The 72,089-nt window shown below is 45.5% G+C and overlaps 1 protein-coding gene across 4 annotated transcripts; it reads left to right on the plus strand.

Annotated features, from left to right (window-relative positions):
• The first annotated feature begins 10,921 nt into the window (after positions 1-10,921).
• LOC125513468 (cyclic nucleotide-gated ion channel 1-like) lies at positions 10,922-55,428 on the plus strand. Of its 4 annotated transcripts, none has more exons than XM_048678590.1 (8): positions 10,922-11,097; positions 15,474-15,619; positions 15,873-16,401; positions 17,045-17,257; positions 24,159-24,436; positions 24,524-24,635; positions 34,390-34,626; positions 54,482-55,428. In XM_048678590.1, the coding sequence occupies exons 2-8, from the start codon at positions 15,591-15,593 to the stop codon at positions 55,178-55,180; spliced, it is 2,097 nt and encodes a 698-aa protein (XP_048534547.1). In that variant the 5' UTR covers positions 10,922-11,097; positions 15,474-15,590; the 3' UTR covers positions 55,181-55,428. The 4 variants fall into 4 exon arrangements, with proteins under 4 accessions (XP_048534547.1, XP_048534548.1, XP_048534551.1 ...); XM_048678591.1 differs by having other exon boundaries at positions 10,923-11,097; positions 15,506-15,619; XM_048678594.1 differs by lacking the exon at positions 10,922-11,097 and adding an exon at positions 11,124-11,259 and having other exon boundaries at positions 15,506-15,619.
• Positions 55,429-72,089: the final 16,661 nt, after the last annotated feature.

Below are 72,089 nucleotides of genomic sequence, written 5' to 3' on the forward strand. Positions count from 1 at the left end.
ATCAGTTGCCTCAACACAATTGCTGAAAGTTTTCGGCCCGTTAGCAAGGAACTGGTTGAGTGTAGCAAAGTGATTCTGATTGTTGCCTTGGTTCCCTTGGTTGCCTTGATTGCGCTCTTGAAGAATTTGCATGATCAACTGTGTGTTTGCATTGGTTGCGGCCATCACAGCTTGCCATGCCTCCGGAGGAGGTGGAGGTGGTGGCGGATCTTGATTCTGATTCTGATTGGTGCTCTTAGCGGGAGCCATCCTGAAGAGGTTGACCACCGTTAGCACATTGATAGATAAATGAAACTGAATCCAATGGAATGAAAATTGCAACATAAAATCTTCACATTCGAACAAAATGAACGAATGCATTCCTCTTGAAATGGTCACATATCCATAAATTGAGAAGCCACTTAGAATTTAGGTAGAGAAATAAATCAACAAGGTACGGATCAAGAACGAATACTCGGTAAGAAATCCCAATCTCAAACCAAATATCCGTGGAAGAAGAACTAGAGCTACAATAATTCCCACCTATGAAACTCCCGAACCTTTCCGGTTATGCAATCAGGTGTTGGGGATACAGGGGAAGCATAATATCTCACCCAAATCTAGCAAATCCTACATCCAGCTGTATCCATCCTTCAACACATAACCGAGAAAAACTTCGGAAACCATCTACCTCAACCTTCGAAAAGCATCCATTATACAAGTTATGGCGATACTCCCGAACTCCCGCCCCAGTACTGGGTGGCGTCGAGGTTATCTCACCAACGAACTGCATAAAAGAGATTTTCGATGCCGGCGTACTAAACTCAGGTATTCTAGAACTGCAACGATAAAATTATGACGACAACACCTCAGAGCTCAACTCCCCGGGACACTTCCACAAAACCCCTAACAGGAGGCACCAAGACAATGTTCTCGTCATAAAACCATCGGAACGATTCCAAGATACCCGCGTGATCCTAAAAATTTTTTTAGTGAAATTTGAGAAGAGAAGAGTCAAAACTCTACGTCAAGATGCCTTACCAGAGCGATGAGGAGACTGGGAAGTAAAAGAATTCCTAAACTCTCCGATATATAATTCCTAAATGACTCAAAACATTTTTCTAGACACAACTCGGCTGCTAAAAACGATCAATCAGTGGGGGCTCCTAAGGTCGGAGAAGGCTCTGATTACCAACTTGTAACGCCCTCGATGCGGCTATATCTCCCACGTGTCGAGGCACGACTTAGAGGCATAACCGCATTGAAAGCAATGTCGCAAGTTAGGCAATCTTCACAACATCCCATGTAATATAGATAATAAAAGGGGAGATAACATAGTTGGCTTACAGTCGCCACGTCAATCAAGTACATAAATAACATTACATCATTTCAACACTCATGGCCCGACTACGGTGCCAAAATAAAAGATAACCCAACATGCGACACGGTCCCGATCACCCCCAACTGGGCACCTCTACTGATCATCAGGGAAAGACATGTAGTATCATTGAGACTCCTCGTCGAACTCCCACTTGAGCTCAAGCGCGTCACCTGGAGCGGAATCATCAGGCACTGCATCTAGTTTGGAAGTAATCTGTGAGCCACAGGGACTCAGCAATCTCGCACCCTCGCGATCAAGACTATTTAAGCTTATAGGTAAGGCAAGGTAAAATATGTGGAGCTGCAGCAAGCGACTAGCATATATGGTGGCTAACCTGTTCGGAAAAGAGAGCGAGAAGAGGAGGCAAAGCGTGAACGAGTAACTAGAGGACAACCTGCGCAAGCATTACTCCAACTCTGTGTTCACTTCCCGGACTCCGCCGAGAAGAGACCATCACGGTAACTCACACTGTTGATTCATTTTAATTAAGTTAAGGTTCAAGTTATCTACAACCGGACATTAACAAATTCCCATCTGCCCATAACCGCGGGCACGGCTTTCAAAAGTTCAAATCCCTGCAGGGGAGTCCCAACTTAGCCCATGACAAGCTCTCACGGTCAACGAAGGAATAGACCTCCTCCCGAGACGTTCCGATCAGACTCGGTATCCCGGGTCTTCAAGACACTTCGACAGGTTAAAACAAATCCAGCAACACCGCCCGAATGTTCCGACAAAATCCCGATAGGAGCTGCACATATCTCATTCTCAGGGCACACTCAGATTGTCTTAGGTACGGGTAGGCCAGCCCAGAGTTGCCCCTGGTGGCCACCGGCAGCTGACAGGTGGACCAACACTCAGAGGAGCACTGGCCCGGGGGGTTTAAATAAGATGACCCTCGGGCTCCGGAAACCCAAGGGAAAAAGAGGCTAGGTGGCAAATGGTAAAACCAAGGTTGGGCATTGCTGGAAAAGCTTTAATCAAGGCGAACTATCAAGGGGCTCCCATTATAACCCAACCGCGTAAGGAACACAAAATCCGGGAACATAACACCGATATGACGGAAACTAGGGCGGCAAGAGTGGAACAAAACACTAGGCGAGAGGCCGAGCCTTCCACCCTTTACCAAGTATATAGATGCATTAAGATAACATGGCAATATAATGATATCCCAACAAGGAAATAATGTTCCAACAAGGAACGGTCTCCAATCTTCACCTGCAACTAGCAACGCTATAAGAGGGGCTGAGCAAAGCCGTAACATAGCCAATCAACGGTTTGCTAGGACATGGTGGGTTAGAGGCTGAACATGGCAATTTGGGAGGCATGATAAGCAAGTGGTAGGCATCGTAGCATAGGCATAGCAAAAGAGCGAGCATCTAGCAAAGCAAAGATAGTAGTGATTTCGAGGGTATGATCATCTTGCCTGCAATGTTGTCAGAGTTGACTGGATCCTCGAAAGCAAACTCAACGGGCTCCTCGTTAGCGAACTCGTCTCCCGGCTCTACCCAAACAAGACAAACAAGCAACAAGGACACAATCAACCACGTGCAAGGCTCAAACAATATGATGCAAAGATGATATGTTATGCGGGATGCATATGCAAGATGTGACAGGGAATGCATGAACCTGGCCTCAACTTGGAATTCCAAGTGTGCCACTGGAAATATGAGATGAAATCGCTTGAAAATGATATAAAGAACGCCGGAATCGGAGTTACGGTTTGGAAATGGCAAGCAATTCAAATATGGCACCGGTCTGCGATTTACAGCAAGTAGCCATCTAAATGCAACAAGATGAACATGCTACAACACCCAAACATGGCAACAAAATACATGGCAGGGATGCATTCAAGATGCTTAACAAAAGTCTAGCACTGAGCTATGGCCAATTCATCCATTAACAGGTTCAAACAAGCATGGCAGAAATGCATTTGACAAACAGATCTCAGACTTAGTGAAATTAACACTTGTCTGGAATTTCAGATCAGATAGCACTCTTCGGAGCATGAAAACTATATGCTACAGGACCTGAACATGGCAATTTAAAGCATGGCATGGAGATACTCAAAGAGCTTAACAAAACTCCCTTAGTGACCTTGGGCCAAAAGGGATCAGAAAATACATTTGCAAGCATGTGAACATGGAAAAAAACATAATCAGTTCTCAGACTTAGTGAAAACTGGAACATGCTGAAACAGATATCAAGTAGGCATGTTTACGAGCTCGATGCACTCGCTACAGAGCAAGTCATGACGAGCTAAGCATACACCCATCAAGAATACACAAAATACAAGCTAGACATGGCAAGAACAAGAACATAGCATGCACGGATCAACTACAACATCATCGGCAAAATCGCTAACAAGTAGACAATCTGCCCAGATTCATGAAATAGCAAAAGTAGAGCTCGATTGACTCAAGTTAGGGTGCTCCATAATTGCAAACAAAGACATGGATGGATAGAGGACTACAATATTAACAAAACATCCTTACTGATCATCCTCAAAAGAGGCACGGATCACTAGGAAACAACATGAACATATGGCCATATGAGATAAACAACTCAAGGACTTAGTGGAAATGCCAAGTCCCTGAAATCAGCATTACCAAGTGCCTCACTTTGCAAGTTTGTGCTAGTCACCACACACATCACAAAAATACATGGGTTGCACCTCTGGAAAGATGGCAAAACCCTTAACAAAACACATGTAGAGCTCATGGGCATATCATGCACACAATAATCATGGCAAAAATGACAAATATCTAAATGGAGCAGCAGATCTGACAATATCTCAAGTAGCACTCTTCTAACAGCATTTCGGGCATCAAGATGAACTCAAATGAAAATGATGCAATGGATTGAAATGATGTACTCTCTGAGACGAACATTTTGATATGCTATATGCCCAAAACGGAGCTACGGATGCGGAGATACGACATGATGAACAGGAGCAAATAAACTAGGGTTAGGGAAAAAGTCAACCCTCGTTTTGGATCTTAGATCCAGATCCACTGTAGCAGCGGCATGAACTCCGAGGATGGCCGGACTACTCGCCGGCGTTGGAGTCGGCCGACGGAGGAGGAGGTAGGCGCGGGGGCGGGGATGGACGGAGTGGCCGCGGTGCTCGCCGACGTTGGCGCGGGGTCGGACGGCGTCGGTGGCGGCCGGCGGCTCCCGGGCGCCTCAGGCGGCCGGAGTTCGCGAAGGGCGGTGGTGGCGTGGCTCCCGGTGGCCAGAGCCGGCGAGGGAGGCGGCGGACGCTCGGGTGCGCGGGATGAGGAAGGAGTCGGGCGGCGGCGCGCCGCTCTGGGCCGCGGGGGCCCTACGCGGGCCGGGCGGGCCGAGCGCGGCTGAGGCGGCGATGTGGGCGCGGCTCGCCGCGTGGCGCGCTGTGGTTGGGGCGGCGGCGATGTCCGATGGCGGGTCGGACGTGTCCGGCGGTGGCGGTTAGAATTTTAGGGTTTTCGGGGGAGAAGAAGATCCGGATTCGGAGGGGTTCTATTTATAGGCATAGAGGGAGCTAGGAGAGTCCAAATAAGGTGTGGTTTTCGGCCATGCGATCGTGATCGAATGCTCTAGATGATGGAGAAGGTTTTGGTGGGTTTTGGGCCAAATTGGAAGGGTGTTGGGCTGCAACACACACGAGGCCTTTTCGGTCCCTCGGTTAACCGTTGGAGTATCAAACGAAATCCAAATGATACGAAACTTGACAGGCGGTCTACCGGTAGTAAACCAAGGCCGCTTGGCAAGTCTCGGTCCAATCCGGAAATGTTTAATCCCCACACACGAAAGAAAGGTAGAATTGACCACCGGAGGAGAACGGAGCGCCGGAATGCAAAACGGACAACGGGGAAAATGCTCGAATGCATGAGATGAACACGTATGCCAATGCAATGCACATGATGACATGATATGAGATGCATGACAACGACAACAACACACGGAGACAAAAACCCGAACCCAAGAAAAATAAAATAACTTAAGGCCAAAAACGGCAAGAGTTGGAGTACATATTGGGTAAATCACATCCGGGGTGTTACATTATGTCATTTCGGAGGAAGATAAGCTAAGTCTAGGTCATTATGGTAAGAATTTTGGAGGAAATAAAGCTAAGTCTAGGTCTTTATGCATTTCCTAAGCAAAACACTAAAGAAAACTTACCGTCATCATGGAGGTGAAGGACCGGTCAGGGTCGGGGTTGCGCCAGTGCGAGATGGAGAAGGATCGGTCGATGCTTGTTGGGAGGCATGCTGCACCAAAGATCATTTGCAATGTCTCCTTAGCATGATGCAACTGAAATGCGAATACTAGTAACTAATGACCATTCAAATGAAACTCGCCATGTCCGCTATACCAATCTGGGGCATCGACGGAGGGTCTGACCGTTTTTCTCGCACATGGACTGCACATTTTGTTTTCATGAGTCATTCATATTAGTTAGTAACGAAACGAACATTACATGCATGATTTGGCTAATATGCAGGAGAAACTTACCACGAGGAGCTCTTATAGAGCCCGGTGAGACGCGTTGTTCCAGTTCCTCACCGCCTCCAACATGCTAGTCGTCCTCTCCTCCAACTCCATCTCCCTCTGCTTAGCCTGCCTATTTGCCTCCGCCAAAAGCTCTTGGGCCCTAGCCTTGATGGCGAGCTCCATTGGCTGTGGTCGAGGCCCTATCTCAGGAAGAGATCTCGTCTGGCGCTTCTTGATCTCTGAGAGAGTTCTAGGACAACGTATCAGTCCATCCCCAATGGCTACCGAGCCATGTTTCCTCCCGTCACCAGATAGCATCACGAGCTCTGGATCAAAAGCACTCTAGCTCGGGTTGAAGTCCTCCCCTTTCGTCTCCTTCCCAAAGTCTCTGTACCTCATGAGCTTGTTGTGGGAGGAGATGTTGGTGAAGCTCTCTGGATGACCAAGGTTAGACTCAGAGAATGCCTTGGCCTTCTTGAATGGGGCAGTATGGGCCATGGCATAGAGGTCGTACAACGGTGGCACGTCTTTCTTGTTGTGTTTTGCCTAAAAGAGAGGAACAACATATTAGTTAAGGGCTCAAGCTCGCATGAAGAATGAAATTGCATGAATCGTTAAGGGCTCAAACCACATACCCAGTGATACCCGCACTCAAACAGCTTGGGCTCCCTTGATGGTGTGGCACACCTTGCATTTGGGCACGCTTATCCCTGGCCTTGTTGTGGACAGCTAGCCATTGGGGAGAGCACCACTCATCCACCAACGCCACCCAATAGTCCATCCTATCCGCACACCATCTCGAGGGCACCTAAGTTAGGCAAAGAGAAATTTCAGCACTACGCCTACGAATGAAATCAAGGAAACTAAGTACAAGGCCTTAAGAATAGGTAATTACCTTCATGTACTTCTCCTTACTCAGATACTTGGCGCGGCACTTCTTCTTGGGCCTCCTAATGTTAGTCGAGGCGTAGTAGTCTCGAACAGCCTGCACCCTAGCCTCGTGCCGTAAGTTCTAAAGTAGGCGCTTGCACTTGGCTTCAAGAACAATAGACGCGTCCGCCTCGTGTTCCTCAAGACACCTGTAGAAGGTCCGCAATCGAACAAGACAACACTAATTAGCATAATCACTAGGTAATGTTGATTTTTAATTCTGTAAAGGAGAAATTACCCAAAATTGTCGCCTCACAATGTCGGCCACCGTGTCGCACAAGACACCGTCGACCCTCTCCTCCAGCGGGGTCGGGGTAGCCACGTGCAACTCCTAGCTCAGTGCTAGCTGTGGAACCTGACCCTCACCGCGCAACGTGACCCACCCCGGGAAGTGGCGCCGGCAAAGCACACCAAGGACCTAGTTGGGCCTGCGGACACCAGGGGCGTATTTCCAACCCCTGCAGTATGACAAGGCCAACACATTAGATATTAATTTGAAGAAACATGAAGGACAAAGGTTAAAAAAGAGTAAATGCACTTACTTCTCCCCGTTAGGCTCAATCAACCACCTTTGATCACGGGTCGCCGGCACGGGTGGGAGCTTTGTACCACCACGCTGGTAGACCTTCTTGCCCCCCTCAACCAGCTCGCCCTCGCTATAGCTATCGTCAGAAAAGGTGTCCTCGCCACCATTAGCATGGCCACTAGCCTCCGGAGTCACGTGGGATGAAGACTCTGAGACCCGAGTCTCCTGGGACGAAGACTTTGGGACCCGAGTCTCGTCGAACGAAGGCTCGGCGACCCGAGGCTTGTGGACCAGAGTCCAAGATGGGTCCAAAGCAGACGGTTCCACCTAAGATGGAGCACTCCGGTGGTCCGGAGAATCAGCTGGGGGTGGCGGCGAGGAAGGCGCAATAGCCTTCCTACCTCTCCCGCCGCCACATCCACCTCTAGTAGCCCTCTTGGGCTTCCCCCAACCTCTCCTGGCCGAAAAAGAAGCGTCCGCCGGTGTCATCATGCTGTCTACCAGCGCTCTCCGAAGGTGCTGGGGGTGGAATAATAGCACCCCTCCCAGCACGCGTCAAGGAAGGAGGCTTGGAGCGCTCTCGACCCGCGCCCACCATCTGTCAACACGTGCAATGGCAAAGAGTAAACGAAATTAGTACAACATAAACGTAATAAAATATTTAAGTGTGTACCATCATCATGAACATAATAAAATATTTAAGTGTGTCGGGGTCGGGGTTCCATGTCGGGGTCGCGGTGTCGGGGTGTCGAGGCGGGGTCGGGGTGTCGGGGTTAGGGCGGCGACCCTCGACCCCTCGACCCCTTTTCCCCTCGACACCTCGATCCTCAACCCCTAGACCCTCAACTCCTTTTCCCCTCGATCCTCGACCCCTTTTCCCCTCAACCCCTCGACACCTTGATCCTCGACCCCTAGACCCTCGACTTCTTTTCCCCTCGATCCTCGACCCCTCGACCCCTTTTCCCCTCGACCCCTCGACACCTCGATCCTCGACCCCTAGACCCTCGACTCCTTTTCCCCTCGATCCTCGACCCCTCGACACCTCGATCCTCGACCCCTAGACCCTCGACTCCTTTTCCCCTTGATCCTCGAGCCCTCGACCACTCGACGACCCTCTTTTCCCTCGGCAACCCTCCTTTTCTACTTTTCCTACTTCTTTTTTTCATCTTCTACTTCTACTTATTTTTCTCCATCTCCACTTCTACTTCTTTTTCTTCTTCTTCTTCCTTCTTTTCCTTCTTCCTCTTGTCTTCTTTTTCTTCTTCATTTTCCTTATTTTCATTCTTCCTCTTGACTTCCTTTTCTTCTTCAACTAATCAACCTAAACCAACTAATTAACCTAAATCAACTATAATCTACTAACCTAAAATCTACTAAAATCTACTAACCTAAAATACTCTAAAATCTATTAACCTAAAATCAACTAAAATCTATTAACCTAAAATCACCCTACTACTATTCATGTTAACCCATCCAACCATCCATATATCCATTGCAACACATGATGCAGTACCACACCTCACCTCCACCTCCAGGACACACACAGCATGACCATGACTGACTTGTCAAGAAGAAGAGAACACATTTTAGTCCCACAGGAACAGCGTGCTCTCACCACCCCAGCCCTTGCTTTGGGGCTCGCTTTAGCTGTTCAAATCTACTACTAAGCTACAAGAAAAAAAGTTAAAGAGAGGAGGAGGGAATCAGAAGGGTTGGGGGTTGGGAGCAAAAGCATGGCTTGCTGCTTTGCTTGGCAGGTTGGCTGGTGTTCCTCTGCTTTCTCTTTGCCACTGCTTTAATTTTCACTTGCCTCTTTGTTGTTTTCATTGTGGAAAATTGCTTCTTGGTTTTTGGTGCCATGTTGAATGCAAACATGTTTATTTTATGTGCATAAAGTAAATTCAAATTAGCATAAATTTTGAAATTTTGGTGGAAAAAAGTGGACATGTACAATAGGCTAGGCAAAGCAAGATGGGGAACTGGCAAAAGCCTCTCTAGTGGGCTTGGGTTACTTTATTAGGTGAGAACCTACAGATTGTGTGTTGGTCCTTCTTTGCTGACCTGTTATTTGTTGGTTTCCTCTCTGGCAAAACTTACTGTGTGGTTCTGAAACTGATACAGTGACAAGGGAAAAAGAAAGTGGGCATCAAAACCAAACAATGTACTAATAGTCCTTTTAGGTCTTCTTTCTTTGTGGCAAAACTTACTATGTGGTTCTTTTCTTCTTTTTCTGTTTTCTTTCTTCTTCTTCTTCTTCTTCTTCTTCTTCTTCTTCTTCTTTTTTCTATGTTTTCTCCTCCTAGTCCTTTTAGGTCTTCTTTCTTTCTTTTATTTTCTTGTTCTTGGGCTTATCTAACTAAGTAAAAACCTAAAAAACTAACTAAGTAATTAACCTAAAGAAATAACTAACTAACTAATTAACCTATGTACATTAGGGTAAAACAACTAACTAACTAACCTAAATCAAAAAACAACAACAAAAAAAGTCAGTAAAAAAGTAAAGAAACCTCACTAGGGGACGGAGCGACGCTGGCCGCCACGGCCGGGGGGGGGGGGAGCAGGCGACGGTAGCGGGTGGCGGGGTTCGGCGCGGAGCGTGGGGGGTCGGGGGTGGTGGTGGTCGGGGTCGGTGGGGGTCGGGGGCGGTGGTGGCAGTGGGGGTCAGCGGCGGGGCCGGTGGGCACGGGGACGGCGGGCACGGGGGTGGCGTGGGTGAGGTGAGGGAGAAAGAGAGGGGAGAGAGAAAGGGGTGGGGCGCGGGGCCGGCCGCTTTTTAGTTAGGTTTAATTTCTTTGTAAAGAGCGTAGCTAGTGGGGTGGGGCCGGGGGTAACGGCCGTTAGGCTGGCTATTCTCTTTGCCATCTGCTCGCGGACGACAAAAAAAGTGGCCGTTAGGTGGTTCTCGTTAGTGCGCCACCCTCCCTCCTTGCCGTCTGCTAGCACACGGCAAAGCTTCTATGTCGTCTGCTAGTAGACGACAAAGAGCTGGCTGACGGCAAACATGGTCTTTGCCGTCAGCTCTTTCTTTAAGATGATAGCAAAGACCTTCTTTGCCGTCAGCTAGCGGACGGCAAGAGCTGGCTGACGGCAAAGATTCTGATTCCAGTAATGGACGACACATTGGTAGGTTTGGGTGCCACAAAAAATAAGCGAAAGGCTGCACGGCCAACAAATAGTCGTGAAAACGCACAATACGAGGAGTTGAGTAAGCAGACAAGGTTTTGCAGCATTTTTCGAGGTAAAGGATATGAGAAGATGACCTGTCCACAAAGAGGGGATTTGCCGAAGCAACCAAGAAAAGAGAATGCATGTTCACAAACGGGTACTTTTCTCTCTGTAGGTATGTTCTACAATAAGCATGTGCCATGAAGCAAGAAAATGATACATGTAGATAATGTTCTAATCGTGTCGCTACTTATGACGAGTTTCTAATGGATCTATGAAAGAGAAAACACCAGCAATCCAATCTAATCCAATCCAATCCAATAATGCCGTATTAAAATAGAGAATATGAACTTAAACGGCACGGGAGATGGAGTCTGTGAGTCATGATTATTATTTATGATATTATTATTTTTCTCCTGTTGCAATGCAGGGATATTTGTGCTAGTATATAGCAAACGGGGATAATTCAGGGCGGCCAAACGGATCGTCGTGGACTCTGACTGCTTCGTTCCCTCGCGAGCGCGTCCGGCTACCCCGGTCTAGTCCCCGTCGTCGATACCCACCCCACTGGCTAAACTGCATCACCGCCTCGCCCCCTTCCTCCTCTTCGGTGACGCTTCCCCTCCCCAGACCCTCCGTCCGGGTAAGCCTTGTGCTGCTGCTGCTGCTGCTACAGTGGCGTATCCTGCTGCCCCCGTCCCCGCGTCGCTCGGATCTGTCATTTCTGCTCGCCGCTTATTTCAGATCCATTAGGTGCCTAGCGTGCTACTTTGCCGGTGCCGCGATCTCGCCGCGGAGCTGCCCGGTGCGTGTGCGTTGCTTTTTCTCTGCGCGGGCGGGTCAAGAGCGTGCTGCGAATTGTGATCTCCCGTGGTAGCACCTTGTTGTTGTGAAAGGGAGTCACTGGAGTGCCGACTTGGTTCGCCGGCATAGAGTGGTTAGGTGCAGAAATTGCTTCGTCGCTGTGGAATTGAGAGTAGTTTTTAGTTTTTTTTTCTTTTTTGAAAGATCCAGCAACCGCTGCCTTTTTATTGTGATAGGTTTTTGGACAAATGGTGAATTTTATTGGCTTAAAACGAAGCATCAAGAGAATACAAACACAATGAGCATACACCCAGCCCCTGCATAACTAAGATGCACATAGCCGACACCAAGGGTATGCACACAAAAACACGACGGCAAATAATAATGTCATATAACACCAAAGCTATGAGTAGGTGAGGAAACCCGTCCCCCCCAAGCGATCAGATCTGCGACAAAGTATAACAAGATCTGCGACAAAGTATAACAATGACCATATCTGCACCAACTATCTCATGGCATCACACAAACGAAGAGGTTCTTCAGCAGCAACACCTTCAGAAAGGGAGTGACGCTCAAGCGCCAATGTCACTGGATCCAACCACCCAAGGCTAGAATCTATATTTTCACCTTAAAGAACCAGTCCAAGCATATCTGAGCAATGCCTTCAACAAGGTAACAACGTAAAAACATCACCATTGTGAAATATAACCAACTCGGGTTAGACCTAGGCTTTCACCCTGGAGCTCCAGACCGGGTGCTCGAGTAGCACCACCTTCGATTTCACTTATGCATTGTCGCCACCACTTTTTAGCGATCCCAACAGCTACATGCGATGTGTGACCGCCGCCGTTGTGCGCCACCATCGATTTCACTTATGTGTTGTTGCCACCACTTTTTAGCGATCCCAGTAGCTACATGCGATGCGTGACCGCCGCCATTGCACAACCATCCCTCCGTGTCATGCTATCGTCCATAGTTTGCATCTCATCGCCAAAGTAAGCTACCTGATCTGGAGAGAGGAACCCTCATGAAGACGTTTTGGTGGCCACCACAATCCGCAGCGAGGTCGCCGCCGTAGACAGAACACACCACCAACTACAACCTCGCAGAAGAGAGCCCTGCCTAGGCCCGTCGACTTAGGGTCCGACATGGCCGAAACTGGAGCGCGAAAGACAGATCAACATTGCCAGCGCGTGCTCACGCGGAGCGCAACGGACACTAGATCAGGGGCGCACAACCGCCAGATCGGCGCCACGCCTCCAGATCGGAGCATTGTGTGCGCCCCAAGCATGCCCGTTGTCGGGCCTCCAAGCCGTCGTGCCACTGCCTCGCACTTGTGCCAGTGCAGGAAGCTTGCAGTCGAGGTGTCGTCACGCCGCAGCCTCACATCCAAGCCACCACTGGAAGCCCGCGGCTGCGCCGCCGCATGCCATGAAGAGGCCCATGCCCACGCGAAGCCTGGATGTCCTGTGCTGCCAGTCAATCCCTTGAGAGGACAAGCAACATTGCTGCCGCCGGCTTCGCCCTCCGGCGGTGGCGTAGGAGAGGAGAGGATGGGAGGCGGCTGAGTTTTGTCGGCACAAGGGCTCGCCCGCGTCGCTCGTGGGAGCGGAACTGGACGGTCCACTTCTCAGGCGAGTCAGTTCACGCCTTTACCTAGTTTTAGTAGTGTGCAGCTTGATATGTAGGGAGCAGTATTTACATCATCATAGTTGGAGAAGCGATAAAAGGAGGAAAGGTGGGTGTAGCACCCCCCCCCCAAAAAAAAGAGAGAAGTGGTTGCTTGACATGCTGATCTTTTCGGGGAAGATCATCGAAGGGGTGGTGCATGCAGATTGCTCTGACGTTTCTCCAAGAATCCAGAGACGGGGGTAGCAACCCCAAAAAAAGAGAAGTGGTTGCTCAGCATGCTGATCTTTTCAGGACGGATCACCGAAGGGGTGCTGCATGCAGATTGCTCTTGCGATTCTCCGAGAATCCAGAGAGTGGCGGGTCGAATGCATGATTGTGTTTATGGAAGAAATCTCGTCTCGGACAATGTGTTTGTTCCTTTCCAGCCATATCTCCCAAGTGATCATGATCATGAGGGATTTGGCACCTTTAGCATTGTCTGCTGTCGTTGAGCTTGAGATCGCTTCCCAAAACCCCAGTGAATTGTTAACCTCTGGCCATGCTTGGGGGTTCAGCGCCCAACACCCCAGCCAGAGCGAGGCCCGCCTCGAAATTTGCTTTGCCCCCGGGCATTGCCAGAATCGGTGCATGGAGGTCTCAAGATTCCGGGTCCAGAGAGGGCAGAAGTATTCATTCGGCCAGCCACGACATAGCAGCTGATCAGCACACCAAGTTCTGTCTTGGAGCAGAAGCCATACGAAAAACTTGCAGCGCGAAGCCCAAGCCTTCCAGAACAGGCTACGGAAGGGTGATCTAGTTCCTCCCAAGAATTGTAACTTATATGCCGGGGCAGCGCTGTATGAGCCCGAGCTCGAGACCTTCCAAAGAATTTCGTCTGGTATGTCCGGGTGAAGGACAATGGCGGACGCTCTGAGCATGCTCCAAATCAGAAGGAACTCAGCGATGTTTTCTTCCGTCAGGTGTTGGTTTCTGATGCCTGAGTCCATCTGTTATTCAGCAGGGCCTCACGCACCGATCTAGCTTTTCTTCTAGACTGCACGTAGAGCCTTGGTCCCATCAGGCACAAGGGGGTAGAGCATAGCCAGGTTCACTCCCAGAAACAGGTGGGCTTGCCCTTCCTGATATTGACTGAGGTGGCTGCAGTGAAGAGTCTCGGTCCTGCTGGTCGCACGGCAAGTCAGAGCCCACCCATGGGCGTGAGGGCGCCTGCCAGCTAAGCCAGAGCCATCGCAACTGTAGCTCGTGCTCAAACTTGTCGAGGTCGTGAATGCCCAAATCTCCCAGGGCAATTGGCGAGCAGACAGAGGTCCACTTGACCTTGCACTTTCAACCAGTAAGCTTCTCCTCGTGCACCCAGAGGAATTCTCTGCAAATTTTGTCGATTTCTTTGGAAAATCCCGTGGGAGCACGGATTGCTGTCAGGGCGAAGTCGGGGAGTGCAGGGCGAAGATGGGGAGCGCACGAGAGCCCGCCGGCCCGCATGGTTCATGAGCTTCCATCTTGCCATCTTGGCCTTGATCCGATCAAGGACGAACTGGAGATGCACGCGCCTTGTCCTTGATAGAGTGATCGGCAGCCCAAGGTAGGTGATCGGGAAACCTACCCTGCTGCCGCCAAACCCCTTAAGGATACCATCAAGTTCAATGCCCTGGCAACGGATGGGTTGATGCAAAGTCCAGTAGCACGCCCAAACTGCTCGAGGATTTGGAGAAGGTTGTTGATGTCGCCACGGTAAGGGTTTGGGAAAATGATGGCATCACCAGCATAGAGTCTGACCCACAACATCATGTCCCTCCCTGGTAGAGGGGAAAGAGCCCCCAAGGCGGCAGCAGCATCAGGTATATGTTGAAGCGGGTCGATGGCAAGGATGAACAGGAAAGGGGATAGCTGGTCCCCCCAAGCCCCGACGGTGAGCAATGGGGTCGATGGCAAGGATTAACAGGAACAGGTATAGCTGGTCGCCCCAAGCCCCGGCGGTGAGCAATGGGGTCGCTATTAACCCGTCCAGGAGGAATTGGGAGTAGTTTCCGCTCTCGTTCAGCGGTGTCACACTAAAAATTACTTGCTAGTATGTTCTTTATGTACCTGCGTTTGATCGTCTGCTAAGTGCTGAGAAAAGACTTAGTGGAGAACCAACCTGTGGTTGTATGGTTAGGAGGGTGGTTGTACCCCTATCCCACCAGGGATCAAACCCTGGGTTTGACACCCTGTGTGTCACAGGAATATTCTGCAGCAGGAGGCGAAATTTTCTTCGACAGTGAGGCTACTGTGGTGACTTCGTCAATCTTGAAGCTCTCTGTGCATCTGGTCTTTTGTGGGCACTATGTGAATGAGTGTGTACGTGCGGTTGTGCAGTACTTGGTGTTCCTAAAAAAAGGATGACTTAGTTTTTTTGTTGTTGTATTCACAGCAAGCCCTTTAAATAATGAATTGAACAGTTGGATTTTCTCAGGCTACACAAGGTCATGTTGATCAGTTTAAATTTCTTTCGTTGATTCTTCAGCCCTAAGATTTTTTTCTCCCCTTTACTGTACTTTTATGTTATAAAGAATTTACAACGACCTGCTGTCTATGCCTTTCTAGGTCGCTTACTCATCTCTTGCTGTGATCATCAGAGACATGATACTTCAGTGCTGCACTTGAAGATTTGACCCATCGTGGTCCTAGTCCTGTTCTATCTGCTGGTGCTAGGCAGACTGAATGGCTTTCCGAGAGGAGAGATATGTGAGGTTAGTTTCTATGCTCCCCTTGTACTGAAGAGTGTTTGGTGTCTTCAAATAGAAATAGAAAATTTCATATTTCGAAGGAAAACCTACTCCACTGGGAACATATGAGGTCAGCTTCATTATGGTTTACAAAAAGTTCATGTTTGACAGATTCCGAAGTTATTATATCTAAAGAGCTGCCAAAATAAGAATCCATACCTGCGCATTATTCTGACAAGTAGCCTTAGCTGTTTGTGTGTGTGTGTGTGTGTGTCAGGTTTCATGACTGGAGGTCAGAGTATTCTGTCGGTTCAGATAAGATAGTTTCAGAAGGAAGGCATACTGCATTTGACTCACTAAAGGATAAGACTCTAGGAGCCTTCTCATTCTTAGGGAACAGTTCACGCCCTGAAACCCTGAACAAATCAACACCAGAGGAAAGGAAGGCCAAAACAAGAGTTCTTGATCCTCAAGGGCCATTTTTGCAAAGATGGAACAAGATATTTGTGATATCATGTCTAATTGCAGTTTCTGTGGACCCACTATTCTTTTATATCCCAGTGATCGATGGTGTCAAGAACTGCCTATATCTGGACAAAAAGTTGGCAACCATTGCAAGTATCCTGCGCTTCTTCACAGACATCTTCTATTTGCTCCATATAATATTTCAGTTCAGAACAGGATTTGTTGCTCCTTCCAGAGTATTTGGTCGAGGTGTCTTGGTTGAAGACACCTTTGCAATAGCAAAGCGGTATCTAACTACATACTTTCTGATTGATTTTTTAGCTGTTATGCCCCTCCCTCAGGTACTTCGTATGCCATTTTCTGCATTAACCTGCAACAGTTGAACATCATGTGCTTCTTGTAGTTCTGATGGTTTTGTTAGGATCCAATAAGACTAGTTGTATGCATGCACTTTTGTACTAGTTTTCTGATGTATGATTTATTAGGAAGGCAGTAGGAACTGTTGCTGTTAGCTATTTTAGTGTACTTAAAATTTATGGGGCCTAATGGCCCAGAATGCACAAAGATATGGACTTATGGAGCATCTATGCAATCAAGCGCATCAACGAGATGAGATGTTTAGTGTGGTTATGCACAGTAATTATAACTGCTGATAACAGAACATCAACCAATGGAATGTTGTCCTCTGGGAATTATAAGAGACAATAATTACTTGGGGCATTCTGTATTTAAAATGCTGAGTTATAAGCTAATGCTGTACTATTCATTTACTTGGTATGATTGAAGCTTTGGGATACTTATAGAACATGCCAAAAAGGGCAGATACTTTCCACCTATGACATAAAAAAGAGGTTGAATGCAGTCACTGTTCTTAACTGGGTGATACTATTCTTAAATTTGAATGAAACAAATGCGGAATATTGCGTTTTTAGAATCTCTTTTGTCACAAATATGTAACAATAACGACATCATTTCAATAACCAGGTTTTTGTATTGTTAGTGCTACCCCATCTCAAAGATTCCAAGGTTATGGAGGCAAAAGATATACTGATGGTTATTGTTACATGTCAGTACGTGCCTCGGCTCGTTCGAATAATACCACTCTACCTTCAAATCACAAGGTCGGCTGGCATAATTACAGAGACCGCATGGGCTGGTGCTGCTTTTAACCTTTTAATTTATATGCTCGCTAGCCATGTAAGTGCTCCGCTCACTAATTAGTAAGAAGAATGCAAGTTAATTTATTTCCCTTTTCTGTCTCTAAACTTAATTAATAACATCGAATTCTGAATCCATGCTGATTTGAGTTCATTGTATATAGTTTTTTCTTGATGGTAAGAGCCTAAGTGGTAACCCAATAATTATTGCTTGATAAAACTTCTCTATTTGTGACCGAAGATAATTCCCGAACGAATTTTATCATGCGATCTCACATCAATACGGATAAATTAGTAGATACAGCTAGGGCGTGTTTGGTTGCCGTAGGAGCCGGGCCTGGTTAGCTCAGCCTGGCTCAACCCAGCCTGGTTGAAGGAAAACAGGCCAAAAGTCTGACATCTGCACATTGTTTGGTTGCCCGCATTTAGGCCTCTCGCATTAGGCTAGCAATTTTGGCATATCGATTGGTTGCTTGCATTGGCTCGGCTCACGCAACTACTCGGTGTTTGGTTCGATGCAACAACTATTGTCTGGTAACCTCTTCAACTTGTTGGCGGGGTTACCAACACACAACGGCGTGAAGAAACAATCATGCACACACAACAGAAGATAGTTTAAACCATAGCTAGCCGTAGTTTAAATAAAGTGCCACACTTAAACATATCAGTTCGGATGCAAAGCAGTACGATAAGAAACTAAACCAGATGGAGCATAGGAAGGGCAGTCCTAGACGTTGACGGTGAAGGCCTTGTCATGCTTGTTGCACTTGGTGACCACTTCAATGCCTTCGTCGTTGAAGACGATGACCTTGAGCATGTCCGGAGTGAGCAGCTTGAACGTCACCATGTAGCCGATCATGATCTGATGGATGGCGGCGAAGGGGGCCCAACCTTGATCGAGGGTCACCCTACCGTCCATCAGCCAGACAGTCACCTTCCATGAGCAGCCGGTGTTGGCCCTGAGCTTGAACTCTTGCGGCACCGCCGGGAAGTGCTTGGTGAAGTCCAGGGGCATCGGGATGCACTCAAGCTGAGGGGCAAGGATCACCTTGCAGGAGTGGGTTGGACCTCCCTCCTCATGGTAGTGGCCGTAGTTACGACACTTGCCGCAAGGGGGCTCCTCAGGCACCACATCCTCATCCGTGGCCACCTCCTCAGGCGTGGCCGGCTCAACCTCCATGGGCAGCACCACCTCCTTGCCCTTGTTGTCCGTGTCGATCTGCATTACGAAGAGCGCACATTATGAAGAGCACAAAGTTCCAAGGTTGATCGCCATTAAAACCTATCGTCCATAACCCCTTTATTTACCCATCCTCACGGTCACTACTTACCCGTCATCTCACTCAGTCATCTCTCTGTCTCTCACTCTCCCTCCTATCTACCGCCATGAACTCCAGCAGCAATCCCAACCTCTTCCCTTGGGGCATTGGATGGAGGGCTTTCTTCCTCGAGTGCTCGCTCGGTGACCGCACCAAGTTCGAGAACACCATGGAAGTCTGCTCCAACTTCACCAGCATGGCAAACATGCAAAAAGAGTTGGACGCGGTGCTGAAGAAGGCAACGCCGGAGGAGTTGAAGACGCTGATTCCTGACCTAGCGAAGGGCGCTATGTCGTCTGACATCTTCGCTGGGCCATGAATCAAGCCGACTTCGGCGACGCCCGACAGAGGTCAAGGGGGCCAAGTACATAGAGTACAGGCGTCCACACGACCATCGTGCCGCAACGTACTTCACGACATGGACTGTGGTGGCGGTGAAGGAGGAACAAGAAGCGGTGGCGATGGAGGTGGAAGAAGTTGCGGTGGCGATGGTTGTAAGGGCGCCGGAGCCAGGACACCGAAGCATGCCAATTGATCTGGACTCCGGCGAGCAAGAAGAGACGGTGGTGCAGCTCGAGGAGAAGAACAAGGGCAAGGGTAACCGCCGCTCCAAACGCCTCCAGGGTAGCCGAGGCTAAGATCTAGAACTACTGTGAAAGATTTTCCCCCAATACCCTTGTACTCAATCCCGATCGGTAACCTCAAATCCATCGGTGCCACAAACTCATGACGATGTTATGATCAATCCTATGGCTATTTACCTCGATTCCCCATTCCCCTAACGCGGATCGAACCTAAACGCGGATCGAATGCGAATGAGTACGTGAGGAGGTGAAAAAAGTGCTTACTGCCATTGTCGTGCCGGAGGTGATGATGCGGAAGCCGGTGGTCGCCTTGCTCTTCTCCGATCTGCTGCACGCCGTCGCTACCACCGCCGTCGGTGAGAGTGGGCAGAGGGGATACAAAGTGGTGAGGGGGCGGTGAGGGTAATAACTGCCGGCGCTTCGGGAAGCAACGCGGCTTCTCGAGCATGGCTCCGCGCGTGCAGTTCCCGCCGCTCACGTGCATCGAGCGGGCCTGGCTCTGGAGAAACTGCCAATTTGAGCTTTCCCAGCGAGACAAGCCCAGAGGTGCTTTAAAGTTAGTGCGATGCAGGCCCAATAGTGTATGCGGGCAACCAAACAGGCCGGATTCTTCCCGCGTGGGCTTGGTTGGACCTAATGCAGGCAACCAAACACGCCCATAAGGATTTGTTTTCGAAAAATATTCTCCTAGTGAGCATTCGAAATTTATGTTTGTGAACTTTGATTCCTCGAGGTAGTGCAAACAACAATGTCACATAGCAAAGCACATGGGATATTGTTTTTCTTTTTCTTTATGGAACACACAATGCATTTTATGATTATCACATGCTAAACCATATGCACAAACAATGAAATTGTCGTAGTGAGAAACATCTTGTCTTAAGCCGATGTCTTGGTAGATTAAAGGTCACTACTATGTGCAAATCAGTCCTTGTTTTTCACTCAGTTTTTATCATGTAAACTTGTTCTTCAAACTTCAAAGCAGAAACATGTCCCAACTTGTGAGATGAATCTATTTTTTTAACCTGCCGGAACTTTCTAAGATAAAATATGTAAAAGGTTCAAAATATTAGCAAGTTTATTCCTAAGCACAATGGTTCGCATGACATCGTGACCTTTTCGTCGACGGTGTTTCTTTGTTCGGCCAGGGCTAAAACACTTCAAATTACTTCAACCGACAACACAGTTTTTTTTACCCAGGTTCAGGCCACCGCGACATGTAACACCCTACGCCTGCTTGTGTTCTTGATCTATTGATTCCCTGCAGAAGGCGACACCTCTGCACCCTCGCCGAAGCAAGAGGAAGCTCCTTTGTCTTGATCGGCGATCAAGAAGCTCCTTTGTCTTGATCGGCGATCAAGACGGACGGTTGGAAGAGCCTTTCTTTAAAGGTTCCGACTGGGATCGGCTCCTGACGGGAAACCAGTCATGACAAGTGGTCAGCGATTCGGTTCACGTGGCGCTTCACGTGCAACATTTGCAGGCTGTCGAAATGCCGCTCCAGTTTCTTGACCTGGGCTTGGATGCTGCAATCCGTGGGTCTGAGCATTGCTACTCCTTGGACGTCTGGTTGATGAGTAGCTGTGGTACTCCTTGGACACCTGGTTGATGAGTAGTTGCGAGTCAGCTTTGACGAGTAGGCAACGGATTCCGAGGGGGACTGCGGCCCGGAGGCTGGCAAGCAGTCCCTTGTATTCGGCCATGTTATTGGTAGCATCCTTGAAAAGGAGTTGGTGTTACGTATTAGAGTTGTTCGCTCGTTGGAGAGGTGAGAACAATTGTAACCCCCGTGCCTAGGAGCGTGAAGGATCCACCGAAATGCATTGTCCAGTGCTCGTGATTCTCGTGCCCTGGGGCCGCGAATAGTTCTTCCACCTTGTCTTTGGGCACACGAGTCCATTCCACCACAAAGTCGGCAAGGGTGCAACTTTTGATGGCATGGGAGCTGATCAAATGAAGGTCAAACTCCCCGATCTCGATCGCCCATTCTACAATGCGGCCGATTGTCCCACGGTCGTGAAAGATGCGATCGAGCGGGAAGGATGTGACGACGGACACCTTATGGGCTTGGAAATAATGCTACAGCTTTCTTGATGCGACCAAGATCGCGTAGAGCAACTTCTGGATCTTTGGATTCCGCGACTTGGTATCACGCAGGACTTCACTGATAAAGTAGATAGGACGTTGTACAACCCGCCCCAGAGTCGGAGACGCTTCCTCGAGCTCTTTGGTTTGCTCGAGGTCGAATGAGAGCTTGGGCTCAGACACCAGCCTAGATGAGAGCTTGCTTGGGCTTGGTCGCCTGTTTTGGGTTGGAAAGGAGCATGGGTGGGTGGAAGCTCGGGCTCATGGGCCAATGTGGATGAGAGCTTGGGCTCAACCATTAGTTTGGGGCTGGAAGGGAGGTTGGGCCCGGCCATTGGCTCTAGGCTGGAGGGGAGCCTAGGCTTAGAGGTTTGCTTGATGATGGTTGTCTCCTTTGGATGCACTGGTAGCCCAGATCCGGCGCTAAGAGTTGATGCTGATTAAGCCGGGGATTCTGACCCATGTTTGGGCTCCGACGTCTCCTCCCGCTTCACCACCAGGACGACGCTTACGACATGGGGGGGGGGAGGGGGAGGGTGGCGGCGATGTACAACAACAGCGGTTCCTCAGGTCTTGGTGGCAACCGCTGTTGTTGAGAAGTGAGATACCGCTTGATATTCTGGAGCACCCGATCAGCCTCGGGGGTCCACTCGAAGGGACCCGACTTCTTGAGGAGCTTGAAGATGAAGAGGCCTCGTTGCCCGAGGTTGGGATGCTTTGACGCTTGGGAGTACCGGGTTAACCTCCCGTGCCAACAACTTGAGTTGTCTGACGTGAAGTGGGCATGCAAGCGCCCCCATGGATGCACGCCACAACCTTGGATCCGTGGGAGCTAAAGAAGTCGTCTTGGCCATGGCGAGCATCATCCTCGTCGTGTATGTGGCGGAGATGGCGCTTGTTCGTACAACCCTGTGCTGCGTTTCATGTCACGGCGTGCTCGGCGTCGATTATCGGCAAATGCCTTGGTGTCTCGCCAGTCCAAGAGGGCATGTCTATCGGAGAGGTGCTCAGGGCACCACTCGTTAGTCCATTTTTTGGGGGCATCAGCCTTCCTCTTGCTGTAGGGGGTGTCACGAAGATCCCCGGCACGTACAAGAACGGAAGCAGTGATCGTGAGGTGGGGCCTGGAGCGGTGTTCTTGGTCCCGTCAAGCGAGGCTTGGCGGGCACAGCGATGGAAGACCCTTGTTGGTGCCGGGGCGGGAGGACACAAGTCTTGTTTGAACGCGGGGGCCTCTTGGCGACGGGCGATGCCCATCAACCCGACAATTTTCTGGAGCCAAAAACTCCTAGGAGACTCCTCCATCAGAACGGGAAAGTGCTGAAGGACACACGCGTTATGTAGCGCGGACGCTTGGGTTCCGTATTCGAACTCTGCCAGCAACGTGCCGACCAGTGAGTGCCCAAAGGGAGCCGGCTGCCGGATGGTGCAACGCCGTCCGAGGGGGCTTCGCCAGCTGCGCCGGAGTGCTTCGGTCTTTGCGCGGATGAGGACATGGTTGATGAAGATGATCTGAAGAGACCTGAAGCCTTAGCCCCCTAGTTGGCGCGCCAGATGTCGACGGGGAATTCGTCGATATTGAAGACCTGGGAGATCCCTCTTTTCTTTGTTCAGCCAGGGGCAAAAACACTTCAAATCACTTCAGCAAAGAACATGTTTTTTTTTACCCAGGTTCAGGCCACCGCGAGGTGTAACACCCTACGTCCTGCTTGTGTTCTTGATCTGTTGATGTTGATATGTATGATTACAGGATGAACTCTTCCTCTCTTTTTTCCTCTGAAGTGTTGAGCGCTAGTCTACTGTAGAGCTATGCTTCTCCAAAATGTGAACCCTTTGCATGGCTTTGGTCCCCCCCTTATAAAAAGACGGGGGGCACCACAATGGCCTGCTACAAAATATGTCACAAACAAACTGAACAGTGTAGTCTGCACAGCCCATGCGGGTCCGTCAGAAAATAGATTGGCGTGCACAGGTGGTGTTTGACAAAAACAAGTCGCCCATCCGCCCACAGCTCGCAGGGCCCCATCCATCAGTGGTGGAGAGACGTGCCGCCCCCAATTGGGTTTGTAGTCAGAAAGGTGGGTTGCGCCTGTCACTTTTCTGATACATGGCAGGCTGTATCGCCTCAGAATGATGCGAACCGGCTTACTGTTCATCGTATCGTAGGTATGCAGGTAACATTTAATGTGCCGGTCGGCCCTTGGGTTCGAACCAAAACCCGAAGAGAGCCAGTCAGACCTGTATTGATACTTCACCAGTTGGTGGGTCCCCCGAAGGGCCCACAAGAGCAGAGCTGGTACTCGGGGGAGTTCGGGTGGTCGGAAAGGACCCCAACCACCTTCCTGGGTTTCTTGCACGCCGGATGCCTTTGTGCTTGGGGAGCCCACAGCAAGGTTTCCCTCCCTTTCCTTGAGCTTCGTGGTGCTGTGTTAGGCCCATCTTTAGCGGGCCTGGGGGACCCTGTTTCCCGTATCGCTGACACTTTTGGATCATATATCTGGAATATCTGATCTGGTTTGATGGTGATTTGGAAACGTTGAGGCGCTGAACATCTTATCCAATCAAATACTGTTTTTTCTCGAAAGAGAACTGCAGAATGGAGATTATGTGGCACAATCCTCTCCCAGCTGACTTAGCAGCACTTGTGTGTGCAACTGGACTGTATTTCTGATTCTCCCAAGATTATATGATCTGCTATCCTTTCCCTAAAAAAAACTGTAGGAGAAGCCCTGTAGGTGGTGGGGTTGTACGTCCACTCCTAAGCAAATACTAGTTCACTAAGCAATATCTTCCCGAATAACTTAATGATTTTAAATCAGCCTGTATACTATGATGATTAATTTCTTCACAAGAGGGTTAATCTCTAGATGACTTGCAATTATTTGCATATATTTGGTTAGCTGATAGCCATACTCAAGATACTAAGAAGGGCTGATACTGTAACTGCTTGTAGGTGTTTGGAGCCCTTTGGTACCTTCTTTCCATTCAGCGAGAAGATACCTGCTGGAGAAAAGAATGTGGCAAGATAAACTGTAACTTTGCATCTTTATATTGCGGGAGTAATACAGCTAGAGACAATATTTTCCTGCAAAATGTCTGTCTGACAAATGGCAGCGACGATATAGACCCAACCTTTGGAATTTACCTACCGGCTCTCCGAACTGTTTCACAATCGACGAGTTTCTTTGAGAAATTTTTCTATTGCTTTTGGTGGGGTCTGCAAAGTCTAAGGTTTAGCCCCTCCCCTAACTATTTTTGTACTCCATCAAGGAATGTTGAATTCGATATTGTATTTATGTATTGGTTTACCTATCGCAGCTCTCTTGGTCAAAATCTGAAAACAAGCACTTACACATGGGAGAATTTGTTTGCTGTTTTTGTCTCGATATCGGGTTTAGTCTTATTTGCCCTTCTTATTGGTAATGTGCAGGTATGTATTTACTATGGATGCCAACTTTTGTTGTTATGTTTATTGTTGGATTAAGTGGTAATGGCTGCAATACTCATAACCCCTTTTAGCTATTTTTTTTGTTCATGTTGATGTGTTTCTCTGGCATGCTAAAATCACAATTATGAAATCTAGGTCGCTTTTCCTTGCACCCCAGCTTCGCTCCGTCCTAGTCCTTATCTCACTGTGCCATCTACCCAGAGTATATGATTTCGTTCTGTCCTAGAGCTCCTCTTTTGTACTCCTGGGAGTATGTACTCCCACCCTTAGGCTAATGTTCGGTTGCAGGGGATTAGTTCCACTAAGGGATTGGGTGATCCCCACTTGGCCACTCGACCAATTCGGTTGCTGGGGGGTTGAATCTCTGCCACTATGAGATTCCTGCTAACATCTCCCATTTGGTTAAACCCTATGTACCATTTGCATTGGTAAACCAAGTTTAACTATCAGATGTTATCTACATGGATCAAGATTTTGTGCCAACCACCACAAATTATTCATGCACAAGAAGTTGACAAGTACATAAGCAGTAAAACCAGCACAAGAAAGATAGAGAGAACAATAATGCGAAGTTATATCAATTCTAACTTCCTTCCATGAGAACAGCAATGTAGAGAGCAACAATACTCCCAGCACAACAGAGCATACCACAAACCAATACAAGACAAGTTCATAATTTTGCCAATTAATTATTTAAGGGCTGGACCAGCTCGTGCACCTGAACAAAGGTATTGATACACACGTCAACGTAATGAATTGTTTAAAAAAATAAGTGCATGAAAGACGCTTCTTTTAATTGATACTACTTCCGTCCGGATTTTTTAGTCCCGTGAGCAGGTTAGGCACGTCCTGATTTAAAAGGCCACATGCAAAACGCTCGTTCTTTTCTATTGGTCGGTGCTCTCGGTAGTTATTGCCAACGGCGGCATGCAGCAAGGTGAGTGGATAGTCATTTGCATGCAGCCAACGCATGCTTTTTGTTTTGCGAGCGGCCGCAGCGCATTAAGAGGAGGAACAAACAGAGAATTAATGGGACACGGAGAGGGATTTTACACGCCATGGTTGGTTAGACTCTTGTGGGTTACTATGCGCTGAGACGTCTTGGTACCTGCGTTTTGGTCTGGGGGGCATTAAACATGGACGGAGGTAGTAGTAAAGAAAAGCAATCAACGACTATACCGAAGATGTTGCCAACACGGAAATTCAGAATCGCGTGACACAAAAAAGAGAAAGCAGTAGAGATCACACGAGGGAACCAAATCCAGAATGACAATGGATAGACACTAGAGTCTGGTAATTTTAAATAACAGGTGACACGAATTCTTTTAACATGCATAACATGGTAAATGGTGCTTAATTTACAACAGCACTACAGCATGATACTTGTTTCAATTGGATATTGAGGGGATAGCAAGACTTTACATGACTCTTCTAGCTACAACAGTGATAGCTATTGTATTATTTCTGAAAATTAATTCCAATTACAAACAGAGAACAACCTAATGTTCCTTAAATTTTATTTTGCCTTGGAGTCCTTTTGGCTTGTAAATCTGAACTCATGTGCAGGTGATTAACCTCTACCCAAGACCATACAGATCAAGCTAGTTACTAATCAACACTACCTAGGACCATATAGATCAAGTTAGTTTCTAATCAACACTACCCAGGAGGCCAGGACTAATATCTCAAACTAATTAACTAATCACCACACTGAGAAGAACACTGCTTCCAGTAGGGATGAAAACGGCGCGGAAACGGACGGAACTGGGTCCTACCATATTTGTTTTCATATTATTTTACAGAAGCGGAAACGAATACAGAAACCCCGGAAATGAATATGGAAACAGATACTACCAGAAACAAACACGAAGCGAACACAGAGCGGACATGGAAATAAAACTGTGTGTTGATCGGAACTTAAAACCCCCTTGAATCATAGAGAAATACAGACAGAAAACAAACAAATTGATGGAATTCTTAACATGGCTACAAAATAATATGGTTGTGTTGGTAACATAGGGTAGTATTGTAGTAGTACATGACAATTCCGTATAGAGTCTAGCTGAGTATGTGTGCGGTAGTAAAAGTTGGTACTCACATGGTACGTTTTGCTCATTCTACTCATTGTGTCATTGTGTGTTGTTTGGTAGTTGGGCTACAAAGCAGCCATGGGCCTATAGTAGAAACGAAAATTTCATATTAATGGAAATACCATTTTGTTTTTGTTTCCGTTTCCACATGAAAAATTCCATTTCCATTTTCGTTTTGCAAATTTCCGTTTCCGTTTTCATATTTCCTCTCCATTTCCATTTTTCCTCCGAAAAAGTGAAAACTTTCCACTCCATTTTCATCCCTAGTTTCCAGTTTGTCATGATCACCACACTGAGAAGAACACAGCCTCCTTGCATGTTGTAGAGTCAATTCCTCTTGAACCATAGGCTCACAAGCGGCCACGCGAGTGCGTCCTAGACGCTGGCATGAACCATGAGTGTCCCATATAAGTTCAAGCTGGGTTCTTGTGCGCTGCTGCCCGCATATGTACTAGACTGACATACGCTGTTGTGTGTTTGATGGAGCAGCGAGCTGGGTTCACGTCTCATCTTGATTGGCAGATAGCCAAAGAATTAGCAGATGATACTATTGTAGATCATTTTTCTTTGAGTTTTGATCACATCGAATGCATAGAACACAATAACTCAAATAAACTAATAAAAAGTGGATTTGTACTTGGACTGATACCTCGATGATGAAACGTGAAAGGATGCGATGATATGAGAGAAAGGATGGTTGTTGACGCCAGTGTTGCCACTGCAGATAGCTGATCAAACGACGCAGCCGCTTCTCGTCCCCGCCACCACCACAACCACTGCTCACCAAGTTATGTACGTGGGGACGTGATGGATATGCATAGAATTAGAACCCCAGAGCATGTCTTCTTTGGTTCCGAAAGATGAAATAACCTAATAGACGAGGGAAGCCATCAAGACTTGAAACTATTCGTATTTTCACCCCTAACAATTTGGAACTACTTTTCAAAATCCACGTGATCCCTTCCATGGGATTTACTTGGATTAAATAATTTGATGCTAAATAGGTATTGAATGCTAGAACCTAACAGTGCTACTAAACAACAAGTGGCTGGTAATACGTACACCTTCATCACCCAGGATGCAGAATAAGTTATTCTTCACCCGAGGTAATCTTACGATCGCTTTCTAAATAAATTATGTTTAGAATATAAATAGTTACGTGCAGATTGATTCAATATGTAAAATTTGGTTTTAAAAAAATAAAAATATAGTTATAAGACCAGAAAAATCACATTTTATGTATGGTTTACACTATGTTTTTACATTCATAATTTTACGTAACATAAAATATTTTTTACGGCGAGTACATATTTTCTTACGTTCTCTTTTTATGTATGAAATAAGACAAAATTTACGAAACATAAAAATACAGTGCATTGATGTCAAAATAGAGAGGGGTGAAGAATAACTATTCCTCAACCAGGGTGACGAATAGCGTGACCCTATATATATATATATATATAGGAAGTTAGCAATATGATATGGGTATTTTGTAGGCGTACTCATTTGTATGTGTAACTGTGAAGGTATTAATTAAAGTTTGATAACAAGTTAAATGCTTGGGCAAATGTGAAATTAAACCGACAAACTGCAGTTGTAGGGTTTGACTTTTTTATTCCAAATTCTTGATATAGTGATTGGTAAACACAAGCGGAACATCTATATTTTCGTAATTTACTCTCTCGAAGTTAGATATCGAGTGGTTCTTGAAGTGTTGATATCCCTTGTAATTCTTGTTTGGATCTCCTTGAATTAGTTTTCCACGGAAATCAGATATAACTTGAAATGAGCATTCATTATCCACATATATTAGTTAAAAGTATTAAAACATCATCTTAATGTATTAAGCTATCAAAGCAAATCGCAAAGGCTGTTAGAATAAATCCGAGGCATACCGTCGATCATCCAAAGACCAAGCAATAACACGAGCACGACACCGAGATTTGTTAACGAGGTTCACCGATATGGCTACATCCCCGGGGCCTGACTACGGGTGCTCCTCCCTGTGACACCGTCACAATACCGCACACCGACCACCCAGGCGCCGCCACACGCCGTTGGCTCCCCCTTGCGTGCCTGTGCTATTATGTTGGCATAGGTTACATCGTGTGTCTACCCCCGCTATATATGAGAGGCCTAGGATACAAGTGTCCTATTAGGACACGACTCCATATCCTATATAAACACAATACAACTACAAGTCCAACTGTAACCTGCCTTGTACACAATATTCGACACAACTCCAACAAACTCCACCTTGGCGAATATTCTCCACCACCTTGAATTCGTCAATGCGTCAAACTTCCATGTACATTGGACTTGAGCTTATCCCATGAGTACCGCTGCTACTCCAAAGACTCCATATGACTCCACCTGCAACTTGTAGTCCCTTTTTTATTCCTTGACCACAGTTAATACTCGAGCAAAATTAAGTTCCTTGTTAGTCAATTTGTGCTCCCAACTTTCAGAGTTTCCGTCCGATTCCATCACACACTGATCACTGACCTGCGTGCAAGTGAACAACTCACATATTAGGTATCACACATAAGAGTTACCTGAACTCAACATCACCGCTCCTTTCTTGACCGCTTGTCTGAAACATGAAGGAATTTCACTGTTGCTTGTAGTCATCCCGAGTCAAATTCGCAGTTGTCTCATCACATGTATGACCACCAGAGCCCTGGCCCGTCTCCATGCCCCGTGCGTACCGCACGCGGTACGCACGCCTCACCGCTATTACCACGTCGAGCCTCCGCTATCCCGATCGAATCTCAAGGGTCACAAACCCACACCACTCAACCCCCACTGCAGAGTACCACCGATCATCACCGACCGATGACAAGTTTCACGCTTTCATCAGACCATTGGGCTCCAATTCGAACTACGTGCCACTTGCTTTTTTCCCGCTGAATAGGCTTCGACTCTCTGAGCTCTTATGCCGTAGCCTCTCAATCAGCACCAAGTGAAGTCCTCCAGACTCCAGCTCCACCTTCAACATGACTCCATGGTAGATGATCAGTCCACCCATGCGCCCCGTCAACTTCAAGCTCCGTGTATACATCACCTTGAATCAACCCCGCGCCATAGTTTTGTCGAAGCCGCACAAGCCCTCGGGCATGCGCCACGTGTTTCCACACCCCAGAAGTCAGTCACCATCAGCATCACGCTCCTATGTCGTCATCGCCGATCCCACCATCGTCTTCTGTACCAACCGACTCGCGTCGATCCTTCAGACTATCTAGTCCGACCAGGCTCCCAGATCATTCCATGAATTTCCATCCATCACATGATAACACCATCATAGCTGTCATGACTTTCTGCAACACCTTCAAGCATCCATGTTGTGCCAACGAATCGTTCACTCTTGTTTGCCATAACCCAAGGCTTCCAGTTCCGTAAACTTCTTCACCTCAAACCTGATGCCCGATGGCGTCATGATTCTTTGTATAGCTGACCTTGTGAAAAAATAACCGAGCTTCCAACACGTGCTCAAGTACACTAGATGCACCAGTAGCAAATTCGTACAAAAAATCCTTCTACTCACGTGCATTAGCTCCCAGGCACAAATTCCAATGCTAGTAATTGCTTTGCCAAAACCTCCTGCTACCCAATGGAATAGAACGATGGATCTTTTCTTCCGCTGAATCGATCTGCTGCCTTGTGCTGTCATAACGAGGACTCGGTCCTCTTTTTGTCCAAAACAAATCTCAGTCCGACTGCACGCACCTGCAGCAACGCTAGCCCTGCCTGGGTCTCGTTGCCTGGCTTTGTACGCTCCATCCAGCTGGCCCATCTGGTCCACAGCGCCCACACGTCGGCCTTGGCCTGCACAAGGCCAGCCTCCCAGCTGCCAGACGATCCCACGAGCATGTACCTGCGCCCCCTGATCGCCCGATCGACCGCGATCCATCTGATCGACCGCCGCACATCCCGCGTGCGCATGCGTTCCACTGCCACGCCCCGCCGCCACGGCCATGCGTATACTCGCCTGTTGTTGATGCCGCAACTCGCCGAGATCAGTCACGTAACTCTTCTGATTGCCTTTTTCCGATCACGCCGAGAACCACGACGATGGCCGGCTGCATCTCAGATTCGATCCTTCTTCTAAATCAACAATCCACGATCTCCGAATAACCTAGCTCATGATACCACTTGTTAGAATAAATCCGAGGCATATCGTCGATCATCCGAGGACCAAGCACACACGAGCATGACACCGAGATTTGTTAACGAGGTTCACTGATATGGCTACATCCTCGGGGCCTGACTACGGGTGCTCCTCCTTGTGACACCGTCACAATACCGCACACCGGCCACCCGGGCGCCGGCACACGCCGCCGGCTCCCCCTTGGGCGCCTGTGCTATTATGTTGGCATAGGTTACATCGTGTGTCTACCCCCGCTATATATGAGAGGCCTAGGATACAAGTGTCCTATTAGGACACGACTCCATATTCTATATAAACACAATACCGAAAAAGGCTTTCGCCCCGCTTTATAAATAAAGCAAACCACAGAGCACAGAGTCCACAAGGTACCACCGAACAACACACACACACAACCCCACCGCAGGCAAGGTCCAACAGACACGCACAAGAATACTACACAAGGTTCAGCTGTGGGCACAACATAACAAGCCCAACGAAGAAAAGAAGCACGCACAACACATAAACGGCGGTGGCAGCGAGGAAGAGAAGATCTAATCCTGCTCTGGGGGTGGTGGGGGAAGCGGAGGAGCCATCCGGAGAGCCATCACGCAAAGCTGGGTGATGATGGAGGTGATGGCGCCTCTCTCCCTGGGGCGGCTAAGCGGCCGCCAAAGCTGCAAGTAACCAGACCATTTGAACAAAGCGGCCGCCAACTGTAACCTACCTTGTACACAATATTCGACACAACTCCAACAAAGGCAATGTACTCAGAGTCATCACCCATGATGATCATGTCATTGACATAGTGGTGGACAAAGAGTCACTTGCCGTAAAACCAACAGTAGTTAAAATTGAGGCGGGGCACTAAAACCAGGCACAAGGGGCTTGCTTAAGGCCATATAGAGAGCGGGGAAGACAGAATACCGTACCGCGAGGAACAAAATGCCTCACGCAGCTCAACATTAATAAGTGACATCAGGTTGAGATACAAATCAGTGGCGAACAAATGCCACATTGAGAAGGGGTGCAGACAATGGTCATGTGGGCCACATGTGCAAATTTCCCATTGTAGTCATGACCGTGTCCCTTAAAGCCACGGGCTGATGGGCCACAAGACGAACCTTGTAGACCCATTACAAGTGATGGGACGAACACAGGGAGGAAACAAACAAGATTGACGTGCCAATGCGATCAAGAGCAGCAAGCTCCTATGCCATGGCATGCTGCCATTTGGGATGAATAATATAGCATCACGATAAGAAGTTGTCTCAAGAAGAGCAACGCTAACAAAGCTATAGCGGTCAACAACCAGAAGTGGATGAGCACAAAAGCCATAAGTAGGCTCAGGAGGAGGCTGTGCATCGCCAACAGAAGGAGACGTAGTAGTCGATGAAGATGGCTCATCGGTCGAAGATGGCGCCTCAGGAGAAGGCGGCACGTTTGGAGTAGGCACAACGGAGGAATCCTTGGTAAGTGGACGACAAGCGTATTAGAAGGGAAAGTAGAGTCAAATACAAGGAACCATCGGTGGAGTCTCAGGTGACGAATGAGGTGAGGACTGCTGCGAGGGGTCCACAACATGAGTAGTCTCAGGGGATGAACGAGGTGGGGACTGCGGCGAGGGGTCCACATAGGAGTATGTGCAGACACAATGGGATGGGTGGACAAGGGCAAAAGACAACTGACATGATCCCAACACTATAGCCTTTGTGCTCAACATTGTATCCTAAGAAGACACTAAATGGAGCCGTCGGGTTGGTGCACTCATGGGGGCCAAGAAGAATGAAACAAACACAACCAAGCAAACAAAGCACCCAGTAGTCAGGAGAACAACCAAAAAGATGCTCAAGAGGGATGCCACCCTGCAGAGCAGAAGAAGGCAGAGTGTTGATGAGACAGTTGGAAGTGGAGACAGGTAGAACTGCAGTGGCGGAAGGAGGTGCTGCAGCAAGGTTCCCTGCTCTCATTCTCTCCCTATCTCTACATTTGCTTCTTTCTCCCGCTCTGCCGAGCTGAAGAAGGCGGAGTGTTGATGAGATAGTTGGAAGTGGAGACAGGCAGAACCGTGGTGGCGGAAGGAAGTGCTGCAGCAAGGTTCCCTGCTCTCTATCTCTCCCCATATCTGTACATTTGCTTCTTTCTCCTGCTCCTCTGTTCTTCATCTCTCTCCCTTTTTGCTTCTTTCCTGTGTCAAAGCTTTTCGCGTCGCACATCTTTCCAAATCTCCAGTTGCGTGGGCTGAGCAGCTCACTTTTCCCTCCCAATTTCTAGTCTCTTGATTCAAAATAAACGAGTAGTCTGGAGTACTCAGCAATTAGTCTCACTACCGCCCGACTGCACAAATTAGTCAAGTTTTTCAGCCTAGTCAACAGTGAAGTTACGACTCGTATACTACTCTCTTGACTAGTCTAGACTAGTCGATCGACTCACAATCTTATTGCATTTTGCAATAATCTGGATTTGCTACCCCGCGTGTGTAGTTTACGCCCTAGATCCAGCATACGTTCTGCCTCTGAGATTCACATATTTTCTTTCTCTACACTATGCAACAGCATACTCTTTATGAACTAATGAATGTCTAGCTTGTATTAATCCATTTCCATGCATGAAGTCAGTGAAAATGAATTTGCATTCAGTGATAGTCGAATCTAAACCACATTGACCATATCCTTTTTTTTTTGAGATGCATTGACCATGTCCTAGACAGTTCACATGACAATAACAATCTCATTCATCTGTACTTATTTGGAGGAGCTATCACAATGCTATAGTTACATTTGTATACACAAATGTTCCAAGATCCCAAGTTACCTAGCTCCTTGAAGAAAAAGCTTTGCATCCAGAGATTTAGAATGGACAAAGGCTAACATGCCATAGATTATATACGCTATAGTTCCAGGGGATTAGTTGAGTTCCAGCACCAAATACTGAAATATATAATATGAAGCCATTCTCTACAACCTGTCCGCTGCAGAACACACATTCTGCATTTTCAGCTTCGATATTCTTCAAGTTCTAGACATAAGTTTTATATATCTAAGTACTAGGTGCACGTCCATGCTCTTAGCCCTGTAGAAGAATCTAGACTAGTAGCCCCACGGTGGACACCATGATCATCTTAGCTGCTAACAAGAGCTGGTACAATAGGAACTTGGTTATTCTCAAAATATATCAAAGGACAACTATAACATAAACTTTTAACATTTTATTGGAGTAATTTTGGAAGCTATTCAAGTAACTGTTCCAGTAAATTCCATAATTTAAATGTTCTAGCTGATCCATATTTAGATATAGTCATTTCTGATTTCTCCTTATAGCGGCTTTTGAGTATTTGCTCGTTAGGCTGTTAAATGTATTGATTTCATATGTGAAAACAGTATCCTAGTTTTTTTTAAGGTGTAACCAGAATAGCCATTTTAGTTATCTAATCAGTAACCAGCTATGTTGTGCAAGGGAACCATACTTCTCCTAATTTTCTATTTTGACTTGAATTTTCTAGACATATTTACAATCAGCCTCTGTGCGGATAGAAGAAATGAGAGTGAAAAGACGTGACACAGAGCAATGGATGGCACATCGATTACTTCCTGAGAACCTCAAGGGGCGAATATTGCGTCATGAGCAATACAGATGGCAAGAAACAAGAGGGGTTGATGAAGAGGGCCTTCTTATGAATCTTCCCAAGGATCTTAGGAGGGAGATAAAACGACATCTTTGTCTATCACTTCTCATGAGGGTATTTTCTCAATCTTTACATGGTTATACTATATTTGCAAATCCTCGTCTCAAGTATGCCTGTCTCGAGATCACACTTAACGTAGTGGTCATACATTGTTTCAATGGAAATATAGAAACATGCCAATGCAAAGTTTAAAGTTCTAAAAATGATATCGGATGTTGTTGCCATGACAGAGTTTTCCGTTCAATGTTGAGGTTTGCACACTGATTGCTCATGTGCCTAGACAGTTGATTAGTTGCTTTCGTTGGTGGTTCTCAGTCAGCCTGGTCGTGGGTTGGTGCAATAGAACGGGTCAGTTGTGCTAGTAGGGATAACTTAGTCCATGTCCGCACGTATTTGGCTAGTGGGATGGCACGAGGCCTAAGGATCTCCATGGGTGTTTAGCTCCGGCCGTTATGGCCACTATGTATTCCCAAATAGAAGGATAAATGAGAAACAAAAAGTTGTGCGATTGTATGCAGCACAAAAAAATAATCCTGTGTGCTTTCGTCCCCAAACCCAAAACCTCTCTTCCTTTGTCCCGGTGACCGTCGGAGGCCTGCTGATATTTTGTATCAGAGCCTCGTTGCTTGTGGTTCTGTGAAGATGACTGGAGGTCCGAGCAGTCCAAGGTCGAAGCCCAATGCCCCTCATGCTAAGATCACCGACGGGAAAGACAATGGCAGTGGCACGCTCGTGGTGCAGCGCGTCTTGTGTGATTCAGGCGGATTGACCACATAGTCGATGGGTTTCAAACATTGTGAGATAGTTCGGTACCTATCTACCGTTGGTGTTAAAGGGAGAACAACGAGGAGCCAACTCTACGTTGCCTGGACGTGGCACGCCCGTTTCAGCCATTTGAACTTGCGCAGGCTTGCGAGGCAAGACACGGTGTGAGCAAGCAGATCAGATCTGCGATGCTTGCTTGGCCGGAAAACAGAGGCGTGTGCCCTCCACGCAGCACGCCAAGTTCCATGTTGAGAACTGCCTTGAGGTGGTCCATGGCGACCTTTGCAGGCTGATCTCACCGGCGACACCAAGTGGGAAGAAATACTTCCTCCTGCTTGTCGACGCCACGTGGTACATATGGATAGCGCTTCTTGCCTCTATGGACGAGGCCCAATGGCAATCCAGTGCATCCAGGCTGAAGCAGTCCGATTCTGGCAGCAAGCTATGCGTTTTACGGACGGGTCAAGGTGGTGATGACCCACAAGTATAGGGGATCTATCGTAGTCCTTTCGATAAGTAAGAGTGTTGAACCCAACGAGGAGCAGAAGGAAATGATAAGCGGTTTTCAGCAAGGTATTCTCTGCAAGTACTGAAATAAGTGATAACAGATAGTTTTGTGATAAGATAATTTATAACGAGCAACAAGTAACAAAAGTAAATAAAGTGCAGCAAGGTGGCCCAATCCTTTTTGTAGCAAAGGACAAGCCTGGACAAACTCTTATATAAGGAAAAGCGCTCCCGAGGACACATGGGAATATCGTCAAGCTAGTTTTCATCACGTTCATATGATTCGCGTTCGGTACTTTGATAATTTGACATCTGGGTGGACCGGTGCTTGGGTGCTGTTCTTACTTGAACAAGCATCCCACTTATGATTAACCTCTATTGCAAGCATCCGCAACTACAACAAAAGTATTAAGGTAAACCTAACCATAGCATGAAACATATGGATCCAAATCAGCCCCTTACGAAGCAACGCATAAACTAGGGTTTAAGCTTCTGTCACTCTAGCAACCCATCATCTACTTATTACTTCCCAATGCCTTCCTCTAGGCCCAAATAATGGTGAAGTGTTATGTAGTCGACGTTTACATAACAACACTAGAGGCTAGACAACATACATCTCATCAAAATATAGAACGAATACCAAATTCACATGACCACTAATAGCAAGACTTCTCCCTTGTCCTCAGGAACAAACGTAACTACTCACAAAGCATATTCATGTTCATAATCAGAGGGATAATAATATGCATAAAGGATCTGAACATATGATCTTCCACCAATTAAACCAACTAGCATCAACTACAAGGAGTAATTAACACTACTAGGAACCTACGCTCCAATCCCGGACTTGGAGACAAAAATTGGATACAAGAGATGAACTAGGGTTTTGAGATGAGATGGTGCTGATGAAGATGTTGATGGAGATTACCCTCTCCCGATGAGAGGAGCGTTGGTGATGACGATGGCGACGATTCTCCCCTCCGGGAGGGAAGTTTCCCCGGCAGAACAGCTCTGCCGGAGCTCTAGATTGGATCCGCCAAGGTTCCGCCTCGTGGCGGCGGAGTTTCGTCCCGAAAGGTTGCTTCTTCTTTTTTCTCGACGAAGGACTTCATATAGGAGAAAATGGTCATCGGAGAGCCACCATGGGGCCCATGAGGTAGGGGGCGCGCCCTGGGGGGGGGCGCCCCCCACCCTCGTGGAAAGGGTGTGGGCCCCCTGGTCTTCATCTTTGGCGAGGATTTTTCATTATTTATTATAAGGTATTTCGTGGAGTTTCAGGACTTTTGGAGTTGTGCAGAATAGGTCTCTAATATTTGCTCCTTTTCCAGCCCAGAATTCCAGCTGCCGGCATTCTCCCTCCTTATGTAAACCTTGTAAAATAAGAGAGAATAGTCATAGGTATTGTGACATAATGTGAAATAACAGCCCATAATGCAATAAATATCGATATAAAAGCATGATGCAAAATGGACGTATCAGGTGGTGAGTTCACATCCGACTCCTTCACCGCGTATTGCGCCGATCTCGGAGTTTAGCGTCAACTCACTGCGCCCTACCCACCGCATCTAAACGGCGTTGTCGGACATTGCAATCAGATGGTGGTGAGCATGGCCTGCTGTCTTCTCGAGGCCAAGTGTGTTGCCGGTGAGTTCTAGGGTGAAGCGGTCATGACAACGGTGTTCATCTTGAACCGTTAAACATGTCGACAATGAAGAGCCTAGATGGCAAGACACTGTTTGAGGCATGGACACGACTCTTCATCAGCATCTAAGTGGAGCATCTAAGTGGGCGATTTGGTGATCACCATGTCCAAAGCTGGCGAGATGCAGAACTTGTTTAGAATGTCTTACCTCAATCTGCTGAGTTTTTACCTTGGGATGGAGGTGCGGCAGGGCACGGTCAGGATCACCATCTCTCTTTCTGCCTATGCCCATAACCTTCTCGAGAAGAGTGGCATGGTGGGGTCCAATCCCTTTCAAGTGCCCATGGAGCCGTGCTTCAAGCTTTCCATTTGGCATGTCGCTTATTCAATTTCGTTTGACCTTTAAGGTATTTAAGCGTCTCATGATCCGTATGGATGACAAATTCACGAGGGCGAAGATAATGCTCCGACACATGCAAGACTCTCACTAAAGCATATAACTCTGTCATAAATGGGGTAGTTAAGTTGCGCTCCAAAAAGTTTCTCGCTAAAGTATGCGATTGGGCGCTTCTCTTGCATCAACACACCTCCTATGCCATTACCACTAGCGTTGCAATGCACTTCGAAAGTTTTATCAAAATTGGGCAATCCAAGCAATGGAGCATGTGTAAGCAAATTCTTAAGCCCATGAAATGCAGTATCTTGGAATGGTCCCCAAACAAAGGATGCATTCTTCTTATTCAATGGGTGCAATGGTGCTAAAATCCTTCACAAGGTGACGATAAAATCCGGCTAAGCCAAGGAAGCTACACACTTGTTGCAAGTTGGTTGGTTGTGGCCAAGTTTTAATAGCATCAATTTTAGCTTCGTCTACATGAACACCCTTAGAAGACGGAACAAAACCCAAGAAAACAAGCTTGGCAACACCAAATGTGCATTTCTCCATATTAGCATAAAGGCGCTCGTTTCTAAGAGTTTGCAAAACAGCTCTAAGATGGGTGACATGATTTTCTAGAGATTCGCTAAACACAAGTATATCATCAAAGTAGACCACAACAAATATGCCAATATATTCGCGAAGAATGTAATGCATCACACGCATGAAAGTGTCGGGTGCTTCGGATAAGCCCATAGGCATAACTAACCACTCATACAAGCCAAATTTGGTTTTGAAAGCGGTTTTCCATTCATCATCCTCTTGAATGCGAATTTGGTAATAGCCACTTTTAAGATCAATTTTAGAGAAAACTGTGGCTCCGCTAAGCTCATCTAGCATATCGTCAAGGCGTGGAATGAGATGCCTATAGCGAACGGTGATAGCATTTATGGGTCGGCAATCGGAACACATGCGAAAACTTCCATCTTTCTTGGGCACAAGAATAACCGGAATGGCACAAGGACTTAAGCTTTCACGTACATGCCCATTGTCAATGAGGTGTTGTACTTGCCGTTGTATTTCCTTGGTTTCTTTGGGGTTGACGCGGTACGGTGCCTTGTTCGGTAAGGTGCGCCGGGAATGAGGAAGATGCGGTGTTCGATGCCTCGTAGTGGAGGTAGACCCAGAGGTAGCTCATCGGGGAATACGTCCTTGAATTCCAGCAATAAATTAGACAACACTAAAGGTAGGGTAAGAGGTGTTAGTCCGTGCCGCTTCATCCTTGCATACTAGGACATAGTGTATGACACTAGATGGGTTCTCACACACTTCTCTCATGTCTCTTTCGATAGCTAAGAGCACTAAGTTTTTCTTGTCGCTCATCGTGGAGGCACTCATTTTTGGCTTATGACGCTCACTCTTCTCTTGCTGGCTCACTCTCTCACTATTCTCTCCAGTCTCCGCAATGGGTGGATGCTTGCTCGTCGACGATCACTTGGCTTGGTGACATGGGTCATAGCACGTACTCCTTTCCCTTCATCTTGAAAACTATAGTGATTGGTTCGCCCATTGTGGATAACGCCACGGTCGAGTTGCCAAGATCGTCCAAGTAGGAGGTGGCAAATGGACATGGGAACCACATCACACTCCAATATGTCTTCGTATGCTCTAATCTTGAAGGAGACTTGAACGGTGTGCTCCACTTGAATGGTGCCGGAGTCGCTAAGCCATTGGACCTTGTAGGGGTGAGGATGCTTCATCTTGATCAATTGTAGCTTGGAACATAGCTCTTCACTTACCAAATTGTGGCAACTTCCTCCGTCGATGATGACCTTCACAGAACGTCCATTGATGCCCGCTTTGGTGCGGAAGATGTGGCAACACTGGTCTTCGTCTTTTTGGTGTTGAAGTGTCAAGACTTTGGAGACAACAAGAGCGGGGCTCGAATCATTGTCACAAAAGACTTGGTCATCTTTGTCTTCATTCACTCGTCGGTGCATGGCCACGTGCTCAAGTGCTTCCATTTCTTCCTCGCTCATGGAGTCATAGGTGCCGTCGTCATTGATGATCATGGTATGCCGCGTGGGGCACTCAAATGTCTTGTGGCCTCGGCCTTGGCATGTGAAGCATTTGATGGAACTTGTCTTGATGGTCTCATCCGTTGGAGTAGATGATGATGAAGCTCTCGGCTTGAGGTTGCTTGTAGTAGGAGGACGACTTGAAGATGTCGAAGCTTTCTTGAAACTTGACTTGTCGCTGTTGCTTGGTGTAGGTTTCGTCGGGGTAGAAGGTGCCTTAGTCATTGAAGCTTGAGTGTGTGAACCGTAGGTCTTGGAAGAGTACTTGGCGTACTTGTAATCATCTTGCACTTGTCGCTCCGCCTTGGTAGCTTGGTGCACTAGCTCGAGGAGGTTCGAATACGGTTGGAAATCATCAATCTTCTTGATAGGATGGTTGAGTCCGTTCAAGAACCGTGCCATAGTTTGCTCCTCATCTTTCATGACATTGGCTCGGATCATGGCGATCTCCATTTCCTTGTAATACCCTTCAATGGACTTGGTGCCTTGCTTGAGTAGTTGCAATTTCTTGAATAGGTCGCGGCTATAGTACGTGGGTACAAAGCGCGCTCGCATGACATCCTTCATTTGATTCCATGTTGTGATTGGTGGGTTACCTTTTGCTTCCCGTCGCTCAATGACTTGCTCCCACCAAATGAAGATATAGTCTTGGAACTCAAGAGATGCCATGGCAGTCTTCTTTTCTTCTTCATAGTTGTGTAAATGAAAGACCTTGTCGACCTTCAATGCCCATGAAAGGAAGTCTTTGGGATCATTGCTTTCGGAGAACTTAGGCATGGTGAACTTGAGCTTGCCGTAGCGTTGCTCTTCATTGTGTTGGTGGCAATGGTGATGACGCTCTTGTCGCGGAGGATCTTCAAGCGCTTGCTCCTCGTGCTCCTGATTAGCTTGACGTTGAGGGTGTGGAATTCTTGAACGGTTCCTCAACTCTAGGTGCTCCTCAAGGCGCGCGACTTCTTCTTGTCGCTCTCGTTGGAGGGCCTCTTGTTCGCGCACACAGCGGTTGTGTTCATTGACGACTCGTGTGGCTTCACGTAGGGCACGTTGAGCTTCTTGGCCTTGTTCCTCGCGACGTTGTCGTTCTTGTTGTAGGGTGTCGCCGTCTTGGTTTTCTTGGTGATCTTGGCGTATTGGAGGCTCTTGGAAAGCAGGATCATTAGCTTGACGACGATGTCGCTCACGTTCCCGGAGGCTGTCTTGTAAACCATTGCCATGAAATGAGTTTTGTGGAGCTTGATGATCTTCATGGTCTTGGCGACAATGCGGACGAGCTCGGGGAAGACTTGCATCCGAAGAAGATTCCGAAGAATGTCGGCTTGAGTGGCACCGTCTTGATGATGACGATGTCATAGAAGAATGGTTGACCATCAAAGCACAAAACTCTTCCATTTGAGTAGACATCCTAGCGTCAAGCTCTTCCATGTGGGTGGAAAGTTTCGATTGTCGAAGTAGTCTCTTGTACGTAGCTCGGATGGTCGCAAGTCGATAGCAAGTAGGTCGATGTGGTCACTCAATGCTTCATTCTCTTAATGCAAAGCTCTTTGCGCACCGAATAGGTGATGCTTGGTGACGTAGTTGTTCAGGTCCTCTTGTTCGATGATGAGTGGGTTGGTAGAAGTACTTGACCTTGCTACCTCTTGAGCATTGCGTTGGTTTTCCCCGAAGAGGAAGGGATGATGCAGCAAAGTAGCGTAAGTATTTCCCTCAGTTTTTGAGAACCAAGGTATCAATCCAGTAGGAGGCTACGCGCAAGTCCCTCGTACCTGCACAAAACAAATAAATCCTCGCAACCAACGCAAATAGGGGTTGTCAATCCCTATGAGGCCACTTACGAGAGTGAGATCTGATAAATATGATAAAGATAATATTTTTGGTATTTTTATGATAAAGATGCAAAGTAAAATAAAGGCAAAGTAAATAACAAAGTAGTAGGAGAACAATATGATGAAGATAGACCCGGGGGCCATAGGTTTCACTAGTGGCTTCTCTCGAGAGCATAAGTATTGATAGAGGCAAAGGTGTCCCGATGTTTCGATGAGATGGTGGCTATCGTTTTCTGTGGGAGTCGACCTTGACGATCCGACTACGAACGTGCGAGACGTCGCGCCTTAGCAATCGCTAAACCAACTTCCGAGGGGTTATTGACCACGCCGGAGCACGATCAACCTGACCCACGAGGGCCTGTTTCCTGCGAGCAAACGAAGAACAAGCAAGAAACTGAGATTGCAATCTGGATATTGCGAATATAAGATGAAAGCTTTATTGATCAAGGTGGGGTTCTGTGACGTCTTGGTCCTGGTCGTTGACACAAACGAAGTACGCGAAGTTGCAGCTATTGGCGAACTTTTAATCTAAACAAAACCCAAGTCTAAACGACCCTAAGGGCTGTATATATGGAGGAGAGAGAGGGGAATTTCGTGGCCTTGAGGGTGGGGTCCGAAACCAACCCTAACTCTTGTTCCCCACACATACGGACTCTAAAAATAGCCTATACTTAAGTATTTCGAAATTACATGGGCCTGGCCCATTAATAAGGTGACGCAGCACCTAGAATAGCCTATGGACGAATATTATGAAGTGGCATCTTGTATATTTCGTCCAAGGCTTCATGCACTCCTTATGGCGGCTTCAAAGTCCTGAAATCATCACTTGTAACTCTGTTCCTGATCCCCTTGCGCATGCCATCAACTCCATTCGTGTTCTTGCTCCAATGTTCATCCTTCTCCAAGCTAGGACCTTCATTTGTAAGCAAAACAAATGTATCCAATTTAGGCAGCATCATAATCTCATGAACATTAGAATCATTACCAAGAAACGAAAGTACCTGGTAATTTAATTGGCGTGCGCGAGCTCTAGTAATTGGTCCAGTATATGTAACAGTAGGGGCTGTGGGTGTAACAATGGTATTGATGTCCTCATCATCCTCCCCTTCTTGAAATGAAGTCGTCCTCGACGGAAGCTCATCTTCCTCACCCAAATAAGGCTTCAAATCTGCAATGTTAAAAGTGGGACTAACCCCAAAATCTGCAGGTAGCTCAAGTTTATATGCATTATCATTTATTTTCTCTAAACCTTAAAAGGACCATCAGCACGTGGCATTAGCTTTGATTTGCGCAGATTAGGAAATCTATCTTTACGCAAATGTAACCAAACAAGATCTCCAGGCGCAAACACAACATGTTTTCTACCCTTATCTCCAACAAGTTTATATTTAGCATTCATACGCTCAATGTTTTCCTTAGTTAACTCATGCATTTTTAAAATCAATTCAGAACGTTCTTTAGCATCAAAATTAACCTTCTCTGAAGATGGAAGAGGCAACAAATCAATAGGTGCACGAGGTAGGAAACCATACACAATTTCAAAAGGGCACATCTTAGTAGTAGAATGCAATGAATGATTATAAGCAAATTCAATATGAGGCAAGCATTCTTCCCACATTTTCTTGTTATTCTTCAAAACAGCCCTAAGCATAGTAGACAATGTTCTATTGACTACTTCAGTTTGTCCATCAGTTTGGGGGTGACAAGTAGTACTAAAAAGCAGCTTAGGCCCCAACTTAGCCCATAAACATCTCCAAAAGTGGCTAAGAAATTTAGTATCACGATCTGAAACAATAGTATTTGGCACACCATGTAAGCGAATAATTTCACGAAAGAACAAATCAGCAACATTAACAGCATCATCGCTTTTATGACATGGTATAAAGTGTGCCATTTTCGAGAACCTATCCACGACAACAAATATGCTATCCCTCTCCTTCTTTGTTCGAGGTAAACCTAAAACAAAGTCCATAGATATATCCTCCCAAGGAACACTAGGTACAGGCAAAGGCATATATAAACCATGAGGATTGAGTCGTGACTTAGCTCTTTGACATGTAGTGCAGCGAGCAACAAAATGCTCAACATCCCGTCTCATCTTTGCCAAAAGAAATGTGTAGCAAGTATATCCTCCATCTTCTTGACACCAAAGTGTCCCATTAATCCTCCTCCATGCGCCTCCTGCAACAACAAAAGACGAACGGAGCTAGCTGGAATGCATAGCTTGTTAGCACGAAACACAAATCCATCGTTAAGAACGAACTTGTTCCAAGTTCTCCCTTCCTTACAATTCTGCAATACATCTTTAAATTCAGCATCGTGAACATATTGATCTTTGATGGTCTCCAAACCAAATATTTTAAAGTCAAGGTGTGAAAGCATAGTATAACGACGAGACAAGGCATCAGCAATAACATTTTCTTTACCCTTCTTGTGTTTAATGACATAAGGGAAAGTCTCAATGAATTCAACCCATTTAGCATGTCTACGGTTTAGTTTTGCTTGACTTTTAATGTGTTTCAAAGATTCATGATCAGAATGTATAACAAATTCCTTAGGCCATAAATAATGTTGCCATGTTTCTAAGGTCTGAACAAGAGCATATAATTCTTTATCATAAGTAGAATAGTTCAGACTAGGCCCGCTCAATTTTTCAGAAAAGTATGCAACATGTTTTCCATCTTGTAATAACACACCTCCTAATCCAATTCCACTAGCATCACATTCAAGCTCAAAAGTCTTATTGAAATTAGGAAATTGGAGTAAAGGAGCATGTGTCAACTTATCTTTCAATACCGTGAAAGCTTCTTCCTGTGCGGTACCCCAAACAAAAGGAACATCCTTCTTTGTAAGCTCGTTGAGAGGTGCAACAATGGTGCTGAAATCTCTCACAAAACGCCTATAGAAACCAGCGAGGCCAAGGAAACTCCTCACTTGTGTGACCGTTTTGGGCTGCGGCCAACTCTCAATAGCTTCAATCTTGGCTTTATCAACTTCAATTTCCTGTGGAGTAACAACATAGCCAAGAAAAGATACTCGGTCGGTGCAAAAGGTGCACTTTCCAAGGTTTCCAAACAAACGTGCATCACGTAGAGCAATAAAAACAGCACGTAAATGTTCCAAATGTTCCTCCAAAGATTTGCTATAAATCAATATTTCATCAAAGTAAACTACCACAAATCGTCCAATGAAAGCACGTAAAACTTCGTTCATTAACCTCATGAAAGTACTAGGTGCATTAGTTAACCCAAAAGGCATGACTAACCACTCATATAATCCAAACTTAGTTTTAAATGTTGTTTTCCATTCATCTCCCAATTTCATACGAATTTGATGGTATCCACTACGCAAATCAACTTTGGAGAATATTGTAGAGCCACTCAATTCATCAAGCATATCATCTAACCTAGGAATAGGATGACGATAACGAATAGTAATATTATTAATGCCTCTACAATCAACACACATACGCGACGTACCATCCTTTTTCGGCACTAAAATGATAGGAACAGCACAAGGACTAAGGGATTCGCGTATATAACCTTTGTCGAGCAGTTCTTGTACTTGACGCATAATCTCCTTCGTCTCCTCTGGATTGGTACGGTATGGTGCACGGTTGGGTAGCGAAGCACCGGGAATTAAGTCAATTTGATGCTCAATCCCTCGAATCGGTGGTAATCCCGGTGGCACGTCTTGTGGAAAGACGTCAGCGAACTCATGCAAAATGTTAGTGACAGCAGGGGGCAAAGAGGAAGGCACGTCCTTGAATGAAAATAATGCCTCTTTGCACACAAAAGCATAGCAAACAGATTTGCTAAAATCTAGCTCATCAATATCAGATTTGGTGGCAAGTAAACATGCACTTTTCAATTTAATTTCAGAAACAAGAGTAGATGGTTTATTATTAGGCTTCATTTGGTGCTCAAATTCTTTTGCCACAATCTGATTTTCACTCTTATTTGTCTCCTGTTTTGCTTTATTAGCTCTATTAATATCATCTTTCAAAATGGAATCAGGAGTCATAGGAAGAAAAGTAATATTTTTATCGTTATGAACAAGAGTATACTGATTGTTTATACCATGGTGTACAGAATTTTTATCAAATTGCCATGGTCTACCAAGTAATAAGGAACATGCTTGCATAGGTACCACATCACAATCAACATAATCAGCATATGTAGAGATACTAAAATGCACACGAACAGTACGTGTTACCTTAATCTTGCCGCTGTTGTTGAACCATTGGATGTAGTAAGGATGTGGATGTGGTCTTGTGGTGAGAGATAGCTTCTCCACCATCTCCATGCTAGCCAAGTTATTGCAGCTCCCTCCATCTATGATCACGCGAACAAAACGTTCCTTTACAACTCCCTTTGTATAGAACAAATTATGCCTCTGATTTTGCTCAGCTTGTGTAACCTGCACACTCAAAACACGTTGAGCAACTAAACATTCATACCTATCAGCATCTTCAGGAGCCATGTATTGCGTCTCATGATTAGAGTCGTCTCCACCGTGTTCGTCACGTGTAATAAGAGCCAAAGTCTCCTCATCATAGTCACTAGCAGACTCATACCCACCATCCTCAGTAACAATCATCACACGCTTAGATGGGCATTCTCTCGCATAATGACCTCCACCCTTGCAACATCGACAAATAATATCATGTGTTTGCCCTGTTGATGCCATGGATGAAGAAGAGCTCTTTGCAGGCCCAGAAGGTGTGCTCTTGGCAGATAGTGGTGATTGTGCCTGCTTTATTGTATCACGGTTGGAGGTGGCAGCCGACGGAGGCGCTGGTGTAGCAGAACGTGTGGAAGTAGATGATGCACGTGGTGTCCATGATGAAGGTCGACCTGCAGAAAAGTTAGTCCGCGCCAATGCCTGTCGATCCTGCACTTCACGTTCAGCTTTACAAGCAAGATGGAATAAACGAGTGATATTAGTATACTCCTTATACTCTAGAATCGTCTGAATCTCTCTATTTAATCCACCCATAAAACGTGCAAGCATAGCTTCATTCTCCTCAACAATAGCACATCTAATCATGCCAGTTTGTAATTCCTGATAATATTCTTCTACAGATTTTTTTTCCCTGTCTTAAGCGCTGCAATTTTTGAAGTAATTCACGTTGATAATATGGTGGAACCCAACGAGTACGCATAGCAGTTTTCAAAGCAGCCCAAGTAGCCGGAATAGGATATAATCTACAATGCTCAGACCACCAAACACATGCAAAACTAGTGAAAGCACAAACAGCAGCAGGAACACGTCTCTCCTCGGGATATTGTGAACATGTAAATCGTTGTTCGGTTTCTAACTCCCAAGTAAGATATATATCAGGAACATATCTACCCTCAAATGGTGGAATATTCAATTTTAGTTTAGGGAGATGGTCATGATCTCGTACCTGAGGGTGAGCCCTACCATTGCCATTATTTGCATGTGGACGACCTGGTGGTTGCTGTGCTGGTGGTGGCACGTAGTTCTGATTTTGATCAACCTCATCCTCATAATCTCCCACATAATCATCCTCCTCCACATCAGCAGTAGGAGCCACAGAAGTATCAACAGCAGCACCAGCAGTTTGGCCCGACTGAAGAGGGACACGGCTCGCTCGGCGGAGGGCTGTTTCCCGACGTGGAGGTAGTCGGTGTTGTTGCTGTTGTTGCAGAGGTGCGGTAGGAGCAGCCGGTGGTGGTGGTGGAAAACGTGAAAGCAATTCAGCAAACTTGTTATCGAGCTTTGTTTCAAATGTCTTCATCATGCCATCTATCTTCTCCATGGCCTCTTCAAATCTGTTTATCACATCTTGCACCTGTCCACTCATCATTTGTTGAAACGTATCATGAAGCTCCTTGTTCGTCATGTTCTCTCGGTTAGTCTCATCGACTTGTGATCCTGCCATGGTTAGCAGCAATAGAAACACACAAGAATATGATCCTACAGACTACTAGAAAATGGTGGTGGTGGGTGTCACAAATCCGTCAAGCGAATCTCAAATTCTTACCAGTTCTTACCCAGCAGCAGGCGGTGATCGTCAACCGTTGTAGTCAAAACTCTCAAAGCTTGGATAGAGCGATTACCAGGGAGAGTCAAATGCACGATGTAGATTTATGTGGAGCTAGGAAGGCTTAGAATATCGTAGCAAAAAGATTAGCAATAATCAATTCAGAGATGCAAAGTTGAATAAACGCTCAACGACGGTACTGTGCTGGTCCTAGGCTAGACCGTGCTAGAGACGCGAGCCTAGAACACTAACAAAATCACGGCGCTGCACGTAAATAAGTGAAAAGCACACTCTGGAACTCTCTTTTTTTCGCTCTTTTTTTTGCGCTCCTTTTTTTTGCGCTCCTCTTTTTTTGCGAAAAATCACTATAATGGCGAGTGTCTCAAAACTCTTCCCTTGTCAAACTGATAGGATGGGCATGAATTTTTTTTTGACTTTTTTCGAAAATCGGGGCAGCGACGACGGAAAAGTGCGACAAAAAATCACTATGATGGCACGTGGCTCAAAAGACTCGGAAAACCCTAAAAATAGGATAGGGATAAAAATATTTTTGCCTGCGAAAATTTTAGCCTAAAAACTGCCCAGGGGTCTCCAGACTCTTTTTTTTCGAAACCTAATCAAGCAAGGAAACATGAATCGGAAATTAGACGGATCTCGAAAACAAATCTAATATTGAAGGACTCGGATTGGCGGTGGATATATGGTGGTAGGATATGGCAGCGGTGGTGGTATATGGATACGGATTGGTGGTGGTATATGGATATGGATTGGTGGTGGTATATGGATACGATTGGTGATGGTATATGGAGAGGATCGGTGGCGGATAAGCGGTGGTGGTAGATGGCAGGGGCGATGATGATGGTGCGGCGGCGGCGTGACAACTTATGACCAGAACTCGAAACTCTAAAAGACTAGACTCTAAGACCAGCAACTTGACACGACGATGCAACCGCAAATTCAACAAAGCAAAATACTGAAAAGACTATGCAAAGGCTCAGACTGGTTCGGATATGATGAACTAACCCTAATTTTTTTGGCTTTTTCGTGGTCTGTAGGTATGAAGAATAGACTCGATCTAAACTATGAAAAACTACAAAATCTCACCGAGCAACCTGGAAATCTGATACCACTTGATAGAGGCAAAGGTGTACCATCTTTCTATGAGATGATGGATATCGCTTTGGTGGAAGTTGACTTTGACGATCTGACTAACGAACGTGCGAGACGTCGCGCCTTAGCAATCGCTAAACCAACTTCCGAGGGGTTATTGACCACGCCGGAGCACGATCAACCTGACCACGAGGGCCTGTTTCCTGCGAGCAAACGAAGAACAAGCAAGAAACTGAGATTGCAATCTGGATATTGCGAATATAAGATGAAAGCTTTATTGATCAAGGTGGGGTTCTGTGACGTCTTGGTCTGGTCGTTGGACACAAACGAAGTACGCGAAGTTGCAGCTATGGCGAACTTTTAATCTAAACAAAACCCAAGTCTAAACGACGCCCTAAGGGCTGTATATATGGAGGAAGAGAGGGGAATTTCGTGGCCCTTGAGGGTGGGGTCCGAAACCAACCCTAACTCTTGTTTCCCCACACATACGGACTCTAAAAATAGCCTATACTTAAGTATTTCGAAATTACATGGGCCTGGCCCATTAATAAGGTGACGCAGCACCTAGAATAGCCTATGGACGAATATTATGAAGTGGCATCTTGTATATTTCGTCCAAGGCTTCATGCACTCCTTATGGCGGCTTCAAAGTCCTGAAATCATCACTTGTAACTCTGTTCCTGATCCCCTTGCGCATGCCATCAACTCCATTCGTGTTCTTGCTCCAATGTTCATCCTTCTCCAAGCTAGGACCTTCATTTGTAAGCAAAACAAATGTATCCAATTTAGGCAGCATCATAATCTCATGAACATTAGAATCATTACCAAGAAACGAAAGTACCTGGTAATTTAATTGGCGTGCGCGAGCTCTAGTAATTGGTCCAGTATATGTAACAGTAGGGGCTGTGGGTGTAACAATGGTATTGATGTCCTCATCAAGTATTCTATGGTGGGTGAACAAATTACTGTTGAGCAATTGACAGAATTGAGTATAATTATGAGAATATCTAGGCATGATCATGTATATAGGCATCATGTCTGAGACAAGTAGACCGACTCCTGCCTGCATCTACTACTATTACTCCACTCATCGACCGCTATCCAGCATGCATCTAGAGTATTAAGTTAAAAACAGAGTAACGCCTTAAGCAAGATGACATGATGTAGAGGGATAGACTCATGCAATATGAAGAAAACCCCATCTTGTTATCCTCGATGGCAACAATACAATACGTGCCTTGCTGCCCTTACTGTCACCGGGAAAGGACACCGCAAGATTGAACCCAAAGCTAAGCACTTCTCCCATTGCAAGAAAGATCAATCTAGTAGGCCAAACCAAACTGATAATTCGAAGAGACTTGCAAAGATAACCAATCATACATAAAATAATTCAGAGAAGATTCAAATATTATTCATAGATAGACTTGATCATAAACCCACAACTCATCGACCTCAACAAACACACCGCAAAAAGAAGATTACATCGAATAGATCTCCACAAGAGAGGGGGAGAACATTGTATTGAGATCCAAAAAGAGAGAAGAAGCCATCTAGCTACTAACTATAGACCCGTAGGTCTGAGATAAACTACTCACACTTCATCGGAGGGGCTATGGTGTTGATGTAGAAGCCCTCTGTGATTGATGCCCCCTCCGGCGGAGCTCCGGAACAGGCCCCAAGATGGGATCTCGTGGATACAGAAAGTTACGGTGGTGGAATTAGGGTTTTGGCTCCTGTTCTGATCGTTTGGGGGTACGTGGATATATATAGAGGAAGAAGTACGTCGGTGGAGCAACAGGGGGCCCACGAGGGTGGGGGGCGCGCCTGGTAGGGTAGGGCACGCCCCCCTACCTCGTGGCCTCCTGTTACGTGCCTTGGCATAGGGTTCAAGTCTCCCGGGTCTTATCTGTTGAGAAAATCACGTTCCCGAAGGTTTCATTCTGTTTGGACTCCGTTTGATATTCCTTTTCTTCAAAACCCTAAAACAGGCAAAAAAACAGCAATTCTGGGCTGTGCCTCCGGTTAATAGGTTAGTCCCAAAAATAATATAAAAGTGGATAATAAAGCCCAATAATGTCTAAAACAGTAGATAATATAGCATGAAGCAATCAAAAATTATAGATACGTTGGAGGCGTATCAGACCTATTCATCATCTCAAGCAAATATGTGAGTGGAAGAAAGGAGTGAACTAGACCAAATGTACCTTGTCCGATGTTGAAGATGGATCAATGATCACTCAATAATGTATTATGGAAATAGCACAATTGGTATCGGATTTTGTCTATTCTCACACCTACACAAAAAAAGCCTTTGGAGTAGCATGGTGAGGATGCTGGCACAAAATTTATGCAATTGTTAGCAAGATTTCAATAATGTTGAAAGAGATTCACAAACTTGCAAGTGTAACAAGTAGACCAAAGCAATATGAGGCACACGGAAACACACGCACAGATAGATAAATGGGGACGTGCAACCAAGGAACGAGCTCAAAATGTGGAATCCACGGAAAATGCTCTTGTTGCACAACACTAGAGAGACACTAGCATGATTGCTCAATAGACGAGATACGATACTTGTGCACAACCTACAAAGCAAAAATGCAACTGAGTTCTATCCCAAGTATGCTATATGTATGATTCTCGGTGATTCTCTTAAGATGATCCAAGATGATCGAGTATGGCAATTTGGATGCAATATGGTATGATACTACGACTCTTGCTTACAAGCTTCTTTGTTCTCTTTTTGCTTAAAAGCTTTTCTTGCTCTTTTGATATTGTCCTTTGGCCACTTATTCAAAACGCTGGAATCAAGATAGCAATGGTGTATGTGGGAACAAATGAGGACACAAGAGATAATACGATATATGCACGCAATAGAAGGAAGTGACGCAAAAGTTTGGCTCGGGGTTAAGAATGCAATGGCAAGGGAGAGTATACGAAGGTGTCGTCGAGGTTACCGCCCTTGCTTTCTGTTGGTGGTGTCACGATGGTGAAGTGGTTGTTGTCGATGACGAATCTGTGGCGAAGATTAGTGGTGGTGATGTCGATGTCAAACTGTCCCTAATCCAACAAAACATCATCACACCAACAAATCACAAAAAAATTGGTAGGGTATTTTTGTGGGGATTTTCGAAATTGGGCAAGAACACACAAAATTAGGCTAGAAAATGAAGGGGAAGAACTCCAAGGTGTAAATCAACGTGGCTCTGATCCAAGATGATGTAGGGTGGAACCCTAATAGGTTGATCTTTTAATGCTTGGAGGGGGAAAGAGTGCAAATCAAAGAGAAACACAAGAACTCCCAAATAGACTTGATCCAATCACACATGTGCTAGATCCACATACACAAAGAGGTAACAAGGGTCCAAATCCAAGAAAAGGGGATACAAAAGGGGCACTAGCTCATGTCAATCCTAGGGGGAAGGAGGTCTTGAATCCATGAAGGATCTTCCCATGAAGGGGTCTTGAATCCACTTGGGGGATCTTCTCACATGGGGGCCTGATCTCCATGGGAGTAGGGGTACAAGTGGATGAGCAAAGCTCTATCTCTAGTTTGAGCTATCACAATGCTAACCCTAAATCGTAGGTAGAGGAAGGGTATATATAGTCTAGGGGGTGAAGGGGTACGTGGGCCTCGGCCCAGATACACTGCGCGCAGGCAGGAGGGGCTGGATGTCCGGGCCTTCACGTCGGGGCGGATGTTCGGGCTGGCGGGGGCCGGTTTCGGGTTCTCTCTGTATAGGAGGTGCCGGATTTCCGGGGCTGGGCCGGATGTCTGGGGCTGAGCCGGATGTCCGGTGCGTGTAGGTGGTCTTCGATTGAGCTGCTGCTGTGGTTGACATCTCCAGGGGCCGGATGTCCGGATGTCCGGGGCCTGTAGGCCTTCTCCGGTTCCTTTTGTCGTGCTCCTTCGTCCATGTACTTGGGGACTTGTCCGTTGTCACGAGCATCTCCGAGAGGGTGTTCTTCATACCTAATCAAACATAGCATTCCGACTTTAGGTAGTAGCCATGTCTCACGTGGGTCATAACGGAATATTACTAAGGAGAGATGTCACCTCGGTCTCGAGAGCTCTTGCACGTGCTTGTGTCACCGGTCCACTTGGCACTTGAGTAGGCGAAGGCTGGTCTATGAGGATGACCGAAGGATGCTCCACATCTAATTGGCTCCGACCCTACTCAAGATCCAACCCTCTATCCTACGTGGCACGCCACATGGATGATCAACAATTGTCAAGGCCAATCAACACAAATCAAGGAGGTCAACCATAGTCGAAACAAGCTCCCATGGGTCCAAGCGAGCCACCCCGGTCAAGGAAAGTCCAAGCAAAGTCATCATGGTCAACAAGTCAAAGAAAGAAACTTGTAAAAGAACAAGTCAAAGGAGCAAAGAAGCCCAAGCCCAAGCAAGGAAGCCTTCAACGCTACCACACATCTCCAAGCCCAACTAGAGGCGTATGGCCCAAAGGACGCCAAACTATCTTGTTCTACCCTCCCACCTCCTCAAGGGTAGCCTTGGTCATTAGTCAAAGACCCCTAGCCTATATAAGCCCCCCCCCCCCCCAATGGGAATGTAAATCTTTCACTCCCTACTTGAATAAACTCAAGAGAAGGATCACACTCCTCACCTAGCTCTCTTTGGCGAGCTAGCGAGGCCGAGATTCGAAGTCCAAGGAACCTAGTAAGGCTCAGACCAGTGGGGGTCGTGGGACACCTCAGGTGTCTCGTGCGTTGGGCACTACCCTCGACCACTTTTCGGGAGTTGCGGGACTCCAGAAATGGCAACACAAGTGTCCCATTCGCTAGGCACCACTCTCGACGACCCTCCCATAGGGACATAGCTCGCGCTCCCACGACGTGACTGAACCTATTTAAAAAACATCATTGTGTCATTTTAAGTGTACGTCAACCTTTGCTATAAGGCCGCTGTACATACCCCTGCCTAGTCATCACTAATTACGTTGCTAAGGATACCCCTCGTCAAAAGTTGTTTCTTGAACAACATTGGTGCCGTGTGAGAAGTCAGCTCGACTATCTAAGCTAGTTGGCCCCGACCAAAATAGCCTGGATAGAACCGCCCAATCTAGTTTGACCACCTGTGAAGCCAAGGCCTTGCTCGCCTCCAACACCATCTTGCAAGGAGGAAGGGTAGGAAGCTCCTTCGCCTTGAGATGCACCAGGACATGGTGACGTCCTCAGCATGCACCACCAAGGCATCCCTTGCCTCTGAGGAACGGGCGACCATGGCCTCAAGATCCAGTCCAGGCACCAGTCGAGGAACCTCAGGAGGGGTAACCGCCTCCAACTCTGCCAAACGAGCTCGGAGTGCCTTCATGTCCTCCTTATTTTGAATTGCCGGATCTGCATTCATAAGCACATGTCTATAGTTCTGTTCTGGACCCCATAGTTTCTTATCTGCCTGTAGCGCACATTTCACAGTTCATATTTCTGTAGTCTGTTTTGTAGGCCCCATAGTTTCTTATCTGCAGTGTAGTGCACATTTCACAGTTCATGTTTCTGTGGTCTGTTTTGTAGGCCACACACCCGTAGTTTGGTTACTTCGCTCTCTCATCTTTAATCCTTCCCCTCCTGTTTGCAGGTTCCAATGTTTGAAAACATGGACGAGCAGCTCCTGGATGCAATGTGTGATCGTCTAAAGCCCATGCTGTACACTGAGGACAGCTGCATAATTCGAGAAGGAGACCCCGTGAATGAAATGCTTTTCGTTATGAGAGGATATCTCGAGAGTATGACGACAAATGGTGGACAGAGCGGATTCTTCAACTCCAATGTTCTCAAAGGTGGAGACTTCTGCGGTGAAGAGCTCCTCACTTGGGCTCTTGACCCCGCTGCAGTTTCAAACCTTCCCAGCTCAACCAGAACAGTGAAGACATTGTCTGAAGTTGAAGCCTTTGTTCTGAGGGCTGATGACTTGAAGTTTGTAGCCACCCAGTTTAGGAAACTCCATAGCAAACAGCTCCAGCATACCTTTAGATTCTACTCACAACAGTGGAGAACCTGGGCCGCTTGTTTTATACAGGCAGCTTGGCACAGATATTGCAGAAAGAAGCTAGAGGATTCTTTGTTTGAGAAGGAGAAGAGGTTACAAGCAGCTATTGTAAGTGACGACTCTACCAAGCTCAGTCTGGGCGCGGCACTGTACGCCTCGCGTTTTGCTGGCAACATGATGCGGATCTTACGGAGAAATGCTACCCGAAAGGCCCGTTTGCAGGACAGGGTGCCTGCAAGGTTGTTACAGAAGCCGGCAGAACCCAACTTTTTTGCCATTGGAGAGTAATTTTGACATACCCTGCTACAAGCAGAAAGTCACAACCCAACTGGTAAAGTTCGTTCTTATGCCCTCATCTTCTCCCAGCTCGGCTCAGTTTATGACTGGATGCTATACATAGATAGACCGCTTGTTCTGCATCCTTGTAATTTATATAATGCAATTCAATGTATTATTGCTTTTCGTTGTCTATACATGTGCTGTGTTTGTATATTGAAGGTATCTATATAAGCATTCCACATTTATTCGTACCTGAATTGGAAAACATGAAACTCTTGAATGATGTTTTAGGCTGGAAACTCTAAATGTAACTGGTCATTTCTTCGTTCCAGCACACATGCTTGTAGGACAAACAGTCCGCTTGGGAACCAAAGTTCGTAATTGGTCGTACACCATGCCAACGATTTTGAAAGACCACCAGTTATATATTATTATTAATGGCTAGCAAATATGCCCGTGAGTTGCAACGGGATAGGTAATTGTGTGCCTGTCAATCAGTGTGGCACAATGGTGTCATTCGGTGGCAGCAGGGAGGCGCACGCCTAGGTCTATCAAAAATGCATATCAACAGTGTATTAAGAGCCATACTGCAGTTTCCACAAAAAAAACACCAAAAAAACATGCTATAGATATAATATTTTTGGTATGATTTCTCTACGACAGTTCTGATCACACCATAGATAAGCTGTCCTCCCTCCATCTATTTTTGCGGGGCCTAAATTTTAAATTTATCATACCACCGGTGCTGTGATAAAGTTGGAGCAATTTTCAAAGCTCGGTTTTGGCCAACGGTCCATACCTTTTCTCTAATTAATTGTGTATATTAGGCTAGCCATAGTGGAGGTAACATAGTGGAGGTAACTTAGACTAGTCACAGTGGGTAGTAACTTAGAGTAGTAACATGCATATGTTACTAGTCTATGTTACTACCTTCATTGTAACATGCATATGTTACTAGTCTATGTTACTACCTTCACAATGAGTAGTAACATATGTGTTGTATCATGCATCACTTCATTTATTAGGTTGTAGACTCATCTTTTCTTGATATGTGCGATGTTACAGTAACTAGTTATGTTACTACTTGCCTCTCTTTCTTCATTAATTACATGCCACATCATCTATTTTGCCTAGATAAATGTGATGTTACCACCTATGTTACTCCCACTGTGGGTAGTCTTACGTAGTAACTTAACACATCCCAAGACAATTTTGCTTATGTGGCAAGTATTTAATGAGGAAAGAGGTGCTTGTGGTAACATAGCGTTTCCCGAGGCAAAATGAGTCTATGAGCTAATAAATGAAACCATCTATGACACTACTACTTAGTTACTTTGCACTATGGAGATAGTAACTTAGACTAGTGTCATATGAATGACACTAGTATAAATTACTCCCCACTATGACCAGCCTTAATAGCATGTAGACGCTCAGCTTCTCCGCTATTAATTGTGTTGCTCAATTATCTTTTTTTTTTCAATAAAGGGTGAAGTTTATTAGCTTAAAATAAAGCATCAAGGGACACACTGAGCCACACATCCAACTCTAGCGCGCGCGCACACGATCAATTTTCACCTCCTTTGATTGGTAACTGCCCGTGCAATCAATAGATGCGATAATATTTTTAAAAGGGGAAAGCTGCATGCGAGACTATATTTATTTTTTGAGGGGTATGTGAGACTAGATGTGAGTTTTTAAAATAGAACAGTAATATTTGGTAACAGTGTGCCCGATAGCAAAACTACCATACGATCTCCCCCCTCGTACGGGGTGAGCACCTTCCCACCTACGAGGCCGAGCGCCGTACCAGGCCCAACAGAAAGAAGCCCAACGCACTCAACCATCCCTCACGATGCACTGTACCACATCCCAGCTTTCCCCCCCCCCCCCCCCCCCCCCCCCCCCCCCCCCCCCCTGCTCAAATCAACACCAAAAACCTATCATTCCTCCAGATCCGGAGGAAACCAGAGGCCTAGTACTCTGCATACATCAAACCAGAGGCTAGACGGTGGGAATTACCAGGGATCCGACGGACGACTCACCAGACGACATCACTCCACCCCCTGGTAAGAAACAGAATCATCCAACATCTCTCAAAAATTCTGCTTACTACAAAGACTTACCCCCCCCCCAATCTGTGCAAAAATTACCATCCCTCCCCAGATTGAAACAGAATCAACAAACTTCTTTGATAATTCTGCCTATTACAGTGACTAACCATCAAAATCTATGCAAAATTACCAACCCCTCGCACTGTTTGTTACCAGCTATATGCAACATAACAGATTACCCACCATATACCCCACCCCCTTGCTACATAAACAAAGACCAGTGGTGTTACCATGTAAAAGTAAATAGAGATAAAGAAAAGAGGAACACATAAAAACAATGAAGCAGGAGGTGCATCGAAAAATAAGAAAATGGATGCTAGCAAAGGAGATAATGCAGAACATGCAGGAGGAGGGAGAATGCATGAACAGACGATGCAGCGCGCACGGCAAGCAACAATTCTGCCTACCCAAACATCATGGACACAGGTAAATATACCATCATTAGTGTTTATATATCATCATGGGATAAAAAAACAGTTATATACTTTACTAGTGAACTGGTTTTGAAAATTACCAACATTGGTGTTCATGTATTACTAGTGTACCTAGTTTGAAAATACTATCAGAAGTGTTTCGATGTTACTAGTTACTCCTGGTTTGAAAAATTACCAACATTGGTGTTCATATATTACCAAGCTCAATATAGGCAAATTACCAGGGTTCCTTGGTAGAAAAAAAATACATTCACTAATTCTTCAGAAAACTACCATGATGGAAAACTATTATTTATCATGCTAGATTTCACTAATCTAGCAGGTCAAATTGCAGGTGCTCGGACAATCAACGCAAACAACAGCTTGCCCAGTGGTGGAACAAATGCATTGATAGAGGCGGGGGGTCCCGATCTTTCAATGAGATGATAACTATTGATTTGGTGGAGTCAATTTTGATGATCCGACTACAAACGTGCACGAGGTTGCGCCTTAGCAATCGCTAAACCAATCTCCCGAAGTTACTGATGATGCTGGAAGCACGATCAGCCTGACCACGAAGGTCTATACCTGCAAGCAATCGAAAAACAAGCAAGAATATGATAATGCAATCTGAATATTGCGAATATAGATGAAGTATTGATAAAGGTGGGGATCCGAAAAGCGGTCTTGGTCTGGTCGTTGGACACAAACAAAGTACACGAAGTTGCAATAGCTAACTTTTAACTAAACAAATCCCAAGGAAAAAGCTACTAGATGGATCTACTTATATAGGAGCAAGGGGTGGCGACCAAGGAGGTGGAAGGACGTCTCAAGGTAGCCTAAAACTAACCCTAGGTCGTACAAGGCTCATGGGCCCAAGTGGAGGTGGTGCAACACCTTTGGACTTGTTGTTTGACTCGGATTCTGCTGCACCATCAGATTTTTTCGTCGATATCTCAATGCTCCGGATGAATTTGAAGGTGATTTCAATTGGGTTGGAAAAAGCACGGAATTTACTTTCCAACAAAAATAGAATCACCCAATTCGGAGTCCGTATGAAAAATTTGTTGACGTCTTGAGTCAGGTATGTCTGTGCAGTCCGAATCTAAATTCAGAACGTGAGAGACTTGGACTCTATCTTCTCTTGGCCCAAAAGTGACGTGAGAGGACTTTTTGAACAGAACCTAAACTTCTCCTTTTCCCATATCTTCATATGTGGATTGTACAAATGTCCCATACACCTGCAATTAGACAAAACACAAAAGTGTGTGAAGTATTTTTGTTCTGGATAACATAAATAGATTATTGAATAGTTTGTACTAGAATTCACCTGACAAATATGCATGTATGCAATATTTTTGGTCGTATCCAAGGTAGTCATGTCCTCATCATCCTCCCCTTCTTGAAAACAAAGCCGTCCTCGGTGTTGCTTAATCTGAAATGTGGCTAACAAAAGAGACAAGGTGTACATGTTGTATATGTATATGTCATCCATTTTTACTTCCCTTGATTTTTGCACATATGACACATGTATACATGAGTAACTTTCATAGTTCATAAAATCTAAAGCCAAAAAATTATCACAAGACGTAGAAGGCATGAAAATATTGTAACTCAGTTTGCACATATAAGTGAAGCTCTTATTCATTTCAAAAGATTGACAATGTTCATCATTAAACCATCCCAACATTGGTGAATAAACCTTATTTGCATCAAATTTACATACTACAACATGCTTAAATAAGCAAACATGCAATAAGTCATTGGACATAGAATCATCACCAAGATTAGAGGTCATATCAAAATGATTAAACATTGGTTCTTTTGCATCAACAGTTAATTCAATGGGTGCACTCAAAATTGTTGATATTTCAGTTATTTGATCACATGACGCATTCATGACAGTAACAAGATTCTCTAAAATAGGTGGTGTGCTCAAATCAACAGGTAACTCAACACATGATGCATTGAAGTTAACTAGGCATGCATCATTCTCATGTGAAGTTATATCATCAATACCTTTATTGTTACCTTGTTGCAAAGACGTAGCTGATGTAGGTACGGACATTGACAATGTACCATACTCTTGAGATGATGTCGCGCTCACAATCCGAGGTGGGGCTGCTCTAGTAGGTTCAACGGTGGAGGAACCAACCGGCGATGGTGAGCATGAACTGGAATAGTAGTTGTTGTAGTCACCCAATGCATCCTCCTGTATCTGTCTCTCAAAGGTACAAGCACGAACATACATACTAGTAATGCAACGAGGAATATACTGAAACCTTGCACGGATATCATGGTTCAAACCATCAAAAAATCTATTCATTTTATCATCCTCAGATTCTTCCATGTCACAATGATGCATACAAGATTTGAACTCTTGATAGTAAGCATGAGCAGTGTTACTGCCTTGTTTTAATTGTTCCAATTTGCGAAGCAATTCACGACGATAGTAAGGAGAAAAAAAATTGTTGTCTCATTACAACTTTCAAAACTTTCCAAGTTGTGGGTTGGTTATCAATATTTTTCTTACAATGTACACTCCACCAAACAGAAGCAAAACCAGTAAATGCTCTAGTGGTAGCTCGTACTCTCTCAAGTTCAGAAAAATCATGGTGAGTAAAAACTTGTTCTACTTCAAGCTCCCAAGCTAGATAAATAGCAGGGTTAAATATACCCTCAAATGACGGTAAAGAGATAACCTGACCATGTGCATGTGTGTGTTGTCCCAACTCTCGTGATGGTGAAGATATGTCTGTCGCCCAAGAACTTCTATCTCCGAAACCTGTCATGATTAGTAGAAACAAGAAACAAAACTTGAGAATAATGTTCCTATGAACTACTAGGATGTGGTTGTAAAGTGCTCACAGTAAAGCAAATATCAATATCTTACAAGTTCTTACCATGCGGCAGGTGGTGACAGGCAACCAGCGGTGTCAAATAACTCTAAAGATTGTGTAAAGCGATTGCCAGGGGAGCGTACGTATACACGATGTAGAAATATGTGGAGCTGGGTTGGCTATATATGGTAGCAAAAGATTAGCAATAATCAATTCAGAGATGTAATGTTGAATAAACGCTCAACGACGGTACTGTGCTGGTCCTAGCCTAGACCAGACTAGAGACGCGAGCCTAGAACACTAATGAGGTCACGACGTAGCACAACTAGCATCAATGAAGAATACTAAATAGCTCTGGACAACAAGATATAAGTGAAAATCACAACGGCAGTAAAGATAATGATGAAAACAACTGCCATGCAGGATATACAACAACTTTCTCTCCAACTTTCCTTTGAAAAAATTTGTGCCAATTTTTTGATAATTTTTTTCAAGAATGGTATTGACATAAGATTTCAAACACAAAAGGAATCACTCAATTCCGAGTTGATATGAGGAGTCAAAAAATTCTAAAATTGGCTTGAAAAACTGGAATAAACTGTGTTCACGAACTTTGAAGGGCAAAAAGACCTACTTAGAAGCCGATTTTGAGGTGCGAAAAATTGAACTAGCTTCTGCAACTATTTAGACGCGGCTCGTCGCTAGTTTTCATTTGAGTACTCGTGGAGCCAAAACGGACTTCGTATGAGGAAGTTATGCCTGTTGTACTGAACAATGCACAAAATAGATTCCAATCCGAATTCAACTACGAGATTGAGTCTAGATAGATCCGAATTTTGTTATTTTTTCTCCTCTTTTTTTGTCCTCACACTTTTTTTATTTTTCTTTCTTTTTTTCTCTGACTTTTTTTTTACTTTTTTTTCTTTCGTTTTTCTCTCTCTCCCCCTCTTTCCAAAACAAACTAGATAAGATGTAGATTGGACCAAGCAAAGATGGAAACGATGATGAGGACATGGCTACCACAGTTACACCCATATCCCCTGTTGTTTTACCTCTTGGAACAGTTGCTAGAGCTCAGATACGCCAATTAAATTATCAGGTACTTTCGTTTCTTGGTAATGTTTCTAGTGTTCATGAGAATATGATGCTGCCTAACTTAGATACATTTGTGTTGCTTGCAATTGAAGGGCCTAGCACGGACAAGAAGGATGAGCATTGGAGCATGGTCAAGCACGGAGATGAAGGTGCGTGCAAAGAGAACAAGAACGGAGGTTCAAGTGGAGATTTCCGGACTTTGAAGCCACCATGATGACATACAAGAAGATGGACGAAATATACAAGATGGCCTTTCATAAATTTCCTCCATAGCTTATTATTGGTGTTGCGCCACCTTATTTTGGGCCAGGCCCATGTAATCTATTTTTAGAGTCCATATTATAGGGGAAAGGACTTAGGAGGTGTTTTAGTCCCACCTTGCCAAGGGTGGACAAAATCCCCTCTCTTTTCCCTATATATATAGCCCTTAAGGCTTCGTTTAGACTTGGGTTTTGTTTAGATTAAAAGTTCGCCATAGCTGCAACTTCGCGTACTTCGTTTGTGTCCAACGACCAGACCAAGACGTCACAGAACCCCACCTTGATCAATAAAGCTTTCATCTTATATTCGCAATATCCCGATTGCAATCTCAGTTTCTTGCTTGTTCTTCGTTTGCTCGCAGGAAACAGACCCTCGTGGTCAGGTTGATCGTGCTCCGGCGTGGTCAATAACCCTCGGAAGTTGGTTTAGCGATTGCTAAGGCGCGACATCTCGCACGTTCGTAGTCGGATCATCAAAGTCGACTCCCACAGAAAACGATAGCCACCATCTCATCGAAACATCGGGACACCTTAGCCCCTATCAAGTGGTATCAGTTTTCAGGTTGCTCGGTGAGATTTTACAGTTTTTCATAGTTTAGATCACATCTGTCATTCATACCTACAGTCCACGAAAAAGCCACAAAAAAAAGAGAGTTAGATTAGTTCATCCGTATCCCAGACAGTCTGAGCCTTTCGCTATTATCACTTAGTTTTTGCATGGTTGAAATTTTGGTTGCATCGTGTGTCGAGTTGCTGGTTTCTAGTGTCTAGTCTTTTAGAGTTTCGAGTTCTGGTCACGTTTTGTTCATGCAGCATCCGCATATACCATCTTTGTTGTCATCTTCCGCTATCACCACTCACCGCCGTCGTTCATCATCATCATCTCACTAGTTCATCTTGCAGTCGTATTCATCTTCGAGAGAGAAAATTGAGTTGCTACGTTGGAACAGAAAAGGGGAGAGCATAAAGGACTATTGATCGGTTGTTTATCTCGGAAGAAAGAGTTGGGCAAAAAGAAAAGGAGCAGATTTCATATAGAAGAAGTGGAGATCGGAGAAAAAAAAAGTTGGCATGTCGGTTGTTTGGGCGTACAGATCCGTTTCTTTGGAGAAAGATTTTGGAAGTTAAAAAATCAATTGCCTTGGATCATCACGTTTGGAGAAAAAAAGGAAGTCTTACTAGTTGGCTGATTTCGGTTGGTGGTTTCCACGTTCTGGAAGTCTCCTTGGCGAAAATTAAGGAGAAAAAATAATCAAAGAAAATAGGAGCAGCCAACGTGGGAGATAAATAGGCAAGTTTCGATCGGCAAAAAAAAAGGGGGGGTCGGTTGCCTTTTGAGTGAGATCTCGTAGTACTGTATGTAACGTGATCTCGTAGTACTTTTGGGCAGAATTGAAGGAAAGAGATCACGTGAGTTTCCAAGAGAGAGAGAGAGAGAGAAATAGGCAAGTCGGATCAGAGAAAAATAAAAAGAAAAACGATTTTATGTGCTGGCCGAGGACTTGCTTCACGCCTAAACTGGTCGGTTTGGAAAGGATCTTGAAGAAATAAAAGGCAAGTTTGGTGCGGCCTAAAAGAAAGAGATTTAAAAGGAAAGAGAAGTTGCAGATTAGCTCTCATGGAAATCCCGAAATAATAGGCTGGGATTTTTAGCGCTCAATTTAAAAGAAGGAAAGAAGAGTTACATCCGGATTGGAATTTGTTTTAGAAAGAGTGAAAAAAAAGTGCACCGTTTGAGGTTGCCTTATCTCTTACGTGGTGTTTGTTTGAAAAAAAACGGAAAGGAGGAAATAAATCTGCGCGTAAATCAAGGAGAGGTGGTTGTTTCCACGTTTGGAAGAAAAAAATAAGGAAAGCTACGGATCTGTTTCTTTTACGTAGGAGTTTGTGCGATTTGGAAGGAAATCAAAGCGATTGAAAAAAAAGGCAATTCTGGTCGGCAAAGAAAGAAAAACAGAATAAGGAGGAAAGAGGTAAGTGAAAGGAAAGTGCCCATCCGATTGGTTGGTGGCTGATTTGGTGTCCTTGTGTGGCACGTTTGTTGTTAAATAAAAAAAAGAGCAGGTTGCATTACAGGAGGGGTGGAGATCGCAGCAAGGAAAGAAAAAAGAGGTGTTCAGATTCGTTTGTCTCTGTTGAAAAAAAAACAATCGGTTGGTGGTTTCCAATTTCTGGCAGTTTTCTTGGCGAAAAAAAAACCCAGTGTTCCTTGTGATATAGACTACTAGTACGTAGTAGTACTTTGGCTGTGGTAAAAAAAAAGAGGTTGCCTCACTCGGTTGGATTTCTTTGGAGAACTGATAAAAGAAAAAGAGAAAAAAGGAGGTTTGTACCACGTGTCTTGTTGCTGTAAAAAAGGTGTGGTTAAAAGAACAATACGGCTGGTGTTCGCGGCATATCGTGAATTTCTCTGTGTCTTAGGCTCGCGTCTCTAGTACAGTCTAGCCTAGAATCAGCACTCGACCACTTTGAACGAATTTTCAGCTTGCACTAATTAACGTGGTTGTAGCATTTTTTTCCCACATATATAAAGCCAACCCAGCTCCACATATTTCTACACCGTCTATCCATACGTTCACCTGGCAATCGCTTTACCCAACTTTTGGAGTTACTTGACACCGCTGGTTGCCGATCACCGCCTGCTGCATGGTAAGACATTGTAAGACATTGATATTTGCTTTACTGTGAGCGTTTTACTACCACATCCTAGTAGTTATAGGAACATTATTTTTGGATTTTGTTTCTTGTTTCTACTAATCATGACAGGATCTAGAGTCAATCCATGGGCTTTGTCGATCGCGGGAGACGTGCCACCACCTATGCAAATTCCACAACGATCACGAGAGGTGCATAAACATCCAAATGCACATGATCAGGTTAATGTTTCTATACCATCATTTAATGGCCGTTTTAGACCTGCTTTATATATTGAATGGGAGTTCGACATAAATATTATATTTGCTTCCCATAATTTTGATGAATGTAAAAAAGTTAAGGTTGCGGTTGGTTCTTTCAATGGTTATGCTTTAGTTTGGTGGAGTGAATATTGTCGGTTACACCCTGATTATATACCTATTACTTGGGATGATTTGAAACTTGCCATGCGACATACATTCGTCCCCGCTTATTATACTCATGACATGATTAAAAAGTTGCAACATTTAAAACAAGGTAGTGACACTGTAATGAAATATTATGATACTTTACAAACTACCTTGTTGCATTCCTCTTTAGAAGAAAGTGAAGAAGATTTTATGGATAGATTTTGGGGAGGATTAAACCGTGACATTCAGGAGATACTAATTCATGAAACATGTTATCCTATGGACCGTTTGTTTCGTCTTGCTTGCAAAGCTGAACAGGAGATAACAAGATGTGTTGCCCACAAGATAAACAAGCGGAAGGTGCAAATCCCACGAGTTGCGACGGTTGTTCCTTCCACCACTGCGTCTCCTATGGCAACAACATCCATTGTTGAGAGCACTACATCAGCTCCACCATGTGACGTGTCGCCACTTAGAGTGCCTACATCATCTTTGTTGATCATCAGAGGTAATGACAAAGGTACCGATCTTCCACCTCCACATGAGTATGATGAATTCCTTGTCAATTTAAATAAACCATGCGATGAGCTACCCACTACTTTGATCACACCAGCTATTTTAGAGGACTATGTTCATGATTTGACTTTGCCATGTGATCTAACAATTTTGAGTGAACCCATTGAATTAACTATTGATGCAAAAGAACCATGTGAATCAGTGAAATATCAGATTTGGATCAAATACGTTTGAAAATAGTTGTGCCAATGTTTAATCATTTTGATATGACCTCTAATCTTGGTGATGGTTCATCAAGGTTGGGATGGTTTAATGATGAGCATTGCCAATCTTTTATTATGAATAAGAGCTTCACTTATATGTGCAAACTGAGTTGCAATATTTTCATGCCTTTGACTTCTTGTGATAATATATTGGCTTTATTTTTCACGACTTTTGAAGGGTGCTCTTGTATAACTGTGTCACATGTGCCACAACTAAGATCAGTTAAAATGGATGACATATACATATACAACGTGTACACCTTATCTCTATTGTTAGCCATATTTCAGATTAAGCAACGCCGAGGACGGCTTTGTTTTCAAGAAGGGGAGGATGATGAGGACATGGCTACCACAGTTACACCCATATCCCCTGTTGTTTTACCTCTTGGAACAGTTGCTAGAGCTCAGATACGCCAATTAAATTATCAGGTACTTTCGTTTCTTGGTAATGTTTCTAGTGTTCATGAGAATATGATGCTGCCTAACTTAGATACATTTGTGTTGCTTGCAATTGAAGGGCCTAGCACGGACAAGAAGGATGAGCATTGGAGCATGGTCAAGCACGGAGATGAAGGTGCGTGCAAAGAGAACAAGAACGGAGGTTCAAGTGGAGATTTCCGGACTTTGAAGCCACCATGATGACATATAAGAAGATGGACGAAATATACAAGATGGCCTTTCATAAATTTCCTCCATAGCTTATTATTGGTGTTGCGCCACCTTATTTTGGGCCAGGCCCATGTAATCTATTTTTAGAGTCCATATTATAGGGGAAAGGACTTAGGAGGTGTTTTAGTCCCACCTTGCCAAGGGTGGACAAAATCCCCTCTCTTTTCCCTATATATATAGCCCTTAAGGCTTCGTTTAGACTTGGGTTTTGTTTAGATTAAAAGTTCGCCATAGCTGCAACTTCGCGTACTTCGTTTGTGTCCAACGACCAGACCAAGACGTCACAGAACCCCACCTTGATCAATAAAGCTTTCATCTTATATTCGCAATATCCAGATTGCAATCTCAGTTTCTTGCTTGTTCTTCGTTTGCTCGTAGGAAACAGACCCTCGTGGTCAGGTTGATCGTGCTCCGGCGTGGTCAATAACCCTCGGAAGTTGGTTTAGCGATTGCTAAGGCGCGACGTCTCGCACGTTCGTAGTCGGATCGTCAAAGTCGACTCCCACAGAAAATGATAGCCACCATCTCATCGAAACATCGGGACACCTTAGCCCCTATCAAACGATCTCAACTATGATTATGACAATGAACGGTGGGTAGCACGTGGAGGAAATTGATGGATGGGTGGACAACGGAAAGGATAACGATGCAGCGGTGGCATGACTAATGTGAACAGAACTCGAAACTCTAAACGAATTAGACACTAAGACCAGCAACTCGACACGACGATGCAACCAATAATTCAACTATGCAAGCAATGAAAAGGTAATTGCAAAGGCTCAGACTGGCTTGGACAAAGGATGAATAGATCTAACTTTTTTGTGGCTTTTTCTTGAATAATAGGTAAGAAAATAAATCTAATCTAGGAAAAACTAGGAATTCTCACCGAGCAACCTGAAAACTGATACCACTTGATAGAGGCGGGGTGTCCCGATCTTTCGATGAGATGATAACTATCGATTTGGTGGAGTCGACTTTGACGATCCGACTACAAACGTGCACGACGTTGCACCTTAGCAATCACTAAACCAGTCTTCCAAGGTTACTGATGATGCTGGAAGCACGACCAGCCTGACCACGAAGGTCTATTCCTGCAAGCAATCGAAGAACAAGCAAGAATATGATAATGCAATCTGAATATTGCGAATATATATGAAGTATTGATAAAGGTGGGGATCCGAAAAGCGGTCTTGGTCTGGCCGTTGGACACAAACGAAGTACACGAAGTTGCAATGGCTAACTTTTAACTAAACAAATCCCAAGGAAAAAGCTACTAGATGGATCTACTTAGATAGGAGCAAGGGGTGGCGGCCAAGGAGGTGGAAGGACGTCCCAAGGCAGCCTAAAACTAACCCTAGGTCGTACAAGGCTCATGGGCCCAAGTGGAGGTGGTGCAACACCTTTGGACTTGTTGTTTGACTCGGATTCTACTGCAGCGTCAGATTGTTTTGTCGATATCTCAATGCTCCGGACGAATTTGAAGGTGATTCGAATTAGGTTGGAAAGAGCACGAAATTTACTTTCCAACAAAAAAGAATCACTCAATTCGGAGTCCGTATGAAAAAGTTGTTAACGTTTTGAGTCAGGTATGTTTGTGCAGTCCGAATCTGAATTTAGAACATGAGAGACTTGGACTCTATCTTCTCTTGGCCCAAAGTGACGTGAGAGGACTTTTTGAACAGAACCTAAACTTCTCCTTTTCCCATATCTTCATATGTGGATTGTACAAATGTCCCATACACCTGCAATTAGACAAAACACAAAAGTGTGTGAAGTATTTTTGTTCTGGATAACATAAATAGATTATTGAATAGTTTGCACTAGAATTCACCTGACAAATATGCATGTATGCAATATTTTTGGTCGTATCTAAGGTAGTCATGTCCTCATCATGTACCTAGTGCTGGAACAAATGCAAGCACATGAATTGGGAGCCTTGGAGAGCAAACAATAAGCGAACCTGCAACTCCAGAATCTGCTAGAATCGACGCTAATATGGAAGGCAGCAACATGGAGGCATATTCCACACCTAAGCCACCTTTATAAGGGACAAAATTTGACACTCTCGAGAGTGCACATGACCACTACAACATCTACGTGCGCAAGACTGGCTTTGCAATTAGGTAGCAATTCAAAAGAGAGAGGGTTGATGGAACTATAAGCAGGGTGCTCCTAGTTTGCACAAAATATGGCAAACAACATAGGGACAAGGATGAGTTGCAAGATGTGGAAAACCAAGTTAGCATTGTCAAGAAGAGGAAAAAAAGAAGGTTGTTAGGACTGAATGTGAAGCACATGTACCTATCCCACGACGATGCATGGTGGACCGTTACTCGTTTCGAGGACGACCACAATCACCCCCTCATAAAAAAGCCCCTAACAAAAATTTTATCATCACATCAGTACATTCCGAAGGAGGAGCATGACTTCTTGAGGGTTTTGCATGGATGCAACATTGAGACTACGAGGCAGGTGCATCTGATGTCATGGTTCTACGGAAGTGCTAAAGACGTACCCTACACGACACAAGACATTGCTATCAACGAGCTAAGTTCTTCTTAGAGCACCGCCACACAGACGTTGGAAGCACAATTGCGTACTTCCAAGACACGAGGGCCAAAGATTCATATTTCTGCTGGAGAATCAAGCTTGATGATGAAGACAGGGTTGAGAACTTGTTCTGGATTGATGGCGCATCATGCAAGGCATATTCAAAGTATAATGACCGTTTGTCGTTCGACACGACATGCATGACAAACATGTACAAGTTGCCGTGTGCACCATTCATTGGAATTAATAACCATGGTCAATCCATCCTGTTTGGGTGTGGCTTCGTTCAAAACGAACTAAAGGAGAACTTTGTGTGGTTGTTTAACACCTTCCTCCATGCAATGGGTGATGTTGCTTCAAAAAACATCATCATAGATCAAGACTTTGCAATGAGGAGTGCAATCGACGAGGTCTTCTTGAACATAATACACAGAAATTGCCGCTGGCATATAATGAAGAAGGCATAGGAGAAACTTGGAAAGCTTATGGCTGATGATAAACCACTAAACAAAGCATTCAAAGACTGTGTCGACAACAGCTTAACTCGTACATACCTAATCTGTAGACACATTTTAATTACCATGCAGCAAACTTGGAAAGCCATATGAAATGTGTGAGAACAAGTTACCATGTTTAGGTCTACACAAGTTACCATGATCTTGTAGGTTATATTACCAGGGGGCACTTCACTGGAAAACATCAATTACCATGGGGGAAATGTGTGGACATGTAACCACCATCTGGGTAGAAAAGAAAAATAACAAAACATTTACATTTTATATTACCAAAACGGGTCTTGTTATTTTGTAACAGAAAAACTACATATGTTGTTACCAACTATTAATTTAGAAAGTTATCAGTCTAGCACTATTAGGGAAAACTTTATACACAGAGGTATAGCAGTAGCATTGGTCAGAACAAAACACTACTGCTACTTAGTAGTAGCGCGTGTCAACAAAGTGCGCTACAACCATGGTTTTAGCAGTAGCATGTTTGCAGGTAAAATCGCTACTACTATAATTCCCACACTGTTGCCAGTAGGCTAGGAATAGTGGTAGCGATCCTGCGGAAAGCACACTACCACTAAGTGCCTTGTAGTAGCACGTTTCTGGTGTAGAGTGCTACTGATGTGGAGCATCCTACGATCATCCCCATGTACACTACGACTTCTCCCTAAGCCCCAAGTGCCCTCATGTTGAGACCTCAAGCATACGTAATTGGACACAAGGTGAACTCGCTCCTTTTCGAATCTTCCCTTTCCACATGTAAGACATGGATGCTACTTCAAGCGCGGACCTTGTTCATACTCAGGTACACCCGAGGAGACCATGGAGAACCCAAGGACCAAGGCCAAGCATGCGCGGAAGCAAAGGAAGGAGAATGAAGAAGAGCCAGCTACTACAGGCCCCGGACATCCGGCCCCAGCCCGGGCATCTGGCCCGACCCCCGGAAATCCGGCGCCCATCACAAAACGCACCCGAAGCTGAACCCCGTCAGCCCGGACATCCGGCTCTTCCCGAGCCGCCAAACATCTAGCCCCCAGCCTGGATATCCGGACCCTGCCTATCCAGAGAGCTCTAAGACCGACCACTCCAGCCCGGACATCCGGCCCGCTAGCCCAGACATCCGGCACCTCGCGAAGGCCCATACATCCGGCCCCGCCTGCCTGCGTGCAGCGCATCTGGGCCGAGGCCCATGTACCCCTTCGCCGCTTAGACTATATATACTCCCCCACCTACGTATTAGGGTTAGCAAAGTAGTAGCTCATTAGAGATAGAGCTTTGCTCATCCATTACGGATCTACCCCACGAGAGAGACCGCGACCCCTCTTCGGAGAAGATCCCCTTGGATTCAAGACGCCCTTTTGGGTGGCCCCATCAAGACCTCCTTTGGAGAAGAATCGGTTACCGTGCATCGTTCCTTGTTGATCGTGGATCATGTATCTCCTTTTGTGTTCATGGATCTAGAACATGTGTGATCGTTCTTGTTGGTTTGAGTGATTCTCTCGTGTTTCCCTTCGTCTTTCCCCTCGTGATTCCCCTTGTGTTCTTCGTGTTCTTCGCGGGATCCGCTCCTTTCATGAAAGATCGGCCGATTAGGGTTCCACCCTACATCAGCTACTGCTAAGAAAAAGAAATAAAATGAAAAATAAATAGAAAAGTAAATGAAAATAAAAGAAATAGAAAAAGAAGAAATGAAAAAAAAGAAAATGTAAAGAAAAAAAGAAAAAATAAATAAAGGAGAAAGGCATAGCAGTAGCGCTTGTTCACACAAAGCGCTATAGCTACTTTAGTGATAGCGCTTTTTGTATGCCTGCGCTATAGCTAAGTTTCTTAGATAAAATGAAAAGAAAAAGGAAAATAAATAACTACTTCCTATAGCAGTAGCACGTTTTGGTGGAAAGCGCTATAGCTAACTTAGCTATAGCGCATTTTTTCCCTACCAACGCTATTGCTATTTTGACTTAACCACGCGCGGGTTCAAAATTTTGCTAAGTCCATTCCCCCTCTCCCCTATCCCCCACTCGATCTGTCGCCGCCGTCGATCGCCCTGCCCGAGCCCGCCCTCGATGCCGACCGTTGCCTGAGCCCGCCCGCGACCTCACCGCCGCCGCCCTCGACCTCACCGCCGCCGCCCTCGACCTCGACGCCGCCGCCCGAGCCCTCCCTGGACCGTCGTCGCCTGAGCCCGAGCCCACCCTCGTCGTCGACCGCAAGCCTCTCCCTCTCCTCTCCCCTGCCCTCCTCTCTCTCTCTTTGCTAGCTAGGGCAAATTTCATATGTTGCTGCTGTGATGATGTTCATATGAACCCTAGATTTGTTTAGGACAGTAGAATTTTAGCACTTAGGAAAAAAATTAAGCAATTTTTTTAGGAAATTAGCTAGGGCAAGTTTTTATGAAAATGCATAAACAGTAATTCCATTTATCTTTAAATTAACAGAGGGTATATACATAATAGTAGAATTTAGTTTTAAATTAATAGAGGCTATAAACAAAAAAAGTAGCATTTAGCTATATAAAATTATTTGGACTATGGACCTAAATCTGGTCCAAATTTCATTCAAATGAAATTTGAATTATTTGGACTATGGACCTGAATATTTTTGAAGAAATTGGGTGTAGGTACTAAGGTCTTGCTGTGGAAATTTTGGTGAGG

Source organism: Triticum urartu, chromosome 6 (assembly GCF_003073215.2).
Source record: "Triticum urartu cultivar G1812 chromosome 6, Tu2.1, whole genome shotgun sequence".
NCBI classification, from domain to species: domain Eukaryota; kingdom Viridiplantae; phylum Streptophyta; class Magnoliopsida; order Poales; family Poaceae; genus Triticum; species Triticum urartu.

What these genes read in the sequence shown, in the direction of transcription:
- LOC125513468 (XM_048678590.1), top strand. Translation starts at nt 15,591, where the DNA reads ATGGCTTTCCGAGAGGAGAGATATGTGAG. An exon ending in CGAGAGGAGAGATATGTGAG is followed by an intron (nt 15,620 to 15,872) that starts GTTAGTTTCTAT and finishes TGTGTGTGTCAG; the next exon opens with GTTTCATGACTGGAGGTCAG. An exon ending in TTCTTATTGGTAATGTGCAG is followed by an intron (nt 24,636 to 34,389) that starts GTATGTATTTAC and finishes TGAATTTTCTAG; the next exon opens with ACATATTTACAATCAGCCTC.